The 61,211-nt window shown below is 43.2% G+C and overlaps 1 protein-coding gene, 2 long non-coding RNA genes and 1 pseudogene across 3 annotated transcripts; 3 read left to right on the forward strand and 1 right to left on the reverse strand.

The window, feature by feature from the left end:
* Positions 1-17,928: 17,928 nt before the first annotated feature.
* Positions 17,929-20,517, reverse strand: LOC117551880 (olfactory receptor 142-like). Its single transcript, XM_034224962.1, has 2 exons — positions 19,447-20,517; positions 17,929-19,311 (listed from the first exon to the last, which is right to left on the reverse strand). Exon 2 carries the CDS (start codon positions 19,307-19,309, stop codon positions 18,365-18,367), a length of 945 nt encoding a protein of 314 aa, XP_034080853.1. The 5' UTR covers positions 19,310-19,311; positions 19,447-20,517; the 3' UTR covers positions 17,929-18,364.
* Positions 20,518-24,281: 3,764 nt separating this feature from the next.
* Positions 24,282-28,774, forward strand: LOC117551875 (annotated as a pseudogene).
* Positions 28,775-31,854: 3,080 nt separating this feature from the next.
* On the forward strand, positions 31,855-47,454 carry LOC117551886. The gene is made up of 3 exons (XR_004569867.1): positions 31,855-32,392; positions 32,598-32,730; positions 47,275-47,454. It is a non-coding gene; the product is annotated as an uncharacterized LOC117551886 (long non-coding RNA).
* Positions 47,455-47,595: 141 nt separating this feature from the next.
* LOC117551887 lies at positions 47,596-53,986 on the forward strand. Its single transcript, XR_004569868.1, has 2 exons — positions 47,596-47,711; positions 53,693-53,986. It is a non-coding gene; the product is annotated as an uncharacterized LOC117551887 (long non-coding RNA).
* The last annotated feature ends 7,225 nt before the right edge of the window (positions 53,987-61,211 follow it).

Raw genomic sequence — 61,211 nt, forward strand, 5'->3', positions numbered from 1 at the left:
TAGGCAGATTTCAACAGGTGGGTTTTTAATTGGGATTTGAATATGGTGATTGTGTCTGACAGTCGGATGTGCGGGGGGAGGGAGTTCCAGAATCTGGGAGCAGTGCAGCTAAAAGCCTGAGCACCCATGGTGACGAGGCGTGGGGTGGGGACTGTTAGTAGACCAGCAGAGGAGGAGCGTAGGGAGCGAGAGGGGGTGTACTCCTGAAGAAGGTCAGCCAGATAGGGGGGGGGGGGGGGGGGGGCAGGTTATGTAGGGCTTTGTAAGTGAGCAGTAGGTTTTTGAAGTTGATACAGGATTGAACCGGGAGCCAGTGGAGTTGGATGAGGATGGGGGTGATGTGTTCTGAGGCCTTGGTGCCGGAGACTAGATAATCAAGGTAAGGGAGGGGGTGTTATGATTTATGTTAACCTGTTAAGCCCTGAGCCTGTTTTTCAGGTCTCAGGCTCGAAAATGACATTCCCAGAACAAATGACCATATCTTCCCTTCTAAAAGGGTTACATTAATAATCTTTTTTCTCAAAGTAATGATAAACCTGTGAGTTGGATGTAGAAAAGTCAGAATCAATATAGATCTTTTTTATTTTAAAGAAAATTCAGATTGAACGTAAAAAAAACTGTAAATTATAGTGTCCGTCCAAAAATATGTTTTTACTTATAGTGTAAACTGTGAAGTACAAAATTATTTGCAGCAATGTTGAGCCAATCATGAAATGAGGGAAACTGGATTCGCCTGTCAATACACTGATATTTATTGAGAGGCAAACGGCCGGAGGATTAACAAAGCAACTCGCACTGTTCAATGCAAGCTGCCAAAATTAACTCTAAACACAAAAGACAGAAACATCTCTATATATCTTTTAAAGGAGGGGTCTAAACAGCCCGCCTTTTCCCCTAATCGATTACAGATGAACAGACAAAGAAACTCTGTCTGAGCGGGCAGTGAAACCCCCTCCTCCACACAGAAACTCATGTGAAGTTTCTCAGGTCAGCTAAGCATCAGACTAAAATATTCCTTTACATAAACTACCCTTGGATGATGGTAAGGTAGACTAAAAGCTTTAGGATTCCAAAGTACAACATATAATAAGTACCCTGTATCAAGATTGACGCAAAACAAGTGACATTTGACCTTTTTAGAGAGGTTTAGCAAAAGAAACTCCACCTCTGAGGTGATTTGGGTGGAAATGGGGGTTTTACCATTTCTCTGGAACCCATTGGTCAATTTTGGTGATTGACATCTCTTTCTGACCGTTAGAGCCAATATAATTTCTATAAGTAAAACAATTGTTTTGGACGGACACTATAATTTTACGTTCAATCTGAATTTTCTTTAAAATAAAAAACATCTATATGGATTCTGACTTGTCTACATCCAACTCACAGGTTTATCATTACTTTGAGAAAAAAGATGATTAATGTAACCCTTGTAGAAGGGAAGATATGGTCATTTGTTCTGTTCATTCTGTCATTTTTGAGCCAGAGACCTGAAAAACAGGCTCAGTGCTTAACAGGTTAATCACTATCATGTGGCTATATAAATCCACCGCGGGGTAATTCGGAGCAAAATTGTACCTTTTTGCTATTTAAATGTATTTGTATTGGGCTAGGAAAGTGACATTTCTGGGTGATTTTGTCAGTTTATGGAGCTTAGCCCACAAATCCTGGAGGTTCCAGGCCAAGTTTGGTTACTCATAGGCGGTCTGCCAGGCGCACCCACCGTGAAAAGAAGAAAAAAGTGAAGAAAACGGTTAATTATATCTTAAAATAATAAAAAATGAAGTCGAAAAAAATTGTCGAAAAAATTACTAAGTGCCAACGGAGAAGGGGCTCAACCCTTTGGGGCTTCGGGTTTTTTCGGGCCCTTTTTCCCCTTCTCCGTTGTAAGTTGCAACGGAGAAGGGGAAAAGTGTCCAAGGCTTCATTTCCCCTTCTCCGTCAAAAATATTCATCCATACATTTTGGACTACGGTCTGCACGAAATCGGAAACCCGGTTTTTGGGTGCACTCAGACAAAAAACGGCTGTCTGCAAACACGGAGGTGCAGTGTCCGCTCACCATGCACTTTGGGTCGGCCTTATTTTGTGCCTCAAGACCTCCCCAGTCTGGTTCTCACAAAAGTTGACTGACAAATGTGCCTCTGGAGGAATGTAAGGGGAGTTGACAGGGGACTCTTCCCGCCTCATGAGGCACTATTTTCGGACACTATTTTTACATTTTCACCCCTTTTGCTCGGTTCTCACAAAAGTTTACTCTGACAAATGTGCCTCTGGAGGAATGCAAGGGGAGTTGACAGGGGACTACCCACATTATGAGGCACTATTTTCGGATACTTTTTTTCATTTTCACCCCTTTTGCCTGGTTCTCACAAAAGTTAACTTTTTTTACTTTTTATTTTGGCAGCTGTTTTTGATTTAGTCTTAGTCTTAGTCTTTAGACGAAAATGGTTATTAGTTTTAGTCACATTTTAGTCATTTCTATCCTTCATAGTTTTAGTCTAGTTTTATTTGATGAAAACTCAAAACGTTTTAGTCTACTTTTAGTCGATGAAAACTTACATTTGAGTCAACTTTTAACCAATTCAGTTGGGCAAATACAGGTTTCTGACATTGGAATCAATGGGACAGCATCAAGTGTTGAAATTTGTAAAGCAACATTTCACTCTCTTAACACTTGACTTGTGTAATATCTAGGGATGGGCATCGTTAAGGTTTTCTACGGTACTACTAGTCTTATCGATACTGCTTATCGATCCGGTACTTTAACGGTATTCTTGTATTTACTTTTTGTTATTTTTTAAAGGGGAAAACTAACAAATTGTTAACCGAATTAATTGCTTTATTTAAATGTGAAATAAATGAAATATATATAATTATGTTAAAATATTGTACTGTACTTGAGTAAAATGAGGTACTTGTACTTTACTGGATTATTTCAATGTTTTGCTACTGTGTACTTCTACTCCACTACAGTTCATAGGTAAATGGTGTACTTCTACTCCACTACATGTATTTAATACCTTTAGTTACTTTACAGATGTGGATGAATGATGTGAAATATAATCAAGTGTTCAATCAGACTCTAGTTCCACCTGGAGTAAATTCACAAGCTACCCTGCAGTATACAAAGTCATTCAAACTAGCTGCACCTTTACCAGCTTTGAGAACACTTTAATGATCAATCATTATAAAACACATCATATATATTATTCTGAAGTGGACCAATCTGCACAACGACTACTTTTACTGTCGCTACTTTAACTATATTATGATGATCATACTTTTACTTGAGGAACTCTTCCTACACTATGGTATTTTTTTACTTAACTACAAGATCTGAGTACTTCTCCCACCTCTGCACACCTGATGTGATAACGTTACTCGTAATTGGGCAACAGAGCTACGAGTTAAGGATGTCGAAAATTGTGCATTTCTCCGACTGAATATGACGCCTTTTGGCCGGCTGTTTGGACAGACTACTCTACTCGTGTCAACGCGCTAACGCGAAAACACTAATGGAAAACAAGCTTTGTCCACATCAAGCCTTGTAGAATGTCTCTATACTTCTGAACGCTCCGTCCCTGGCAGATCTCTGTGTGCCGCTGCAGCGCGTCTGTTGGGCCCCGCCCCCCGCACACAGAGAGACACAGGGAGATCGCTCTTCTGGAGTGAAGAGAGCGGAAATAATGATATGGCAAGTTAGAAACGTAAGATGCATTTTGACGGACAAGACGGACAATTGGGGGGAAATACCCTGCATTTTAAATGTCCGATAATCCACCATTAACACCTTAGTCCCGTCTCGTCAACGAAAACTAAAAATTCATTTCGTCAAAGTTTTCGTTATCGAGACTCTATTTTTAGCTCGTCATCGTCTCGTCTTAGTCATGTAAAAAAGGTTGTTGATGAACATTTTTCGTCATAGTTTTCGTTGACGAAAGATAAGGGTACAATTTGGTCTGTCCAATTGGGCACTCGCACCACTGATGTAAAAGTCCACAGAATGTACATGAGGATTTGATGTTACCCTAATACGAGTAAGGTCAAGGGCAGTACCCATAGAGTCCAGTAGAGGACTCTGCCTGTGCTTATATAACTAGGGTTACAATACGTAACCCACCGTTTTGAAGTATTAGAAAAACAACATCCGAGTAGAGAAGATGGCGTGGAAGGTTTTCAACCAAAAGCTGAAATCAAAGCTGTTAAGGATGGTGATGTATCCATCAGGGCAATGAACAGTTTTGTCATTAAACTCTGTGTGATGGTCTACGATGTGCTCGAACACCTACGAGAGTAATGCTTAGTTTAGAAAGAAACACTTATAGACCTCCAGTAAACACTAAGATTAGCTTTTCATTTAATGTAATACTAGCATAGTTCTTTACCTTCATGTTTTTATGAGTGGGTAGTTTCCAACACTATATAATTTATTTATTATTGTTAATATTTTCATTACGGTCATTATTATTATTATTATTATTATTATTATTATTATTATTATTATTATTATTATTATTATTATTATTATTATTATTATTATTATTATTATTATTATTATTATTATTATTATTATCTTACCTCTCTCAATTCCCTGGTCTTCTCTGCCACTGTGCACACTAAGCGAGAATGAAAGCACCAGCAAATAGGAGCTACCCGTGGAAGCCTATGCTGGCAAATATCATCCAGTAGCTTGGTGCGCTTTGCTGAGCGGCTGAAAAAGGTGGCCAAGCCAGAGAGTTGGGAGAAGAAGACCTTACACTCTCTTATTTTGGAAGCTCCCTTTGCCAAGACAAGATTTAAGATGTGAGCATAGCAGTGAATGAAAAGGGCCTTTGGAATTGTTTCCTTAACTTTTGCTTGCACCCCATTCAATCCAGAGGCCATAACAGCTACTCCATCGTAGCACTGCGCGACCACTTTTTCAATACAGCCACTCTCCCTCAGGAACTCCAGCAGCCGTGTAGCTATGGCCTCTGCTCGTTTGTCCTCTGTCACATCTTCATACTTGAAAAAACGTGACATGACATCTGCGCCACGTTGCTAATGTCTGTTCTTTCATCCAACATGACCGCCACAAAAGGTGCCTTCCTCAGCTCCTTTTTCATGCTATCCGTTATTAATCAAATCAAATCAGGTTTTATTTATATAGCACATTTTTAAAACAATTTTGGTCGAGCCAAAGTGCTGTACATATAATAATTGCCTTACATTAAGGACACTATACAGCAGGGGTACTCAAATACAAATCTTAAAGGTCCAAAATAAATGTTTCAATAAGACAAAGGTCCGTTTATTACGGTCATTCAAACTTTTAAACAATTGCAACAAGATTCTTAACACGAGGTTGCAAAAACAAAAATAATCTGTATGCAGCAGTTTTCATTGTTATTGTGTCTGTGCTTGACCCCTCAGAGTTGCAGTGTAAGAGCTGCACAGTTATGAATAAAGGCAGCTGCACCCTCTTTCATTCAGCATTCCCATTATTGCTTTATAAATGTCTTGCCCCCTTGTGTGTCCACTGAGGTTCGTCAGGCCCAACACATCTTCAACAAACTCCCCTTTTGCCTCATCATAAAAACTCACAAACACCAGCAACTGAGCATTGTCAGTGGTGTCAGTGGAAATGCACTGTGCATTTTTTATTCCATCACAAAGCTGATGAATCAAATCACCAGCCAGTATTTATGTTCTTCTGGTTGCTGTGGAATCTGAGAGGGGGATTTGCTTGATTTGACCTGTTATTTCCTCTTTTTGTTTGCCTTCAACATGGTCTCCATCACTTCAGTCATGCATTCTTTTATACTTCAGTTATTATCCAGTGGAAAGTCATTACCTACTGGCCTAGTTAAATCAAAGTGGTTACTTTTTTTTGGCTGGGCAGTGTAGTTTTACACACCGTCTTATTTGACTTTCTCAGGACTTAAAACAGTTTTTTGGGGGCAGACCCCCTCAAAGAAAAAAATATATTTACACACGTAAGGTCATCATCTTAATAGTTTTGTATGCTCATCCGTGAGCAGAGCATCAAGTTGACATGTCTATTACAGCTGAATGCGGCGATTACCATCTTGTTCAGCGAAACGCCTCACAAACGTATTAAGATCAACAGCTTTAGTGCGTTTTGATTCAATGCTGAGTACAGCCAAACTGACAGTCTCTTCTCTGTCAGTGTAGACCGCAAATACCTCATTCCTTCAGTGCTTGGGTCCGAATGCTTCTCGTTTTGCGCCGTCCAGTTCAAAATGAAAATCGCCGCCAATCGTATGTCCACGCTCGCGCCAGGACCGGGGTTACATGACGTGCATCTTGTGCTGCATTCACTTGCACTCAGACATTAGAGACTTTCTCTCATAAATGTCCGATGAGCCACAACTTTTCTTTCAAAACAAAACTGCCAACTGAGGTGGCAAGGCCTATTTTTAGGGTGTCAGTTGCCACCCCGGTAGGTGAAACTAGGCTACTAGCTACAGTACAGATGGAACTAGATGAGCTGTTAACTCTCGCTCTGAATCTTTTTTTTTTTTAATTCTCGCTCTGACTTAGACAGGTTGAAAGAGACACACACATTTTTCCCACCCGCATTCCGCGAAGACCCGCCCTACTGTGCCTCTGATTCGCAGATTGTTTGGGGGGAAAAAACGCTGACTGGATGCTGAATGTGATTGGACCAAAGCGTTGACACACACAGGTGGAACACAGTGGAACAGTCAGACATGCAGAGCGCTGTTTGCAGTGGACATAGCGGAGAATTTTGACTCGTTGTGAATGCGTTGTGGCGATGTCTCACATATAATACAGAGAGATAATACATATGAAAAGTATAATTTGCTCAGAGTCCGGAGACAGTGGTGGTTCGGTCCGGATCCGGACCGGAGTCCGTAGTTTGAGGATGCCTGCTATACAGTAAATACAACAGCACAATTTGTGCAGAATATCAGTATGAGAAAACGACACCCTCTGTCACCCTCACATCGTACAAGGCAAGGCAAGTTTATTTATATAGCACCTTTCAACACAACGGCTCAGTTTCAACCTCTTAAGCCCGAGGGTCCCCCCAGTGGACCCCTCCCACCGGTTTTTTACGAGACTATGTCTCAGGGCTTCTTAACATTTATGAAACTATTAATGTTCCATACCCTTTTAACGGTAAGAAACTCAGCTAACTGACAATATGAACCATTTTTAGCTAAAAGTAACACAAGAGTAATACCAAGCCTTTGAATTAGCATGGAGCGAAAAAATGATAACTAATGCTAACGGACTTTTGCACAGCACTCACAGTAGAAATGCCCTTATTACTTATCGTAACTGCACAAACAAGATATCCGATTAAAGCTGAGACTCCACAGATTCCACACATGTAATGTCATCACTGTACGAACCTGAATTCCTGGAGCTATCAGCCAGAAAAGAGAAAGTAAACAACATCCGGTTTCAAAAATATTACAATAATTACGTCTTACCTTTTTTGATTTGTGATCAAAAGTTGTGTTCAACGGAATAAAAACGCCGCTCAAGGTTAATCCAATGTCTTTGTGTCACGTAGACATTTTTACTGATAATCCATCATCATATTTATGGCAATATACTGGGTATAAAGTGTTATCGTCCAGGCTTGTACTTTCAGATATGCTTCGTTTGCTTCTCTATTACGTCCGCAATGGTAATGTTTACGTGGATTTGGGAACTTCCCATCGATTCTATTGGATGTAATGGTTAGGAAAAAGGTGTAAATCACCCAAATTGACCAGTAGGTTCCAGAGATATGGTCCTGCGTAAAGTATAAAGAATGCCAGCCAGCGTAAGTACATTACGCAGCAGACTTTACTTATTGTTTACTATGTAAGGAAGCAGGAATTGCAGGACCCAGAGCGCACGGAGCACAGAGCGGACAGCAGATAACGGAATTGCAGTTTTATTGCTTATAGATTATCAGAACATTTCAAATGGGACATTTAACCTATGGATTAACTACATCATCGTTTTTATCGTTTTAATGCCATTGAAGACCAGTTTAGACCAGACAAAGAGGAAGGTAAGCCATGTTAGCCTAGCGCATGTTAGTACCTAGCGCCACTTGTTTTGATGTACGTTTTTGTTGATAATGTCGCGAGTTTGTATCTTTCAGTGTTGAGGTGGGCACCGTTAGATTCTGTGTCTTTACGATCATAAACAATGTGTTGGATGTGCAGCTAGGATAAGTAATAAGGGAGCTAGGAGTGATTTTCGGTGCAGTAATAGGTTAGCATTTTTCGCTCGGGGCTAATTCAGAGGCTCACTGTTAGCATTGTGTGTTTTTAAAAAAAAAAAAAATGAAAAAGATCAGTTAAATAAGTTTTTTCCCGTTATATGGATATACAATATTCATAGTTTATAAAATATGAAGGTTCCTTAGACGTTGTTTCCTGCAAATGACGCGATGTCGGGTCCGTGGGGCCTAAGAGGATAACAGAGTATGTTTTTTATTTTATTTTTTATTTTTTTCACAACAGTTGTATTTGGATGGAATGAATACCTATAGTGATAATTCAAAGTAATAAAATGATTTTTACAGTGAAAAAGTTCAAATGGAACTGATGGTTCCCAAATTACCCAGAGGTGAGTCCGCCTGGACTTTATTTTTCTAAACCTCTCTAAAAAGGTCAAATTTCACTTGTTTTGCATCAATCTTGATACAGGGTACTTATTATATGTTATAGTTTGGATTCCTAAAGCTTTTAGTCTACTAACCCATCATTCAAGGGTGGTTTTCACTATAAGTAATGGGGTTTAGGCGGACATTAGAATTTACATGTTTTTACTATGTTCCAGAGGTGTGGACTCGAGTCACATGACTTGGACTCGAGTCAGACTCGAGTCACACATTTTATGACTTGAGACTCGACTTGACAACATCACAAAAGACTTGCGACTCGACTTGGACTTGAACACCAATGACTCGGGACTTGACTTGGACTTGAGCCTTCTGACTTGAGGTGACTTGATACTTTAATTCAGAGGTCTCCAACACGCCGATCGCGAGCTGCCGTTAGAAGAGCAGACTCCCGTCGGGGAAAGCAGAATCTTCAGCCGCTCCTACTCTTGCTGAGAATCCTTGCAGGCAGGGGCGGGTCTTTATTTAGCTGGGCCACCATGCGGCCAATCATATGCGAGGACACACTAGGATCATACCATTATGTGAAAGAAGGGTGGGGGGCACAGCATGTGTAGTGGTACAGGCCAGCTGCACAGAGTGACGGGGAGACGGGGAGCCGGATTTAAATGCAAGCGCGTCGGAAAAAGTCAAGAAATGAGCGAAAACCGAAAAAGAAGCAGCATCTGGCTGCTTTTCAATTATATTGGAGAATGCAAAGCTGAGTGCAGGATTTGTAAAATGAAAATAACCTTCAGAGCAGGGTTTTTTTTTGGTAACCACTCAGGATTTATTGTCAGTGGTGGGAGAAGTTCAAAGAATTAAAAAAGTTACAATCAGGGTTCCTGCGGGGTCTTAACAAGTCTTAAAAAGTCTTAAATTTGATAATCAGAATTGAAGGCCTTAAAAAGGTATTAAATATGATTCAGAAGGTCTTAAAAATTATCGGATTTTAAAGGTAGGCTACTTCTATGTTGCGATAGCGTCTAAATGTGTTTTGGGGGAAATGTCCGGGCTGCAAAGTAACCAGTACGGTAATAGCCTTTCAGTTCCCCCCAACAATTTGTATTGAATTAAATCAACATGGAACCACTCCAGTAATCACTAACTTTGTTCCCCCCGGCCCCTTATTGGAGAACACCCAGCTAGTAACCTAGCAACCAAACTTCAGCTCATGTAGCCTATCTTCGAATCTACTTACAAATAAATATGGGGAAGTGTAAGTTCCACCGTATTTGGTTGGAAAACGTCTAATTTAGTGCTTGGTTGAAACCAGTGGAGGGAACGTGTTTGAAGCCCGCTGCATCTTTTGCAAAAGAAATTAGTGTTTGTTTTGCTAATGTAGCGTTAGCTAGTGCAGCAGCAGCTAATGCAGCGTTAGCTAATGCAGCAGCTCCCGCAACAACACCGGGGGACCTCCGGGCGAAGTTTGGGTCTACGTCAACCCTAAAAGCGGAGGTGCTGTAGACGCTAAATACCGTAGCTAAACACCAATCATACAACAGCAACGATGAAATAGTGTAGCCAAGGCAGCAGAGCTCTGAATATAGCTCTTGTCACTCTCTCTCTCTCACACACACACACACACACACACACACACACACACACACACACACACACACACACACACACACACACACCACACACACACAACACACACACACACACACACACACACACACACACACACACACACACACACACACACACACACACACACACACACACACACACACACACACACACACACACACGGGCTGCTCGATTATGGCAATAATCAAGATTATGTTGGTCAATAATTAATATCACGATTATTAAATATGATTATTTATTGAACTTTAAAATAAATAATAATTTGAACAGTATCTTTTTAACTGTTGATTACCCTGAACATATAATTCAACTGAAAAACCAATACAAAAATTAATTAAATAAATGATACATTACTAAAAAAATAATTAGATCAAATATGTTGTAGTGCACTGTCACAACCTAGCAAAGCAAAATAATCGTTTTTTCCGATTATGTTGTTTTCGTAATTGTGGCAGGCCAAAATCGTAATTGCGATTAAAATATGATTAATTGCACAGCCCTAACACACACACACTCAAGCACACACAGACACACTTTTTGTCTAACACGCTAACACAGTTCTGTACTGTTACGCTGTTGTGTTCAGTCATTGTTCTTATGTTGAACATGAATACATTTACTTTGTAAGTGATTATGGGACGTATTTCTTCTTTATATACATTTTCCTTCATACTTTATTGCCGTGAAATAGGTCTTAAATTCTATTCAAAGTGGTCTTAAAAAGGTGTTAAAAAGTCTTACATTTGAGTTGGTGAAACCTGCAGGAACCCTGTACAATAAAAAGTCCTGCATTCAAAATGTTACAAGTAAAAGTACAAAAGTATTATCATCAAAATATAGTTAAGGTACCACCTGCAGAGGGATCTAGATACAGGTGTTCTTTTCTCTTAAATTAGAAAAACACACCTTACTTTACCAGCAGAGAGAAAATGGATTATTAAATTATTAATGTGACTAATAAAGAGCAATTTGATTATTAAGTATTATTCTGTTGATCGATGTCATTACATTTGGTGAAAAACAAATAATGACTTGTTTATGACTCGTTTTGTCAAAGTTTAGGACTTGACTTGACTTGAACTTGCCCATCCTGACTTGAGACTTGACTTGGACTTGCAAAACAATGACTTGAGACTTGACTCGGACTTGAGCGCAAAGACTTGAGACTTGACTCGGACTTGCAAAACAATGACTTGGTCCCACCTCTGCTATGTTCCATCTGAATTTACTTTAAAATAAAAACATCTATATTGATTCTGACACTTCTACATCCAATTCACAGATGTAACCTTGCTTTGAGAGAAAAGATTATTAATTTACCCCTTTTAGAAGTGAAGATATAGTCTTTGTTGTGTTAGTGGCATTTTCGAGCCTGAAACCTGAAAAACAGGCTCAGGGCTTAAGAGGTTAAAAGCAGCGACAAAAAGAAAAGTCTTCAGCCTGGATTTAAAAGTAGTCAGAGTTGCAGCGGACCTGCAGGTTTCTGTGAGTTTGTTCCAGATATTTGGAGCATAATAACTGAACGCTGCTTTACCATGTTTAGTTCTGACTCTGGGGACAGAAAGCTGACCAGTCCCTGAAGACCTGAGAGATCTGGATGGTTCATAATTTAGCAGAAGATCAGAAATGTATTTTGGGCCTAAACCATTCAGTGCTTTATAAACCAGCAGCAGTATTTTTGAAATCTATTCTTTGACACACAGGAAGCCAGTGTAAAGACTTCAGAACAGGAGTGATGTGATCCACTTTCTTAGTGTTAGTGAGTACTCGAGCAGCGGCGTTCTGAATCAGCTGCAGCTTTCTAATAGATTTTTTAGTGAGACCTGTGAAGACACCATTGCAGTAGTCGAGTCTACTGAAGATAAAAGCATGGACAAGTTTTTCCAAATCCTGCTGTGACATTAGTCTTTTAATCCTAGATATATTCTTTAGGTGATAGTAGGCTGATTTAGTAACTGTTTTAATGTGACTGTTGAAACTCAGGTCAGAGTCCATGACTACACCTAGATTTCTGGCTTTATCTGTTGTTTTGAACATTGCAGGCTGAAGCTCAGCGCTAACTTTTATACGTTCTGACTTGGCTCCAAAAACCATTACCTCAGTTTTGTCTTTGTTTAATTGGAGAAAGTTCTGACACATCCAGTCATTGATTTGTTCAATGCACTTACTCAGTGTTTTAACTGGAGAATAGTCTCCTGGTGAAATGGTTATGTAAATGTATGTGTCATCCGCATAGCTATGGTAACTTATTTTGTTGTTTTTCATTATCTGAGCCAGTGGTAGCATGTAGATGTTAAAGAGAAGAGGCCCCAAGATGGAGCCTTGAGGAACCCCACATGTCATATTTGTCAACTCAGATGTGTATTTACCTATAGAAACAAAGTTGTTTCTGTCCTTTAAGTAGGATTCAAACCAATTTAGAACTGTTTCCGAAAGTCCCACCCAGTTTTCCAGTCGGTCTAGTATATGCTGTGGTCAACAGTGTCAAACGCAGCACTGAGATCTAATAATACTAACACTGAAGTTCTGCCACTGTCTGTGTTTAAGTGGACGTCATTGAAGACCTTTACAAGAGCAGTCTCAGTGCTGTGGTTTGGACGAAATCCTGACTGGAACACATCCAAACAGCTATTTAAATGCAAGAAATTACTCAACTGTTGAAAGATTACTTTTTCAATGATTTTACCTAGAAATGGGAGGTTTGATATGGGCCTGTAATTGTTCATTACTGAAGCATCTAGATTATTCTTTTTTAAGAGCGGTTTAATGACTGCAGTTTTCAGGGCCTGTGGAAAAATACCTGAGTGAAGAGACTTGTTTACTATATGAAGTAGATCTGAGTCCATGCAAGGAAAAACATTTTTGAAAAACCCTGTTGGAATAATATCAAGGCAGCAGGAGGAGGATTTCAGAAGTTGTATAATGTCCTCTAGGTATTTATCATTGATCTGATGGAATTGTGTCATGATGTATGAATTGATATTAGGTGGACACAGAGACAAAACATTTGCTGTTCCTGATGCAGAGGCACTGACTGCTTGTCTGATTTTCTGAATGTTGTCAGTGAAGAAGGAGGCAAAATCATTGCACGCCCTGGTGGATAGAAATTCAGAGGCTACTGACACTGGGGGGTTAGTTAGTCTGTCGACGGTAGCAAACAAGGCACGTGCGTTGTTTTTGTTTTTGGCAATGATATCAGAGAAGAAAGACTGTCGGGCAAATTTCAATTCCAAATTATAAAGGCCAAGTCTCTCTTTATAGATTTCAAAGTGCACCTGGAGATTTGTTTTTCGCCACCTGCGTTCAGCTTTTCGACATTCTCTTTTTTCTCTGTTCTCACGGTCATGGCCTTTCTCCATGGAGATATTTTCTTCCCAGTCACTTCCTTTACCTTAGTTGGAGCAATGGCATCTATAACATTTTTAATTTTTGAATTAAAATGATCTTCTAGCTCATTTACTGAGATGTTAGCAGGGGCAAGTGTGGAAGAAAAATTCTGAGTAAACATTTCCCTAGTATTTTCAGTTAAATATCGCTTTGTGGTTACCTCTTTTTGAACATTTTTGTGAACAGAAATAGAGCTCTCAAAGAAAACACAGGAATGGTCAGAGAGTGCAACATCAGTCACCACAACCTTAGAGATATTCAGACCCTTTGAGATAATTAAGACCAGAGTGTGCCCCTTATTGTGCGTGGGCTCCGTCACATGCTGAGTCAGTCCATAGCTATCAAGAACACAAAACAGTTCTTTAGCCCCTCTGTCCTGGGGGTTGTCAACATGGATGTTAAAATCAACAACAATGACTAGACAGTCAAAGTTAATACACACTATAGACAGCAGTTCAGTAAAGTCATCAAAAAAGCTTGCACAGTATTTGGGTGGTCTATAGATATTTAGGAACAGAGCTCGAGAGGAGCATTTCAGCTGAAGGGCCACATATTCAAAAGAAGCAAAGTTCCCATAAGATGTCTTCCTGCATTGAAGGGAATCATTGTACAAAATAGCAACTCCACCCCCTTTCTTATGCATTCTTTCCTGACTCATAAAACTAAAGTTGGGAGGGGTTGATTCGATAAGAACAGCTGCACTGTTATTTTGTTCAATCCATGTTTCCATTAAAAACATAAAATCGAGATTGTGCTCAGTGATAAAATCATTGATTAAAAATATTTTTCCTGCCAAAGACCTGACATTTAATAAAGCTAGTTTAAGTTTGTTAAACACACTATCAGTCAGGTTTTTTGTAACAAGCTGTGGCTGACATGGAATCACTTCTAAATTTGATAAACTTACACAAACTTTTGAGCACTTCCTGTGTCTAAGCTGATTCACCGCTCTTAATCTATTACCTATCAACACAGATATCGGCAAAGCTACAGGCAGGCAGGGCCCCGGCATGTCCTTGAAAGAGTTGAGAGTGCCATACGCCCTTGAGCCTGGACCCAGCATATATCAGTCAGTGTTTGCATTTTTTACACACACATCCTTATCAGGCTTCGGAGACAGCAGTCTTGAAGGGGGGGAGGACGTTTTGGTCCAGATGATTGTGGTAGGCATGGTGACGGGGGTGTTGGTGCGCGTCTCTGCTTCAGTGATTTTGATGGGCGTCGTTGAAGAGCGTGGTAAAGGACATGCTGCCAGCCCTGCGTATCGCCCTAGTTTGGTTATTGAACTCCAGGAAGGAATCGGTGCCAACCCTCTATCTCCTTCATGTGTTCAGCGATCTCCAGGGGGGTGGGTGAGGGTGAAAGGGTGACTGTGACCAACATGAAGGGAGACATGAAACAAACAATGAACCGACAAGGGAACACAGGAAGAGACAAGACTAAATACAGGGAGGGGTAATCATGAGACGAGAAACAGCCGGGCAGGGGAGGCAGAAACACAAGGGCAACAGGTGAACACAATTAGACAATCAGACACACCAGGGAAACTAACGACAGGGAGGAAAACACAGAGAGAAAATAACAGCAAAAAAACAAACATTACCAGACACAAAACTAAAACCGTGACATGACATAAGAATCGTGACAGAACACCCCCCCTCAAGGGACAGATTCTAGACGTCCCTAAACACACAAATAAAGTCCAAACTTCGGGCGGACGGCCCAGGGGGCAAGGCAGAGTTCGTGGTGGGGGTCTCAGGCGGACGGCCCGGGGTCAAGGCAGAGTTCATAAAGGGGTGAAGGCCACAGCAGGCGAACTCAGGGGGCCAGGCATGAGGGCGAAGGCAGCGGCTGGAAGAGTCAGGGGGCCGGGCCCGAGGGCGAGGACCGCGGCCGGGAAAGTCAGGGGGCCGGGATTGAGGGCGAAGACCGCGGCACTCAGGGGGCCGGGCTCGAGGGCGAAGACCATGGCTGGAAGAGTCAGGGGGCCGGGCCCGAGGGCGAAGACCACGGCTGGGGAACTCAGGGGGCCGGGCACAAGGACGGGCAGGAGCTGGTGGGACCCCTGGCGGGTCAGGCGTAGACGGGACCCTAGACGGAACATGGGCTGGTGTCAGTGGGACCCACGATGGAGCAAGGGCTGGTGTCGATGGGACCCGAAACAGGACAGGACATGGTGTTGGCAGGAAACCCGGCGGAGCAGGTGTCGGTGGGACCCCCAACAGGACAGGACATGGTGTTGGCAGGAAACCCGGCGGAGCAGGTGTCGACGGGGCCTCCAACGGCACAGGACATAGGGTTGGCAGGACCCCCGGCAGAAGAGTAGTCGGCGGGCCTCCAACGGCACAGGACATAGGGTTGGCAGGACCCCCGGCAGAAAGAGTAGTCGGCGGGACCCCCAAAGGGACAGGACACGGAGTTGGCAGGACCCCCAGCGGAACCTCCAACGGACCAGGACATTGGGTAGGGACTCGAGAGGGGACTCGAGAGGGTGACTTGAAAAGGGACTTGAAAGGGGACTTGAGAGGGAACTCGAGAGGTGACTTGAGCGGGAACTCGAGAGATGACTTGAAAGAGGATTCCTGAGGGAACTTGAGAGGGAACTCGAGAGGAGACTCGAGAAGGGACTTGAAAGGGGACTTGAGAGGGAACTCGAGAGGAGACTCGAGAGGGAACTCGAGGGGAGACTTGAGAGGTGACTTGAGAGGGAACTCGAGAGATGACTTGAAAGAGGATTCCAGAGGGAACTTGAGAGGGAACTCGAGAGGAGACTCGAGAAGGAACTGGAGAGGGGACTCGAGAGGAGACTCGAGAGGGAACTGGAGAGGGGACTCGAGAGGTGACTCGAGAGGGGACTCGAGAGGTGACTCGAGAGGGAACTTGAGAAGAGACTCGAGAGGGGACCTGAGAAGGAACTCGAGAGGGGACTCGAGAGGGTACTCGAGAGGAAACTTCAGAGGGGACTCGAGAGGGGACTTGAGACGGTCGGTACGCCGACAGAACACAAGGTGCTGGAGTCGGCCGGTACACATCGACAGGACACGGGGAGCTGGCGTCGGCCGGTACGTCGACAGGACACGGGGAGCTGGCGTCGGCCGGTACGCCGACAGGACACGGGGAGCTGGCGTCGGCCGGAGAGCCAGTACTGGAGCCGAATCTGGAGTCGGGGCCGATACTGAAGCCGAAACCATGGCTGCTAGGGCCGGTTCTGGAGCCGGAACCATGACTGTTGGGCACGGAACAGAAGCCTGGACCCTGGCTGCTGGGGCCAGGACTGAGGCTGGAACCATGGCTGCTGGGGCCAGAACTGGGGCCGGAACCATGGCTGCTGGGCACGGAACCGGAACTCGGAACCATGGCTGTGTGGGATGGTACTGGAGCACGGTACCATGACTGTGTGGGCCGGCAATGGAGCACGGAAACATGGCCGTAAGGTCCGGTTCTGGAGCAGGGACCATGTCTGCTGGGGCCGGCACTGGAGCCGGAACCATGGCTGCTGGGACCGGTACCCGAGTACGAGCTGGCTTCCTGACCTTACGCTTCTTAGAGGTCTTTTGGAGGTTCCGTGGACCTCCAAAAGACAGACGAGACCCATCAAAAGCGTTCTCGAAAATAAGCTAAGTTGGGAACTGTGGCAGGCAGGGGGTTAGCATGCCTGGGGCTAGCAGGCCGGGAAACGCATGTCTGGAGGAAGTCCATAATCCAGCCAGGTAAGAACTTCACTTCGGCCAGCAGTTAGTGAAAATCCCTGAAAGTTGTCTTGTTAATCAAATTAATAAAACTGGGACAACAGAAGCAATTTCCATATGTAATTTCGTGGAAGGTAATATATTTTTGAAAATAAACATTTTGACCCAAGACCACAAGAACAACTGTCAGTTTGGTCCTAAAAGTGAATGTCAGGTTTCAGGCCCGCTTTTTGTGATATTATATTTGGTTATTTAGTGTTTATTCTACTTCTATCATAGATACATTACAATTGTTAATGCAAACCACTTTCTTTTGAAAACAGCAAGTTCATACTAAACCTGCATGGAAAGTGACCAATCTTACTAACATTTCACAAAATATGTTCTTGCAAAAATAGTTCACCAAGGCAAACGTTTTGGACAAAGAACTGCCGATCTTTGTAATTTACTGTACGTATAACATTAAAGTTAAGGCAGGGGGCCAAACATAGAAAGCTTGATAGTTTATCAATTCCCATAATCCTCAGCTGCACTGATAATTATCTAATGTTAGCATGCTTCAAGGTTTAACATGTTCCAAATGGCTAACAATAGCATTTAAGTGAAGGTGAAAAAGCAGGGACTCACATGGCTGTAGACTGTTGTTTATTGAATATATTACTTAATCATTACATTTTCATTATAGTAACAAAGGGTGAATGATTCACAACAAAACATTAAAACACAATAACAGTAAGTGGTGTAACATCACAATGCCTAACATACAGTAAACCTGAATTCCTGTCAAATCTACTTTTATGAGGACATGTTCAAATAAAATACATTTTAATATTGACCTTAAATATGCATGAAGAGGCAGAACATAATATGTGTTCTAACTTTAAATCTATTACATTTAACAGAATAGTAATATTTTAACATTTGAGGGAAATTCAAGCCAAATCTGAGTTAAATCAAGCATATACAATATTGTTGTTGTGCTTTATGTTGATCTCTATCTAATCATGTATCCCTTTAAATAATTATGATAGGAAACACAATCTAACATGGTCAACATATTCCTTTTATATTTCAGCAGCAGGACCCTTCTTCAGAAATCTTAACACGACTCCTTTGATTTGAGGCAGACCCAGGCCATACACGATAGGGTTATTGAGGGGGGGAATGATCAGATACGCTAAAGACAAAATAACTGTGATGCTTGGATTCAGTTGATCAGCCTCAAATCGAGTTAAAGACACCTCGAGGAAGAGAGAGATGGAGTAGGTCATAAAGGACACGATGTGAGGCAGGCAGGTTTGTAATGCCTTTCCTCTAAATTCAGACGATCTCTTCCTGCAGACCAGCAGAATCTGTAGATATGTGTACAGGACGAAGAATAGGGGGATGAAGATGATGGTCACCGAGAGAAACTGACCAGCTATGTTGTTTGGAGTGGTGTCCACACAGGAGAGCTGCACCACAGGCCAGTTAGAGCAGAAAATCCGGTTCAGTTTATTTCCACACAGCGGTAATCTAACAGTAAGATAGAGTAAGAAGCCAATAGTAAATACTGGGTATAAAACAGCAACGAGCACAAGAACCTGCACCCATTTGAAGGTCATTTTACTGTGGTAGTGTAAGGGCTGACAGATAGCAATGAATCTGTCGTAGGCCATGATGGTGAGGATGGTCATCTCACAGGAAGCATAGGTGTAAATAACATACACCTGAATAAAGCATAATGGACGTGAGACCAAATGAGAGTCAGAGACGATGTCCTGCAGGAACCTGGGGAAGAATCCAGCTGAGCCAAACAGAGAGTTTACACACAGAGAGCTGATGAAAATATACATGGGCTGATGCAGAGCCTTCTCCAGGAACACTGCCAGAATAATGACCATGTTAGCAGAGACTATAGTCACATAGATGAACAGACACAAGATGAAGAACAGGTATCTGAGGGGCCCAAAGTCTGCAAACAGAGTCAACTGAAAGTAGGGAGGGTTCAGGCTGCTGTTGCTCTTCATGTCTGCTCCAAAGAGAGGAACAATACAGGAACTGTTAATGAGATGCTGTTAGCTACATTTCAGATATTAATACAAAATCAGCCTGCATGCAATCTCCAACAGTTGTATGTTAAATATAACATCTGGGAAAATCTCACCTCCACATACAGTAGTTCACAGACTTATTCAGGCTCTCTATATCTGCGAAGGAAGGGGGAATATAAATGCACAACAAGGGAAATGTTCAAAGGAAAATGTCGTAATTCAACACCAACAGTAATGCAAAAACACAATAAGCCTGCGTGCATGTGAATTACAACCTTCCTAACACTTGCACTTGACAATATTGAATTTAGCTTCAGGTAGCTGGAGAACAGAAGCACACAAATGAAGGGCAGGAAAAAAGTCTCATAAACTACATGAACCACCAACATGGTCATTCACATTGATTTAAACATTATTTCACACTCCTACACATTGCCTCCTTCATGTTTGCAAGTCGGCCTGAACAGAGAACACATTCATAGAAAGAACAAGAGTTATAGAAAGGAGATGTAAGACTTAAGGAAAGGTCACAAGCAGACAATAATCAATATAATCTCATTTGAAGTAAGTGAAATATAAGTGAGAATATATTCTTTCCTTATTTTAAATACATATATGTGCACAAATACTTGCATGCAGAAGCAGTATACACATGTATACAGTATGATGATCTACCTGTGTCCAGGTACTAACAATAAAACAACGTATGTTACTCAATATTCATATATTAATACAAAATCAGCCTGCATGCATGCATGTGAATTGTAAAATCTCCTAGGGTTGCACATGACAATATTGTGCTGGGAATATCTCACCTCCACATACACTACATGCAGCAAAGGTCTGGCCTGTCTCAGTTATTCAAACAGGAGTTCACAGACTTACTCAGGCTTTCTATATCTGGATAAAAGGACGGAATATAACTGCAACATGTCCTAATTCAACACATACAATACTAAAAACCACAATAACCTGCATGCATGTGAACGGCAAACGTTCACAGCTGGACCTGACAATAGTAAATATCAATTCCAAGTAACCGAAGAAGTGATGTACACAAACTAAGACCTTCTCATAAACTACATGCACCACAATCCTGGCATCTCTCACTTATTGAAACAGTATTTCACTCAGATTTCAAATGTTTGTGTTTGCACCTAAAGCAAAAAGAGAGGTGCATTCAAAGACCAACCGGTAAGGGAGGAGAGGAAGACCTGAAAAAAAGGCTAAACGTGCCCCAGCCAGCATATAGTATCATCACATTGAAGGATAATGTAAGTGAGAATAATCCATAGCATATACACTATGTTAATCAATGCTTGCAAAAGCTTGCATAAGAATACCATATTCAATGAATTCAACACTCTCAGTACATCAGTACATTGAAATACACTCATACAGAATCATTATTGACTTACTGATTCCATGCCTGAAAGTGTAGGAACATTTACATATGTTATACTTGTGTTCAGATCAGCACGATAACCTTGAAAGCATTCAATATAATGAGGACAACTATTACAGACAATAGTTAGACAACTGAACCAACCATCAACAATTATGTTTTAAGATTCAACGTGGGAACTAACAATAAAACAGTGTATGTGACTCAGCTTGTTAGTGAGAGCTTTGACATGATGAGAGGAAGCCCCCCTCCCCTGTAATGATCCACTCTGAAGAAGCTGGACACTATAGGTTTGTTGCTGAGAGACAAACACCTGTGTGTGTGTGTGTGTGTGTGTGTGTGTGTGTGTGTGTGTGTGTGTGTGTGTGTGTGTGTGTGTGTGTGTGTGTGTGTGTGTGTGTGTGTGTGTGTGTGTGTGTGTGTGTGTGTGTTGGCCTCTCAGTAATATGATGCAATGTATTCAGATGACAGCCGTGTCCACAGAATAATTGATCCGAGGCGGTCAACAAAAAAGGTTTCTCCTTAGTCCTCTGAGGAGAGAAACTTTGGCCTGTTAGCAAATACATTAACAACAACTTTATAAGATCATTTAATATAAGAAACGGTTATATAATATACAGAGTAATACAAAATAATATGATGTAACACGTTATAATAATTAACATAAATAATAATAAAGTGGGACTTAATGATGTTTTCTGTAATCCAGTCAAACATCCAAAATCCATATTAAGGATTACGTTGTACTGTCTTTGTCTGTCACACACACACACACACACACACACACACACACACACACACACACACACACACACACACACACACACACACACATACACACACACACACACACACACACACACACACACACACATAAGCTGCTGTGGACGCTGCGCCAATGCAGAAGGAATGGCTCGAATAATGTTCTGAACATATCCCCAAAATAAGCAACACATTGTGGAAGTGTCTCTGGAACCAGAAACGTGTGGCCGTTTCTGTTTCGGTGAGAAAGAGTTGAGGCGTTGCGTGTGCATCGTACCTTGCGCTGAGGTATTTGGTTAGTGGCTCGTATGGGCTGGGATACGAGTTCAGGCGGAAGATCATTTCTTTCGACTCCACTTCGAGCGATATAATTACTAACAAAGCACTTATATACTAATAAAGGACTGGCTTACCTAAAGCCAGTTGAGTAGCACTTGAAATGTTTTGCTCTATGAAACCTGATGCACTTATATGATTCTGTATTCTTCAAGTTTGTATTTTGTTGGTCGAACGCACTTATTGTAAGTCGCTTTGGATAAAAGCGTCAGCTAAATGCAATGTAATGTAATGTAATGTAAAGATGTGGATGGGTAAAGAAATTCCCAGCTGATCCGTTTTATTCCTTCGGAGTGTGAATATGAGAGAGTCGTTTGCCGTGGAGGGCTAACAGCTGCCGTTTTGTGCATCTGTCTGCCTATAAGTAGTTTGACAAGAGGAGAGTGATGCGCTGTACTTTCTCTGAGGATAGAGAAGCCTGGAAAGACATTGAGTCCAGGGTGATGTCTAGAAACTCAATGGAGGTTGTAGGCCCTGAGGTTTTCTCTTCAGACAGAGGAATGCCAAGGTTTGAAAAATGTTTGTATGAGTGTGCTCAGCCCGTGGCAGGGGGGGTGAGGATGGTGGAGTGATAGTGAGAAAGTCGTCGAGAAGATGGAGCACATAGGGGAGTCTGTGGTTGTTTGTCAAGATCCGGCACAGAGCTTCTAAAAGGGAGTCAAAGATTTTGGGACTGCTTCTGCAGCCGAATGTGAGGCGTACTGAGATGTAATAGGCTCCCTTCCAGTACGCTCCAAAGAAACGCCAGGAGTCTGGGTGAATAGGCAAGATCTTGAGTGCACTGGTGATGTCTGCCTTAGAGAGCCATGCTCCCCGGCCTGCTGAGCGGATGAGGGTGATGGCGTGGTCGATGTTTGCGTATTGCATCGAAAAGTCTGGGCTTGGAATGACGCTGTCAATGCTCGGGATGGCTGAGCCGTGTGGAGAAGACAGGTCTATTATGAGCCTCTTTTCCCGGAGTATTTCCGAGTAGCTATGCCTACTGGACTGATGCGGATACTGGAAAGGGGGGACTATCGAATGGCCTATCATGAATCCTTCTTTGACTTCTTTGGCCAGTAAGGTCTCGAAGGTGTGAGGTTCTGTTAAAGCGGACTGAAGGTTGTGGCAGATGTGAGATGTGTCAGGCAGTATTGCTATGCCTGGGGGAAACCATGGGTGAAGCCATTGGTGAGAAAGTAAACAAACTATCTGGATGATTCACTGAGGCGGTAGCTAAGTTGCTTATCTTGACGGGTGTGCTGAGGTGCCGTGCTATTCAATCTGCTGGTGTAGTTGGGTTGTGAGGGCAGGTGCTCCTGGCATGAGCGCCGCCGCAGAAAGAGCAGCTGTGCATGAGGCGGCAGCTAGAAAGAGAGCAGCCTAGGTCATTGAAATTGTTGCGCACCATCCTGCCTCCCTGGTAGAGGATTGGCCTTCCGCGTCTGTTGACGCCCTTTGAAACGGGGGCGTTGGTTGGTTAACATTCGTTTGCGGGCCTAGGGATGATGGGAGGTGGGGGTGCGGCAGGTGACAGGCGGTTGAAGGTTGAGGCGTTGCCTCTTGAAGGAAAGGGGAGTGAGCGGGGCGGCTCGGGTGGTGGGGCGCTGACTGACCACGCTGAGGCCGGGTGGGAAGGGGCTCCGCATAATTGGCAAGAGAGGGATGCGCGTGCTGCGAAGATGCGGCAGTAAAGCTCGGAGTCCAGAGCGCCCCAGTATGTTCCCTGGTTGAACTGCTTGATGCGGCCGGCGGCTTGGCTAGCAAAGTGGACGTGGTAGGTGTAAAAACCTGAGTCTCCGAAGTGTAAGGCCATGTCGAGCTCTATGAGGAGGTCGTCCAACTCGGTTCTGCGTGTGGGATAGACTGAGCAGATGACGTCGCGGTAAAGGGAAAAAGCTAGGGCGAACTCTGCGGGGGTTAAGTCCTTAGACCTCAGAGGTGATGGATTTCGCAGCTGGACTAAACCGAAGTTGGTCTGCATTTCCCTGGGCTGGCTAGTGTCGATGATTGATGGCTGTAGTAGCTGAGCCAAGTCTACGTAGTTACCTAGGGGAATCTGTTGGCGCAAGATGGGGAACACGGGGGAAGGGCGATAGACTGAGGAGGCTGGCTGGATGGGCGGTGTTGCTGTGGCTAGAGTGTAGCTGGTTGCAGAGGGAGGATGGAGTAGGGATGGGGAAGGGATGGGGTAGGGATGTGGGAGGGGGGGGGAAAGGATAGAACAGTTGGGAAAAGAAGGTACTGGGTAAGAGTCGGCTAATGGGTTAGCATGTAGCATGGCCCCTTGGGTTACTGGGTGAGGTGCTGTTGATACGGGGTTAGCTGCTAAAGGAGGAAGGTAAGCAGAAGCTGGGTTGCTGTGGACTGCTGAAGGTAGAGAAGAAGAAGAAGAAGGGATGAAGGGATGTATGTGCAAGGGGATTTCGTGAAGCCTGTGAGCACAGGGATGAGAGAAAGGTTGACATGAGCTGCGACATGTCAGACACAGAGAGAGCAGGCACAGAGGGCAATACGACCTGGCCCCAACCAGGGGGTGCTGGTGAGTCGGGCTGTGTCCGTGGAGGAGGACGGAGGCCTGTGACGTCACGACCCGTGGTGCGCGTGCCGCGCGGTGGTTGGCTCTGGAGCAGGAAGAGTTGTGTGTCTCGTTGTTCTTGCCGTTGTGCTGCTGTAGGCTTTGTAGAGGTTGAACAGTCTAGCCTTGTTGTCATTTAGGTGAAAGTGGATGCCGTTTTCTCTGAGGAAACGTTGGAGTTGAATGACTGTCCACCTCCTGAGTTCGGGCTCCGTTTCGGAGTGCGGCTCCGTCCGAGAGGCGTGTCGAGTGCGCCGCTGCGAGTGGCCGGAGGCTGCTAGTGAGGCAGGCTGCCGTTGGTGGGGAGATTGGAGCTGGCTGTGCCTGTTGTGGCCCCGGTTGTTTGCCCACGCTGGCGGAGTAGACGAAGCCTGGGACCTGTCTGGAGTTGGAGGTGTCTCGTTGGGGGAGCTTGAGTGGGAGCGGTCGCGGCTGGTGTGTGGGACACTGATTGCCGAGCGCACACGGCTCCGTTCGGATGCTTGGCTAAGATCCAACTGCTGAAACGTGGATGGCGGGTAGCCGATGTCGAAAGATCTTCGTCTGACTCCGGTGAGTTGATCAGCAGTTCGGGATCCATGGTGAGTTGAATGTTCTCGTGGTAGCGTTTAGCTTGTTTGAACCGTGACGACGCGCGGCGTGAATCACGGTCTGGCTGTCAGTCCTTGAAAGGATGGAGACAAGCAGTGGCCGGAAGTTTTGCCGGATATAAATAGGGGTGGCCGTGGTTCGAGGCGGAGTTTTAGGCGTGGCCATGCTCCTGAACCTATGTTAACAATTTAACCTCATTTACAGTTAACTCTCACAGTAACGTGATCAATCCACGTTACATCAAACATTGCCTTTGTATTCAGTACAATTCAGTTTGCTGAAGCTCTTCACGTGTTGATGGAGTTTAATGAGATCCATAGAGGAGTTAGCAGTCAGATAAAAAACCTCCCACAGACTCAGTCACTGTCTGTCACTCTTTGTGTGAAGCATTAGCACTCTGCATCACAGCTTGCATGTTACTGCAAGAGAGACTGTTCAGGTATTGTTCATGAGAGTGAACATATGATCTGCCTGCATTACTGATGGATGCTCAATTCAATGTGACATCACTTTTGATGGGCATGTGGAAGTGCAGAGATATAGATATCTGTATTTTGTGATCATGTTTATGTTCTGATCATCTGCAGTAATTCCACTATTGTGTGCATCATTGTTGTTCCAGGGTTCGTACGGTCATTGAAAACCTGGAAAAGTCATGGAAATTCAAAATGCAAATTCCAGGCCCTGGAAAAATTATGGAAAACGATATTTTTCCCCAAGTTTTGGAAAAGTCATGGAAATGTAACTAAAGTTGCGTCAAATATAATTTACATTTTATCTAATCACCGAAATAATCTGCGGTCGCGAGCTGTTAGGTGCCATCATGACGCGCATGGTGTTATTTTTTAATATATGAAGCGCGAGCTGTGTGCTCGAGTCTTCCTGCCTGTCGGCTGAACTCTGCTGCTCCGGGATGAGGGTCAGCTACATTATCTACGGTGCGTTCGTTAACTGTGCGGAGTCACTGTGGCACGGACTGAGCCGCTGGTGAACAGCTGTTAGAACGGGCCGTTCAGGTGTGCAGAGCAGAGCGGCAGAGCGTGATGTGAACTGGAACGTTTTTCTGTCGCAATATTATTTAAGGAATCGTTGAGCTAGCTAGCTAGCATACATTGTCACTATCTGCTAACGTTAGCTTTAGCCTTCGTTTTCTAATAGTTTTTTCATAGGCTATAAACAGAGGTGGTATAAGTATAGATATTTACTAGAGTAGAAGTACTCAGATCTTGTACTTTAGTAGAAGTACTCAGATCTTGTACTTGAGTAAAAGTAGAAGTACTCAGATCTTGTACTTGAGTAAAAGTAGAAGTACTCAGATATTGTACTTGAGTAAAAGTAGAAGTACTCAGGTCTTGTACTTGAGTAAAAGTAGAAGTGCTCAGATTTTGTACTTGAGTCAAAGTAGAAGTGCTCAGATCATGTTCTTGAGTAAAAGTAGAAGTACTCAGATCTTGTTCTTGAGTAAAAGTAGAAGTGCTCAGATTTTGTACTTGAGTCAAAGTAGAAGTGCTCAGATCATGTTCTTGAGTAAAAGTAGAAGTACTCAGATCTTGTTCTTGAGTAAAAGTAGAAGTACCAGAGTGTAGGAATACTCTGTTACAATAAAAGCATTCAAAATGTTCCTCAAGTGAAAGTAGAAAAGTATTCTCATCTAAAGTAAAAGTAGTCATTGTGCAGACTGGTCCATTTCAGAATAATATATATGATGTGTTTTATAATGATTGATCATGAAAGTGTTCTCAAAGCTGGTGAAGGTGCAGCTAGTTTGAATGACTTTGTATACTGCAGGGTAGCTGGTGGATTTACTCCAGGTGGAACTAAAGTCTGATTTAACACTTGATTATATTTCACATCATTCATCCACATCTGTGAAGTAACTGAAGGGATTAAATACATGTAGTGGAGTAGAAATACACCATGTACCTCTGAACTGTAGTGGGGTAGAAGAACAAAGTAGCAAAACATTGAAATTCTTAAAGTACAAGTATCTCAAAATTGTACCCAAGTATAGTACTTGAGTTTATGAACTTAGTTACTTTACACCACTGGCTATACAGATAGAAAGACTAAGCCTTGCACAGAGGCATGAAAATACATTTACTCAACAGTGCTGCCAGAATGATAAACTGACTGCTACACAATTAAAATAAAAGCTTTTATATATTTCTATTAGATGTGACTCTTTGGCGTTTCTGTTATTATGACCTGCTGCTTTAGTTGCTCTGACTGCTAAACTCCTCTGTTATTCCTAAACCGATATTCCGTGGGGTCAGGGGTCGGGTCCTTGTCACCTTTTTCATACCTGATGACTTTGCCTCCCTGACTGCAGTTGCTTTAGCGAGTAGAAGCTAGTAAGCCTACTATTTGATTTGTTTTAGATCGGCACTACATGTTTCATATCAGACCTTATTTTCCTGTTCCATGTTCAAATAAACCATTTTCAGTGGTCATTCTTTTTGGTCATGGAAAATTAGGTAAAGGTCATTGAGAAGTCATGGAGAAGTGTATGAACCCTGTTATTCACAAAAGCCTCATGAGCCTATGTACATTACATCACATGTCACTTGTTAGACAAAAGCGACTCACATACTCAATACTGAGGGCAATCCCCACAGGAGCACTTTGGGGTGAAGGGTCTCAGCTGACTGCTGCGGGGTTTGAACCTGTGACCCCCTGATCCGAACACCAACGCTCAACCCACTGCACCACACGTACATGTTCATTGCAGCTTTTTTGATTGACTCTGTTCTTTATAGCACCAATATTTACCCCAGGCTTCTGATTGACTTCTTATCAGAGAAACAGATCATATGTTATCGAGCCCGTCTGTTTCAAAATGTGATGAATATGACTTTGACCTTTTCAGAGTGTTCACTGCTGGCAACCATGGCCTGCGACAGATACGTGTCTCTCTGTAAACCTCTGCATTATTCAACCATCGTGAGGAAAAGAACTGTCGATGTCTGTCTGGTTTTGTCTTGGCTTCTGCCGACTTGTGAGACTGCATTGGGATGCATTCTTTATTCTAATAGCAAACTCTGCAGTTTTACTATTAGGGGGATTTTTGTAACAATTCAATTTACAATCTTCAGCGTGTGAGCTCGAGCGCTCTCTCTGTATATGGAGTGCTCATGTTGGTAAATGTGTCCCTTCTGCCTCTTATCTTCATACTTTTTACATACACCAGGAGACTTATACTATCATATCAGAATGGTAGAGAGTACAGGAGAAAAGCTGCACAGACCTGTTGACCCCACCTGTTGGTTTTAATCAGCTTTCCCTGTTTATCTGATTTAGATCTTGTTATAATTCCTCTAGGATTCAATATTCCCAAAATGACACGTTTGATATTGACTTTGCAAATAGTTTCCTATCACTCCGTCTTCAACCCAATCATATACGGACTGAACGTGAAAGAAACCTCTAAACACCTTCAATTGTTGTTGTGTCGGATCAAATCACACTAATGTTACCTGGGTTGGGCGAAGAGTTACTAAACAAAGCACAACAAGTCAGGAAATGTGTGTTTGGTAGACGACTACTTGTTTGTCACAATGCTTCTTGGCATTACATTTCATACCGTTGGAAAGCCTGTTTATTTCTCTTTTCAATGGAGCCACATTTGTGAGGAACAAGCGTTTGTGGGATGAGAAGCAGAGCTGAGTGTGTGGGTCACGCCACGAATAATGTGCCAGATCTTCTCTGCCAATGCCAAACAGCTTTGTGTTGCTGTTGACTCTTTGTTGGTGTTGTGTTGTGTTTGTAAACTTGAATCAGTTTGTTTGCGCACATAAAAGACTGCATCAAATACAACAAAGAGCAACTGAAAATACAAGTTCTTCTTCCCGCAATCCAATCTGTGTTGTCTTATTACGATAAACAATCGTAAGATGAGCAATCTTCACGATGAGTTAAAAAGAGCATTAACTTTTACACTCTAAGGTCAAGAGGTCAACATGTGGTGACAAAGTGATCAGAAATGACCTAAAGAGTGTGTGTGTGTGTGTGTGTGTGTGGGTGTGTGTGTGTGTGTGTGCCTCTCAGTAACATGATGCAATGTATTCAGATGACAGCAGTGTCCACAGAAGCTGATGTAATGAGGGTCTTTAGGGCCCCCCCCCCCAAAATCATGAATCAGCTAAATATTTTCTGTCTTCCACATAAACGTTTGGCAAATACAAAAAAGTCTAGTTTTAGTTGCGTCTCTAGGTAAGACTGGAAAGTGTGTGTGTGTGTGTGTGTGTGTGTGTGTGTGTGTGTGTGTGTGTGTCTATTAGGGTGTGTGTGTGTGTGTGTGTATGTGTGTCTATTAGGGTGTGTGTGTGTGTGTGTGTGTGTGTTTTCCTCTCAGTAATATGATGCTAAGTGTTCAGATCACAGCCGTGTCCACAGAAGCTGATGTAATGAGGGTCATTAGAGCCCCTCCCCCCTCTCCGACTACAGCCAGTGTACAAAGAGCTAATTATGACCCAGTGGTCACAGTGAGTCTCGGGGGGGGGGGGGCTCTGTTGTCACAAACACAACACACACTCACCTGAGCTGCTGAGTAGCTGAGGTGATTATCTCAGTAATTGGTCCGAGGCGGTCAACAAAAAAGGTTTCTCCTTAGTCCTCTGAGGAGAGAAACTTTGGCCTGTTAGCAACAACTTTATAAGATCATTTAATATAATACATGGTTATATAATATACAGAGTAATGCAAAATAATATGATGTAACACGTTATAATAATTAACATCAATAATAATAAAGTGGGACTTAATGATGTTTTCTGTAATCCACTCAAACATCCAAAATCCATATTAGGATTATGTTTTACTGTCTTTGTCTGTCACACACACACACACACACACACACACACACACACACACACACACACAGTTTTCATCACTTTAGGGAAACAAACTCCTCAAAAGTTAGCATTATAACTCTTCATGAACATATTTAAACTTGACATGTCAGAAAACGTGTAATGTAAAAGATAACTGTTAATGTCCGTAATGAGGGGGGGGGGGGGGGGGGGGGGGGTTTCATGGTGATATCTGTTAGTTTATTGTTTACCCTATTCTCCTGTAGTGTGTACCACATGTCTGAGTTTTATTGGTCACAAATACATTTAAAAAGCACACAGTGAAATGTGGTCTCTGCTTGTAACCCATCCTAGTATAGCTATTGAGGGCCCTCTCCCAGCAGTAGCAGTCCACACTCCATTTTTAGATCTGTGCGGGGACTTGAACCGATAACCCTACGGCAGTTATTGCACATCAGAAGTCTGGTAGCTCTGTGTACAAATGTGCAAAATAAGCTGAGGGTTGTCTGAAGATAAAAAAAGTGGACATCTCGTTTAATATCCAAGATGTACAGACATATTTAGCTGTATACGTTTTGACCTGTATGAAGACAGAACATTTGTAGATACAGCTTTGGGTCTCTAGAACTTTTGCTCAGAAAATCTAAAGTGAAAAGTAACAAATCAAATAATAAAAATCTTGATCTCTAACGAGGGGTTACGTATGGTAACCCTTGTTATATAAGCACAGGCGGAGCCCTCTACTGGACTCTATGGGTACTACCTTATCATGCGAGCATTCACCTACTGAGACTTCTATAGACGTAGCCGGCCCCGGGGCGGGCCTACCTGAATGCGCGCGCATCTCACCGTATAAAAGGAGGCCTCGCCTCCTGACCGCCTCCTACACCTCTCTTCAGCGAGCGGTATAGGACAGACAGTGCCCCGAGTAGAGGGCTCCGCCTGTGCTTATATAACAAGGGTTACCATACGTAACCCCTCGTTAAATCTCTCACAGGCTCCGAGCCCCGATGTATACACATGCTAACTGTAGCTTCCAGCTCCGTTATCCGGCCGCTATGGTCCGTAGCAGCTCGTTCAAGCTCAAGCTCAGTTTGCTCGACTTTATCTTGTAATGGTCCTATTGACTCTTTTAGTTCTTTTCGGACAGAGGTAATCTCGGAGTGTAGGCTGGAAGACAAAGAGTACATCTTGCCAATAATGTCGGCTTTCAGGGAGTCCATCATACTTTGTAAAAGTTCGGCGTCGAGTGCGTTAGCTTCAGCCACCCCTCGAGTAGCGTTAGCCGGGTCAGGCAAAGGCGAGGTTTTGCTGCGGCCTCCTCTCGAAGTCTTTGTAACTCTTTACAATTATTTTGTGTTTTTGAAGTATTTGTTGTCTTTTTAAAATAGTTTTGAGTCTCTTTGACATCTGTTTAACTCTTTAAAGTCGTCTGGTGTCTCTTTGTATTATTTCTTTGTTTCTCTGTTGTTGCTTTGTGATTATTTACTTTTTCTGTACGTAGCTCTTTTAGTTTCATTCTGTTGGTGAAGCCAAGAAGGGCTATGATCATTTAATAATTATTTTTATTTTTATAGCGCCTTTCAAGAGATCCAAGGACGCTTTACAATGGGAAATAAAACAACAAAATAATAATAGTCACAAGGATACACAGGTTATGAAAAAAATAAGCGGTTGCTGGTTACTTCATTTTAGCTGAGGCCAAAGGCCCGGGTGAACAGATGGTGTTTGAGGTGTTTTTTGAAGGTGTCCAGAGAGTCGGCATTCCTGATAGCAGAGGGGAGAGCATTCCAGAGGGTGGGAGCTGCGACACTGAAAGCCCTGTTGCCAAAGGTTTTTAGCTTGGAGCGCTGGATGGAGAGCAGCCCGTTGTCGGAGGACCGCAGTTGACGAGAGGGGGTGTAGGGCTGAAGGAGGTCAGAGATGTATGGAGGGGCTAGGGAGTGGAGAGATTTGTAGGTTAGCAGGAGGAGTTTGTACTGGATGCGTCACTTGACCGGGAGCCAGTGAAGGTGGATGAGGGTGGGGGTAATGTGTTGCCAGGGCTTAGTGTGGGTGAGGAGCCTGGCTGCAGAGTTCTGGACGTACTGGAGCCTGTCCAGGGCTTTGCTGGTGACCCCGAACAGGACTCCATTGCAGTAGTCCAGGCGTGAGGAGATTAATTAATGTTTCTGCAACGGGGTCGGGAGAGAGGGCCGGAGTCTAGAGATGTTTTGAAGGTGGAAGAACGCAGTTTTGACAGTTGACGTGATGTGGGAGTTGAAGGTGAGGCTAGAGTCCAGAGTGACGCCCAGGCTGCAAACCTCAGGGGAAGGGTGGATGGAGCAGCCATCGATGGTGAGGAGGAGATCTCCGACCTTCCGGAGCAGTGTTTTTGGGGCCACAACCATGAGCTCTGTTTTGTTTTTATTGAGTCTCAGTAGATTTGTTGACATCCAGGTTTTGATGTCGTGGAGGCAGTTGACTACTGACGGTGGGGGTAGCTGGGATGATGGATTGGTGCTAATGTAGAGTTGGGTGTCGTCGGCATAGGAGTGGAAGTTGAGACCATGTTGGCGGATGATTTCACCGAGGGGGAGCATGTAGATGTTAAATAGAAGGTAATGGGTATTTGGGTAATGGGGCCTCTGTTTGGTAGACCTGTTTAGTATCCATCCCTGTTTTCACATGGGTGTGTGTGTGTGTGTGTGTGTGTGTGTGTGTGTGTGTGTGTGTGTGTGTGTGTGTGTGTGTGTGTGTGTGTGTGTGTGTGTGTGTGTGTGTGTGTGTGTGTGTGTGTGTGTGTGTGTGTGTGTGTATTTTCAGGTTGGGTGCAAAGCCTGCAGGCAGCAGTGAGACTCGGCCCCCCGCAGCTGTAGTGACCCTTACCGCTGCAAGATGGACTATCCCTGCATCGGAACCTGTCTGATCATCAACAAGAACTTCCACCCAAGCACAGGTAGATACAACCTTTCTACAAAACACAAAGGTCTTATTTCATAGTCACTTGCACTCAATGTTCTGCATTTTTCATAATGTACACAATAAACATACAATAAGTATAAAAGAGGTCTTCTCTGATGGACTTGTACCAAATCTCGCCCTCCGTCTGTTTAAAAAAGAAAACGATTAAAAGCCTCCACCCTGTCACATCTTCACCTTTAGTAATTTACCAAAATGTCAAATTAGTTAGTTGTGTTTCACCATTTTCTGTAACATTACACACAATTAGACAAAAGACATTTGTTTGTGACTTAAACAAATGTGGAAAAAGGTGTTTTCCTTCTATCATGTTATATGTCGTTATACATCACATAAATGGTACTGTACACAACACATTACTTTAAGACATTTTTAAAAGGAACATACCGTACTTTCTCACATTTAATTATTTTATTTGCATCATATGGGACAACACAAAAGACTCAAACCAGTAAAACAAAACAAAATGGAAGCTAAAATGTCCCTAAGAACAATCATATCTAGTGTTACGGTTCTTACACATCCATTTCAAGCTCAGCATTTACAGCACGTTTCCATCTTTGCCCAAATGACTTTATATTCACCGTATATACCGCCATATTCCCCTTCGATCATTTTCAAAGTTCCCTTTCTCCCACCCGGCAAACAGCAACACCTTTTCATTCATGTCACAAGCTTCAAGTCCAACACAAGAGAGAAAAACATTAAATAATAATTAAAACATGGATCTCAATGCTTCTATAACGGAGAGCAAAGAAACGTAGGCAGCATCAACTATTTGCTCTTAGTAGGGATGCATACCGGTATCCGGTATTACCGAAATACCGGTTACTGGTGGCTACGGTATACCGTACCGAAATCAAATCCGGTTTCTTTTTTAATTAATTGTAAAAGTGAGTCCGTGGCCCGTGATGGCGGGTGTTATAAATTAGATTGTATAATCGTTTTTCTTCATATGTTATGTATTTTTCATTGTCTGTTCAATACTAGAAAGGTAAAAGTCCACAAATGAACTGTGATGGGATTTGTTTTCTCTCACCAGTGAAGGTAAATGTTGATTTTAAAGATGAGATTTGTTTGTTTGTGCAATGCCGAGATCCCATGACCTTTATTCTATTATGTATTTGTTCTCTAGTCGAATCTCAGGTTTAACATTAATTATAACGGTGCTATAATGGTCTGTTTGCATTGACAAGATGTGCTATTCACGCGGCACACCCTTGTTCTTTTTGTCAGCCTACTTGTCTCTCATATTCACTGTGAGCGTGAGAAGAGTGATCTGTGTTTCTCTTCAATGAGACTCTTTCCTGCCACCTGGCATCAACCTGGCTGCCACTTAATTTGTTTAAGTCTTTCTCTGCAGCACTAGACCAAAGTACAAAACAGTAATCAAGCTGCGACAGAACCAATGCATCCAAAACCTGTCTAGTGACATCTAGTGGCAAATACTTGTGACACACCCCTTCCCATTTTACATACATATTGCAATATTATGAGAAACCTCAAGACAAGAATGGGTGAAAGCACAAACAACAGAAGAAAATATAATAAATCACATGCGATTCAACAATTATTTCTTAAACCAAAATGCGAAAGTTATATCCCTTGAAATCCTGAATCCAAAAGATTGAAATCTACAAACCACATTAGTTGAGGTTTGTAGCTCAAGGTTCAAGGTTCTTTATTGTCAAACTAACATAGCTACAGAGTAATTATGTCGTTGAAACTCTTAGGTCACAGGCTTCTCCAACAATGCAACACAATAATACAGATAAGCAGACAATATTAAAACAATATTGTAACTGTAACAACATGTAAGTCCACGTGTGTACAGAGAGAGTATTTAGAAGCAACTCATGAGTTTATTTTGAGCCATTTGACTTCTGCACCAGAAGGTGACAGCATAGTCCCAGCAAGATTCTTTGATGTCACGTACAGTCTATAGTTACATCTCACAGGGCTGCTTTCCTGGAAGATCATTTTGTTTTAAGGTTGAACTATCTGTATTTATTTCCAACTGGTCTAAAATAATTGTGCATTAAGGCCGATGACAGGCTTTGAACCTGTTTTCTACTGGGTTTGGTTTGCTATAAAAATAGGAATGATTAAAGCAGTTTATCAGGATGGTTTTTGTAAGTCGGTGGTGACATGTTGAGCATGCAGCCTAGATGAAGCCAGAGGAACATATCAAATGTAGTTAAGAAGGCCTTTAATGAATCAAAAGCCCTGAAAAATGTACACTATTTCAGGAAGTGAAATTATTACAGCTGCATGTTTAATTAGGAACATATTTGAATCACAAACTGCAATGGTGCATTAAATGTGGATGTTCATAAACTACTGTAGTTTCTCTATTCTTTAAACATGTTCTGACATGACAAGAGATTTCTAAGCCAATGAACTGCTCCCTATGGTCAAGGTGCGCCTTGTTTCTCCCGCCCACATAGTGAGCGGCGTTCCTGATTGGCTGAAAGTTGAAGAACAATTTGACATTTCCTTATACTGTAATAATATAGAGACGGGGGCCACTGACTTACAGAGAGGTAGGTTTATTTAAAAAAACAATATATATTATAGATATGTCATTAGTTTTAAAATAATAAAATTCAATAACGTGCTTTAAAGGGCCATTTCTACTGATCATAATTCCATTGTTGAGGTATACTAAAATAGATTTATATTGTGCAATTTTCCAAACTCAGCAGACAGGGCTTCCGTGCCGGCGAAACAAATACAGCAAGAACAAGCTAAACTCATCCTGACCACACAAACACTCACAGCCGAAGTAAAAACAATAAGTGTGGCTTGATATTGAGTAAGGTTTATAACGCTGTGAGCATGGGTCTGCGGAGAGCATTTCTCCGCGATCTCAACTTAGCAGTCTGAAAAACGTTTACCCATTTAAACAGTCGTGGTAGATACCTTGTTTGTTTTAAACATCATAAATACACAAAACAATGAATACTTACAGGTTGTGTACCCGAATCTCCCGCTGGTCCAAACAAAGTAGGAACAGCATCGTTCTTCAGTGCCCTACGCTGTACATATCCGGCATGAATCGCTGAAAGGTTTGTGAAGCTTTGTGTCGTGAAAGGCTGGCAGAGGGTGTGGCCTCTGGGTATCCCCACGTCAGAGTACCCAGGAAGAAAATGAGAAATCTCCAACGAGGCGTTTTGGGGAGGTATTTTCTGTGTTAGAGTTTTACTCACTACAGGGTGTACTTTGAGGGGTTTTGACTCTGCAGACCGTTTACATGCATAAAAAACCTTCATAACACACAAGGGGACGGGTAACAACCGGTAAAGCATGACATGGGCCCTTTAACCACTAGGTGTCCCTTTCTATCAGCTCTGCACCGTTATGGTGTAAATACAGCCTATCTACCAATTGGATCAAATATAAAAGTCAGTCGAATTAGTGTTGATACTGCAAGGAGACGTATTGTGTGAAAAGAAATGTAAGATGTTGTTTCATTGCTTATATATTTATGATCCACGTCACGTTTTCAGTTTTCGCGGCAGTTCTTCATGTTTGTCCAGAAGTCTTCTCATCAGGGCTCTATAAATAGAGAACTACAGCAGATATGTAATATTGAATGCAGCCGAACCGTGTATTACAATGGAGTTATGTGATGACTTTCAAAGAGAAAAGCAAGCACACTCGGGATAAGGTATTATTTTTTTTAAATGTTTTCAGATTTCACATCGCATAAACACCAAATCCCAGTGTGCATTGCGGCTAAACCATCCAATCACCGAGCTGAGGATCACTTGCCTACGTCTGTTTCCGGTTTAGTTTATGACGGATGTATTTTGTTATACACACATTCCTTCACATTTAAATTGACATTAAAGTATTTCGTGAGGCCTTCTAACATGTTTTTAAATATAACTATGGTTGTAGTTGACCAGTTTGTAATTTAACATGAACCGAAGCTGTTGCCTGGCAACGCAATCGCACATCGTCACGTCCGTTAATTCCACATCCACACGCATGGATTAACATCGATTTAATACATTAATGTAGCCTTTGTTTCTGCTAAAAGGTGTCGACCAGCTGGGGCAACAAAGAAAATCGGCGTAATCGAGTGTGACTATTACAACAACAAAAAATTATTATATCAATATCGACAATAACAACCGACCGTCGGGGTAGCATTTGCTTGGCATTTCCGGTTATTTCTCCACTGGTTAACATGGGTTAACAATACCGTGTAACTGTCACGTTTGAAGGGACGAAATCGTGACATCTTCACGTCTCCCAGCACGGTACATCGTCACATGTTCACATCTTGCCGTGATACCGGGTTGGTTATTGCTGTCACTATGAAACTTTCAGTTGGTGCAACTGTTAAGAAATCTGAGATGAAAGCAGCCAGGACTCGTGTCAGCCAGTCCTTGTGTTTCTAATATGTTTGTTTCCATATTACACTCCATCCCTTATAGGTGAGGATATTGAATACAGTACTTTAACCTTACCCAATGTAGTCTGGTTGCTGTATTTTAACTCTTGTCTGAACCCAGTGATCTATGCCTTGTTATACCCCTGGTTTAGAAAATCTATCAAGCTCATTGTTACCCTTAAGATACTTAAATCTCACTCTTGTGATTCTAAAATACTGTAATGACGGACTGGGTTTGAGTTATATTCTAAAATAATAATAATAATAATGGGTTCCATTTATAAAGCACTTCATATTTGATTTCAAATCCCGAAGTGCTACAAGTAGTGAGCATGAACAGTATAAATAAACATTACACAACACGGTAGAATTAATAAAAAGCAATACAAAAATAAAAATCAAAGGGTGATAAAAAGGTCTAGGCAAAGGCTCTTTTGAAGAGATGGGTTTTGAGGCCTTTTTTAAAAGCCTCCACGGTCTGTGGTGCTCTCATTTGTTCAGGGAGAGCATTCCACAGACTGGGAGCAGCCGAGCAGAAGGCCCGGTCTCCCATAGTACGGAGCTTAGTCCTGGGGGGTTTGAGGAAGTTGGAGTTGTTGGAGCGGGTGGTCCGCAAGGAGGTATGGGGGGTGGGGAGTTCCTTGAGGTAGGGAGGGGCAGTTCCATGGACACACTGGTGGGTGAGGACGGAGACCTTGAATTCGATCCTCAGTTCCACGGGTAGCCAGTGTAGTGCTTTAAGGATGGGGGTGATGTGATCATATTTGCGCACCCTCATCAGGATCCTAGCAGCGCTGTTCTGAATGTATTGGAGCTTCTGGATGCTTTTGTTAGGGATCCCGATGAGGAGTGCATTGCAGTAGTCCAGCCTGGAGGAGACAAAGGCATGGACCAGCTTTTCGGCGTCAGACAGAGTGAGTGCGATGTTCCTGAGGTGATAAAAGGACCTCTGTTCAGATTGACATGTTTTTGCTATTGTTGCTAAGTCCGAATGCAATGTGTATGGCTGAAGAAAGATTACACATTATTTAATGTAGTAAAACATATATTGAATAATTGAATTTGCCTTAAAATAAAACTGGAAAATATGACATTGTGTGGAAGAAGTAGTACTTTTTGACCTGCGTTGACTTCAGTGTGAACAGTATTCTGATTAATTTAGTAGACATTATGCAGTACAGACTGATTGATTATGTCGTTGGCAGTAAGTCAGTGTGCAACTTCAAACAAAGAGATAGAGCTCTCGTGTGTGTGTGTGTGTGTGTGTGTGTGTGTGTGTGTGTGTGTGTGTGTGTGTGGGTGTGTGTGTGTGTGTGTGTGTGTGTGTGTGTGTGTGTGTGTGTGTGTGTGTGTGTGTGTGTGTGTGTGTGTGTGTGTGTGTGTGTGTGTGTGTGTGTGTGTGTGTGTGTGTGTGTGTGTGTGTGTGTGGTGTGTGTGTGTGTGTGTGTGTGTGTGTGTATGCATAAAGCTCAGATTACTCCAGGGGCCTGTACTACGAAGCTGGTTCGACCTAACCTGGATATGTTTGAGTTAGTCGGTTGGCCTAATCCAAAACATACGCGCTCTCGCTAAACTGTACTACGACGCGGGTTATCAAGTGGATCGCTCAAGCCAGCCGTGTCCTATCTAGTTAGGTGCGCCTTCACATGAAAGGGGTGGTATTTGGAGCATTCGACCAATCACAAACATGGAGAAGCATACTGACAGTGCAGCGTCATACTTCCTGAATGAAAAGTCAACTATAATATTAGACATATGAAGAAGTTAAACTTTAAACATCCATGACTTAAACACTTGATCCAGGATCAAAGCCACATAGCTGCACCTGCAAGGTGAATACAGCTGGTAAAAGAAAAAGTGTTTGAATGCGTACATTAACAGGTTTATGATATCACTGCCCCGTCTAAGACATGATCTGACTTTCATTACATTTGACTCGAGTGTTTCGTCAACTTAATGTGTTGCTTAAAATAATACTTCTGCATACAGTATGTGACACTGTGAGTGTTGCACGGCCAGATACGGCTCAGCTGACTCAGATAAGAAAATATACATTATGAAGTGATATGCCGTGGATTGTACTTAATGTGACTCTGATCCGGTTACTTATGTTGTGGCAGATATTTAAGTAAGCTTTCTTAACGCTAATGTTATAATAGTCAGATTGCTCTGAAGATGGAGGTGATATTCTATTAATGTTCACGTTCACACAGTCGGTGATTTTTGCCGGCCGTCTTTCCTGCGACGGCAGCTTTTCTGTATTTCCTTTCTCCTGTAATATGACTTGATCGCTTTAAACTCCGCACACTGAGCTCTGATTGGTCAGCAGGCAGTGCTTTCACTGAGTTGAGCTCTTAGCCTGCAACCTAACCTGGTCCCGACCAGGTTAGCCGCTAAGCATAAGTTGCCATGGAGATCTAGCCTGCTAAAAAGAGAACCAGCTTCGTAGGACCGAAAACCCCGAGTTTTCCCTGAATTTAGCCGGCTAAGCGAAAATCCTGCTTCGTAGTATACCCCCCAGAGCTCTACCAAATGTAAGCAAACTTATACACAAACTCAAAACATATGTCATATTACAACCCAGGGCTAGCTCAAAGGCACACTGCACTTGATACAGTGTATTATTTGAGTGCCTGTTTTTGTCAACCTTGATGATCCCTATCCTGTAGCCCTCATTGGACAGCTGTGTTTACTCTCCTAAACATGGCTAGTTGCATAGCATCATCCATGTGGACCCCAAAAAAGGGTCCCAGGCTGGAGGCTGGCACTCGGGGCTACCCGAAAAAAGTCCTAGCCATTCAGGCAACGAGCTCCTCAACCATGGCTTGTTGGCCACCTCCATCTGTGCCTTTTTGAGGGCGGCCTCTTTGGCCGCTCTAGCCGAGGCTCTCCTCCACTCACAATGAATACACTGAAGAGTATACTTTAGCTCGTACAGCTCTAGGTAAAAAAAAAACAGCTGGGTCCATATTTGCCCCCGCCGCCAATCAGGCTTAACAGGTTAAGGACCTTATGAATCTGATAAGGGCTATAAAAGTGTTCATACTGGGCAGTTTATTTTTATTATTTAGTTTCCCAAGCAGGAAACACGTGACTTATCGTAACTTTAGACATCGTAAAAGCATTTTTATCGATATTTTATCGTAGATTATACATTTGACTGACACAACTATATAAAATGTACCTTGTTCATAAAAAAAAGTGTAAAATTAATCAAATACAAATATTTGTTTTATGGCAATCTAGAATATGGGAAGAGGTGGGGCGGTGCCCCTAGCGCCCCTATGGGCCGGCCGCCATTGCTCGGAACCAAGTGTTGCTTCCCAGACCTGCCACTGTCCTTCCTACACATCTCGCCCGTCCCGCCCCGTCCAACAGTACAGAAAGCGGCCTCATTGCGAAAGGGAATGCAGCAAAGATAATCGTTTTATTACGTTGTTTTCGTAATCGTCGCAAGCCAAAATCGTAATCAAGATTAAAATACGATTAATTGCACAGCCCAAGCCCTCGCACATCCATTCAAGTTGGGGTAGTGCCACAACTGGTGGAGACAGGCTTCAAGGATAAACATTACGTTCTGCATGGAGGGTGATGCGCTGAAAATGCTGTGTTGCAAATAATAATAATAATAAGAATGCATTTTATTTGTATGTTGCCTTTCAAGCCTTTCAAGGTCGCTGTACAAGATGAGAAAACACAAAAACAAAACAACAGCATAAAAACCAGACAATGCAGTATATAATCAATCACAACAGAGGATGTGTGATGAGTAGGTTGAGGAAAAAAGTCCCAGACTCTACTGTGCACAGTTTTAACCGGCGGTTGTCCAAGACAGGATCCTGGTCAAACGTGCATCCTGTTCGTTACGCCAAAATGTGCTGGGAATTCTTGAAATTAACTAATCAAAGAGATGTCTTTCTGAGTCTTTTTAATCTTTTGCAAAAGAGGCATACAACATGAAGAGCAATGTCTCCACAGCCGAGTGCAACCACTCAAACTGAAGAGAGCTTTTATACAGTTTAATAAATAAAATAAACAACTCTCTAACAGACATATGGGGTTTTACAGAAGAGCGGGAAAGGTAGTCTGTTCTTATGGGATGTTTTTTGTTTCTAGACCAGGGGTGTCCAAACTGCGGCCCGGGGGCCAAATGCGGCCCTCGGAATCGTCCCTCAGCAAATTCTGAAAGTATAATGAAATACGGCCCACACATGAAACTTCTGCTTGTCTTATATTGTACTTCTTAAATATATATGTACACATATATTACACAGTAGTATTCATGTGTTAATAAGCCCACCTTTAAAATAAATGCAGTCAATTAAAGCTGAAAACATTTCCTAACAAATCTAACTTGATAAGAAAAAAGCCCAATAACTTATTGTTATAACAAGCGTGAAATAAACTCTTCATACTTCCTGTAATTATAATCAATCTGAAGCTCCTGCTTTAAGGAATGAGCTGCTGACAGAATAAAGTAAACCCTCTGGAGAGCTGAGAGCTGTTTGTTTCTTAACCTGTTAAGCCCGAGAGGACCCTAATCCGGGTCTGGCGGGTAGTTTTTTCACGAAACTGTGTCTCATGGCTTCTTAATATTTAAAAACCTATTAATGTGTCGTACTCACTTAACGGTTAGAAACTCAGCTAACTGAAGATATGAACCATTTTTACCGAAACAAAGCACAAGTCTCACAAGAAGCGTCTAAATTAGCCCTGAGCGAAAAAATGCACTTAGCACAGAACTCAAGGTAAAAATACCCTTATTACTTATCATAACTGCACAAACAAGATATCCGATTAAAGCTGAGATTCCACAGATTATATAGGTATTAGGGGTGTTGAAAATAATCGTTTCTACGATGCATTGCGATGTGGACGTGGACAATTCGGTCTCGATGCAGTGACGGAAGATAATCGGTTATAGCGTAGTAACGTTGCTTCCTGATTTTCCGGCCGCGGCTTTACTATAACTTTTTTTTTTTCTCTCACTTTAATATCAAATCGGTTGGTGACGCAGAGATCAGGGAACAGACGTGACAGCGGCACAGCATCACCAAACACGGAGCAGTCTGCTTTATCCACCAACACAACACCACCAGTCCAGAACCAACAGCAGAAGGACCCGCTCTGAATCACTCCGTGTCGCTGCGGCTCAGAGATTTATGTTTTCAAAAATAATCGCGTTACAATCATGTCAGGTTTTTGGTGGATTTAATTAAGTCTTGGATTGCAGAGTATGAATGTCCTCTAGCAATTTTCAGACGATATATACGTGTGTAAAGTTTGTGAAGGCAGGAGGAAAAAAGCTTCCGCGATCACCATCTCCTCTCCGTTCCTCCAAGCCCCGCCCCCTCCCTGAAAATAATGAGTGACAGGCTGATAGTGACCCGATAGAAACTTTATTATTCACTTAATCACTGAGATATAATGAAGCTAACTTAATCTCATACATTCATGGGATTTATGCAACAGTAAGACAGAGAATGTAAGTGTGCACCCACATGCAGTATTTAGTTGTTATATGCTGTTGTAAATACTCCTGTTGTCTGCTGTGTTCAGACTCAAGTCCTGTGTGTGATGCCACATTCAGGACATTCAGTGTCCTTTTTTTAAACAGAAGACCGTTGCTAGAAGCTGCAGCTAGACTGCAGAAGCATTCGTTTTTTGTTTTTGAGGATGGAACACACAGGAGGCTAGACCTATACAATTCATTTATTTTGGTTTATAAATGAATGTCAAGACATTTATGTTATTGATTTCTGAAGCACTTTCTAAATAATAAAAAGAGAGTTCATATGTATTTACTGCATGTATGCATTGATGAAAAATAAGCCATGTGCAGTAATATAGAAAATTGAGGATGCAACGCATTGGTATGAATCGTGATGCATCGGGATGCATCGGGATATCGAATTGAATCGAATCGTTGACAGGATAATCGTAATCGAATCGAATCGTGAGACCAGTGAAGATGCACAGCCCTAATAGGTATTGGTATCATCACTGAGCGATCAGAATTCGCGACAGGGGAAACAAACACAGACATCACAACACGAGATCGTCTCACCTTAGCTGTTGGTTCTGATCAAAAGTCGTGTTCAATGGCATTAAAACGATAAAAAAAAGCGGAGGATTCACTCTGAGAAAATAAGATCAAATTGACTCCCTAATTAGTCATTCCAAAAACTTTGACTCACCACTTTTTTGCGTTCAATTTGTAAAGCAACTTCAGTCCTAATAAAAAATACCAAGTATGTAATCATTGTCAGGATTTTAACCCTTTAAATGCCATTTTGAAAACATCAAATCACTGTTTTCCATATAATACATATCTGGGGAGTGGCTTCTTTTTTTTATCACAGTCTTGGATATGTCACAGATAGTGAGAGTAGAGAGTGATACGGAGGATGACGGTTATAAAGACGTGTTTCTGAGACACTTTAAAGAGGCGTTAGACGTACCGGCTGCAGTCTGAAGACGACGGGGATCTTCTTCTCGGAGCAGACGGCGATCAGGTTGTCTGGCAGCAGCTGATTGGCCGACAGGAACTGATATTCCCGCCCCTGATCGATCAGGACGTCCAATGGAGGGCCGGGGTACGAAGCAACCAATACTGTGGCATCGTACTCCTGTAACACACACATACACACACACACACACACACAGCATCACACACACACACACACACACACACACACACACACACACAACACACACACACACACACACACACACACACACACACACACACACCACACACACACACAGAGACAGAGAGAGAGAGACACACACACACACACACACACAAACACACACGGGAACACACATACACACACACACACACACACACACACACACAAAGACAGAGAGACACACACACACATACACAGTCACACACAGACAGAGAGAGACACACATACACACACACACACACACACACACACAGGAACACACATACACACACAGACAGAGACACACACACACACACACACACACACACACACACACACACAACACACACACACACAGGAACACACAGACAGAGACACACACACACAGTCACATGCACACACAGTTACACACAAACATCAACATTTATTGAAATACTAAAATAGTTGACGGTTATTTACTGTATCGTTTCGGTAGATTCAGTTTGCATTAAAAAGACAAATCATCGTAACAACGAGTCAATATACAAACGTCATAAAAATCTGGAGGCTCCAATAAATATTTAAATAGCTAGAATAGATATTAAAGAAACAGAAAAATAGGTGCTTTTTCTACACTATAAACCTCCAGCTTGCTTTTAAATGCTCTTTAAAATAGATTACTAAATGTGATCATGATAATTATTTCTAAAATTAACATAAACTATGTGTATCTAACCAAAGAATCTGCTTTAATCCATCTTTGTTTTCATCTATTTTGCACATTCTTTAGACAAGCTAAACACCTGAAGTACTTCTACACATCATCTAAAGTACGAGTCTAAACAAGTTAAATATCTGCAGAAATACGTGACTTCACAGGCTCTTCTGCAGGATACATTAACAGCCACTAGCATAACACACTTGAATCTGTGGTGGAGCTAATGCATTGTGGGTAATGTAATTACCAAATAAGATCAGTATCATTATTTCCAAACTTCACATAAAATATTTTCATCCAACCAAACATTCTGCTTTAACCCATCTTTGTTTTCATATATGTTGTACGTTCTTGTACTTTTATACAACCACAACAAAAATATATATGTTTTTAGTGTGATGATGAGATCTGATGACACTCAGGTGTGTTTCCTCTCACCTGCCAGGGGTCTCTGTCCGACCCCAGGTATCCAGAGAAAGCCTTCTGACCCCAGGGACTCTGAGCCGGGTTACAGATCGGAGCAAACGCTGACACAGTCTGAGGAAACACGGGAGAATCAGAAATAAGGACCAGAATATGTGAACACACACACACTGGATTCCAGATTCAAAGGTTTTATCATCATATGCTCAGCAGCTACAGTGTAGAAATGGCAATGAAATTCTTCTGACCTGAGCTCCTCCAACAATGCAACATATATCATAAAATACAAATAGTGCAAGAAGTCTACATATATGTAAATAGAATATGATATGTAGAAGATTAGCATTGCACTCAGGGTCAAATACCAACAGACACACAGAGGTAAAAACAGAGTAACATGTGCATGCAGGTAGGGAAGGAAACAGCTGTTTATATGTGTGATATGTGTGTGATAAACAACACTTAAAGGTCTCCTATTGTACTGTTTTTAGGCAGATATTACAGGTCTCAGATATATAAAAACATGTCTATGTATAGTTTAAATATAATGCCTAAACCCTGCCTGCCGTCATTGTTGTTTTTTTAACACTTTTGTTAAACACTAGACCCCATGTCTTTCAAAATATACTTCATTGCCCACCAGGGGCGGTTCTGGGGGGGGGGGGGGGCAGGAGACTTTGGACCCCCCTGTGGCACCCCTAAAAAAAAAGAATAGGCGGAACTAACGCTATTTGTCATTCTCGTCGGACCCATTAGAGCGTAAAAACTGTAACTATAAGTATCTGAAATAAATATGTGTACTGAAACAAATACCAATAGCTGTATTGCATTGTTGTTATGCACAATTACTTCATACTGTCTTTGTCTTTTTCGTCCTGCATTTATTGGGCCCCCTTCAGAAAATAACTGGCCCCAGCCGGCCCCCCAGTCAAATTGGTCTAGAACCGCCACTGTCAATAATTGCAGTGTAGATATATGTACTGGGTTTTCTGTTACTGTAAAAGATGGGCTTTTTAGCTATAGCTAGCTCATTTTTCAGATGGGTCCGTTGGGTTGTCCTTAGGCAGTGTTCAAAGACATCTGGGGTCCTACAGCAGTACCATGCTCTCTCTGTCCATGGTCTGAGGTCCGGTTGAGGACAATGATCCTACTACTGTATGCCAATGATACAAGTATCAGCAAGTTAGTTCCTCTGATTCTGATTTGAAATGGTATAAAACGAGTTATTTAGTGGGAATGCTGACACAGCATTCCAACTATCTGTTATGCTACGCACAAAATTATTTATTATTCCGCCGGGTTATTTTGCACCACTTCTCCTCCCACATTGAACATCGCAGAAACTCCGTTCAAACATCAAAACGTTCAGCTCGGTCTGGAATCAATGGCAATTACTTGTATCATTCATAACTTTCATAATTCCAGAGATACATCCCATAATTCATTCCATTTTAACATGGAAGTCAATGGAGAAACTCTTCAGACTTCAACAATCTTCATGCAACTTCAACTGCTAACTGCTCCTTCTTCAACTGCTGCTCCTTCATACTTTCACTCAGAAACCTCATTCCAACTTTAAGATGTTACACATCTTCCTGACATTATTCGTGTAACACAACTTTTAAATCTGATTTGTACTTTTAGAGATATTAAACATTGTTCAGACCTTGGTAAAGAGGCCTTCTTTAGATTTTAGAGTGCGTGATGTCACAGCTAGAGTGGAGGACAGATTTAATTTTGCCCTCATATTTTCTTTTATACCTGCCATCATTCCTAAACCCTACATTCCTGAGACATAATTTTTCATGACAAAAGTAGGAAAACATCTTGTAGCTTGAAAAATAACAAAAAATTAAGCAAAACAATTAAACAAAATGCCTCTTGAGGGCATGAAGTGACAAAAACGTTCAACATGTCTCCATCAAAACCCATTATAAGTTCAGCCTCATCTTTCCCCACCACAGCAGCCGTACACTTTTAGTTAATCTGCCAAAAAGGCCACATTATTAACCCGAAAGTACACAAAAAGCACACTTCAGATGCTCAACTTCCTTGACATGCTTCACACTTTGATATTTCACACCGATATCTGTTACGGTTCTTCAACAAAACGTTCACATGTAACAGGTTTATCTCTCATTCAGGACAATGAAAATGCTCTCCTCTCACTGATCACCATGGAAACCTTTGATCTCTGGACACGTTGTTAGCTCAAATATAAACACCTGTGTCACAGAACACGATAATGTCATAACTCTAATTGACATAATTAGAGCAGCAGACTAACGACGTGGTCACTGGAGAAAATCTTTTTTTCTTTTTGTTTAGGTACACACTGGATGAAGGAGATTGTCCCTCTGATCATGAGTGGAGGAGATCCAGAACCTGTTGACAATATTGTTAACTGGAAACGTGTTCCCTGGCTTGAATTGCAGCAGACCGCCTCCCTCGAACTTGAACAGAGGCCCTCTCCACGACTGTTGACTACACACTTCCAGTACAACATGATGCCACCATCTTTCTTTGAAGTAAGCCAAAGGTAAACCTATCAACTAAAGGTGGATCAGATTCAATGTGATAAACGCATCACAGACAGTATGTGTGAAGGAAAGGGTCTGACGTCATGTCATCACTGCAGGTCATCTATGTGACGAGGAACCCCAAAGATGTGTTCACATCGTCTTTTCATCATCATGAGGCGGCTTCCTTCCTGGTGGACCCAGGCCCACAGACCCAGTTCCTCCACAACTTCCTTGATGGAAAAGGTGTTTCTGATTGTTACAGCTAATGTTTAGAGTGTGTTCATAACAAGATACATATCAGTAAGTGGGCCGAAAACTCTTAAAAAACCTTTTACCTGGTAACATGATTTAAAGGGGACTTATCATGCACATTCTCAATTGTGTTTTGGGATTTTAGTAGCCCATAATTACGAACTTTAATGTTCAAAAAACACATTCTTGTTCTTATACATTTTCTGAAAATGATCATTATAAGCACCTGTCTTTTTAAATCAAATCAAATCAAGTTTTATTTATATAACACATTTCTAAACGATTTTTGGTCGAGCCAAAGTGCTGTACATATAATAAAAATAGCCTACAGTAGGGACTGCAAATACAACAGCACAGATTGTTCAGAATATCAGTATGAGAAAAACGACACCCTCTATCCTTAGACCCTCACATCGTACAAGGAAAAACTTCCAGAGAAAACCCACAGTTTAAAGGGGAAAAATGGGAGAAACCTCAGGGAGAGCAACAGAGGAGGGATCCCTCTCCCAGGACGGACAGACGTGCAATAGATGCCGTGTGTAAATCGAAGAGATAATACATTTTACAGCATATAGACCGAATGTTAGGAAATGCATGTGTCTGTAATAAGAATTATTATTATTATTGTTTGAATTGTGCCACGAATTACACATATGATGTTAGGGTTAGGGTTAGGGTTAGGGTTAGGGTTAGTTACTAATGATTTTGCATTGAAATGGTCCCTGCATTGTACAACATTGTACAATACATTAACCTTTTTCAATACTAAATAAAGTCCATCAATTTGAGGCTTCAATACCTCACTTTCTTACCCATACTAAAGCACTCCCCTCTCCGCCTGTTCCTCCAGGTGCTGCAGCCTGGTTCTCTGGGTACTCTATGTCCATATTTAAGACACTTTCCCCGCATTTTAATCACTATTTCTGCCTTGTAAAGTGAGGTTCTCTACACACTTTTTCCCCTAAAATAATTTTAAATCATTATTTTTGCATTTAAATGCATTTATGTTATCATTAATATGGTTCCCTGAAACAATGCACATACACTGGAGCTCACTGGGGTCCTGTATATGCTTTAATCAGGCGTTTTAACACTTTTTTCCATGAAAATAATTGTTATTACTGCACAGAAACGCACTCCTAATACCCTTATTACTTATTGTAGCTGCACGTCCAACCCATTGATTAGCATCGTGAGAAGACACAGAATCGATCGGTACCTACATTATCACTCCATGATAAGAACTCGCTAAGATATTACAAGAACAGACATCAAAACATGTGGCGCTAGGTAGCTAAAAAACGGCAACATGGCTTACCTTGGTCGTTGTCTGGTCAAAAGTGGTCTTCAATGGCAGTAAAACGGTAAAAAACGCTGCTGAAGGTTAATCCATAGGTTAATCCAATGTGTCTGTGTCCCTATGAAATGATTTATGATAATCCATAAGCAATAAAACTGCTTTTTCCGTTTCCAGATGTCAGAGCGAGAGATAGGTTCGCTCTCATGCAAAGCTGTGTGCACATAGCTCTCATTTCTCAATGGTAACATGTGTGTGTATGTGGAAATTCCCCTTCGATTCTATTGGCTCTAACGGTCAAAAAGAGATGTCAATCACCAAAATCGAAAAATGGGTTCCAGAGAAATGGTAATAACGCCCATTTCCACCCAAATCACCTTAGAGGTGAATTTTTTTTGCTAAACCTCTCTAAAAAGGTCAAATGTCACCTGGTTTGCATCAATCTCGATACAGGGTACTTATTATATGTTTTACTTTGGATTCCTAAAGCTTTTAGTCTACCTTACCATCATCCAAGGGTAGTTTTCACTATAAGTAAAAAATAATTTTGGACGGACACTATAATTTACAGTTTTTTTACATTACATTACATTACATTGCATTTAGCTGACGCTTTTATCCAAAGCGACTTACAATAAGTGCGTTCAACCAACAAAATACAAAATTGAAGAAAACAGAATCATATAAGTACATCAGGTTTCATAGAGCAAAAACATTTCAAGAGCTACTCAACTGGCTTTAGATAAGCCAGTCCTTTATTAGTATAAGTGCTTTGTTAATAGTTCTATCGCTCGAATTGGAGTCGAAAGAGATGAGTTTTCAGTCTGCGCCGGAAGATGTGTAAGCTATCTGCTGTCCTGATGTCAATGGGGAGCTCATTCCACCATTTTGGAGCCAGGATACCAAACCCACGTGTTTTTGCTGATGGGAACTTGGGTCCCCCTCGCAGCGAGGGCGCAGCGAGTCGTTTGGCTGATGCAGAGCGGAGTGCACGTGCTGGGGTGTACAGTTTAACCATGTCCTGGATGTAGGAAGGGCCAGATTCATTCGCAGCATGGTACGCAAGTACCATTGTCTTGAAGTGGATTCTAGCAGTTACCGGAAGCCAGTGAAAGGAGCGGAGGAGCGGCGTGGTGTGGGAGAATTTAGGAAGGTTGAAGACCAGACGAGCCGCTGCATTCTGGGTGAGCTGCAGAGGTTGGATGGCACATGCAGGTAGACCAGACAGGAGGGAGTTGCAGTAGTCTAGGCGTGAGATGACGAGAGCCTGGACCAGAACCTGCGTGGCTTTCTGGGTCAGCTGGGGACGTATCCTCCTGATGTTGTAAAGCGTGTATCTGCAGCAGCGGGTTGTAGCAGCGATGTTTGCAGTGAAGGACAGTTTGTTATCTAGGGTCACACCAGATTCCTTGCAGTCTGAGTCGGGGAAACAACAGAGGTGCCGATGTTGATTGTTAGGTCAAGAGTGGGACAATCTTTTCCCGGAAGGAAAAGCAGTTCAGTCTTGTCAAGGTTGAGCTTGAGGTGGTGAGCAGACATCCACTGAGAGATGTCAGCTGTGTTACTATGTTACTATGTTAAATCTGAATCTGGGAATGTCATTTTCGAGCCTGAGACCTGAAAAACAGACTCAGTGCTTAACAGGTTAATCACTATCATGGGGCTATATACATCCATCTCCGGGTAATTCGGAGCACAATTGTACCTTTTACTATTTAAATGTATTTGTATTGGACTAGGAAAGTGACATTTCTGGGTGATTTTGTCAGTTTATGGAGCTTAGCCCACAAATCCTGGAGGTTCCAGGCCGAGTTTGGGTGCTCATAAGCGGCCTGCCAAGCGCACCCACCCGTGGAAAGAAGAAAAAAGTGAAGAAAACGGTTAATTATATCTTAAAATAATAAAAAATGAAGTTAAAAAAATGGTCGAAAAAATGACTAAGTGCCAACGGAGATGGGGCCCGAAAAAGCTCAACCCTTTGGGTCTTTGGGTCCTTTTTTCCCCTTCTCCGTTGTAAGTTGCAACGGAGAAGGGGGAAAGTGTCCAAGGCTTCATTTCCCCTTCTCCGTCAAAAATATTCATCCATACATTTTGGACTACAGTCTGCACGAAATCGGAAACCCGGTTTTTGGGTGCACAAAAAAAACGGCTGTCTGCAAACACGGAGGTGAAGTGTCCGCTCACCATGCACTTTGGGTCGGCATTATTTTGTGCCTCAAGACCCCCCCAGTCTGGTTCTCACAAAAGTTGACTGACAATGTGCCTCTGGAGGAATGTAAGGGGAGTTGACAGGGGACTCTTCCCGCCTCATGAGGCACTATTTTTGGACACTATTTTTACATTTTCTCAAAACGTTTTTAGTCTACTTTTAGTCGACGAAAACTCAAAACGTTTTAGTCTACTTTTAGTCGATGAAAAATTACATTTTAGTCAACTTTTAGTCAAAATGTGCTGTCTCTTTAAACCAATTCAGTCAAATACAGGTTTCTGACATTGGAATCAATGGGACAGCATCAAGTGTTGAAATTCGTAGAGCAACATTTCACTCTCTTAACACTTGACTTGTGTAATATCTAGGGATGGGTATCTTTAAGGTTTTCTACGGTACTACTAGTCTTAGCGATACTGCTTATCGATCCAGTTCTTTAACGGAATTCTTGTATTTACTTTTTGTAATTTTTTTAAAGGAAATACTAACAAATTGTTAACCGAATTAATTGCTTTATTTAAATGTGAACTAAATTAAATATATATAATTATGTTAAAATATTGTACTGTACTTGAGTAAAATGTTGAGGTACTTTACTGGAGTATTTAAATGTTTTGCTACTGTGTACTTCTACTTCACTACAGTTCAGAGGTACATGGTGTACTTCTACTCCACTACATGTATTTCATACCTTTAGTTACTTCACAGATGTGGATGAATGATGTGAAATATAATCAAGTGTTAAATCAGACTTTAGTTCCACCTGGAGTAAATTCACAAGCTACCCTGCAGTATACAAAGTCATTCAAACGAGCTGCACCTTTACCAGCTTTGAGAACACTTTAATGATCAATCATTATAAAACATATCATATATATTATTCTGAAGTGGACAAATCTGCACTACTTTTACTGTCGCTACTTTAACTATATTATGATGATCATACTTTTACTTGAGGAACTCTTCCAACACTATGGTATTTTTTTACGTAACTACAAGATCTGAGTACTTCTCCCACCTCTGCACACCTGATGTGATAACGTTACTCGTAATTGGGGCAACAGAGCTACGAGTTAAGGAAGTCGAAAATTGTACATTTCCCCAACTGAATATGACGCCTTTTGGCGGCTGTTTGGACAGACTACTCTACTCGTGTCAACGCGCTAACACTAATGGCGAACGAGCTTTGTCCACATAGAGCCTTTTAGAGTGTCTCTATACTTCTGAACGGTCCGTCCCCGGCAGATCTCTGTGTGCCACTGCAGCGTGTCTGTTAGGCCCCACCCCCGCACACAAAGAGACACAGGGAGATCGCTCTTCTGGATTGAAGAGAGCGGAAATAATGATATTGCAAGTTAGAAACGTAAAATGCATTTTGACAGACAAGACGGACAATTGGGGGAAATACCCTGCATTTTGAATGTCCGATAGTCCACCATTAACACCTTAGTCCCGTCTCGTTAACGAAAACTAAAAATACATTTCATCAAAGTTTGCGTTATCGAGAATCTATTTTTAGCTCGTCATCGTCTCGTCTTAGTCATGTAAAAAAGGTCGTTGACGAACATTTTTCGTCATAGTTTTCGTTGACGAAATTAACACTGCTCTGACAAATGTGCCTCTGGAGGAATGCAAGTTGAGTTGACAGGGGACTACCCACATTATGAGTCACTATTTTTGGATACTTTTTTTCATTTTCACCCTTTTGGCCCGGATCTATTTATTTTCTTTTTTCTTCAGTTTTGGCACAACGCTCTGGAGGAATATAAGGGGAGTTGACAGGGGACTCTACCCACCTCACAAGTGCCTATCTTCGGACACTTATTTTTAACTTTCCCCCCCTTGGCCCGGTTCTATTAATTAATTAATTTTTTCATTTATTGGCACAACACTCTGGAGGAATGTAAGGGATTCCCAGGGGCAGCTAAAGTGCCACTTTCCATCAGCACTGGGGAGGCACTCTCCTTGGTGCTGAACCCTGTGAGGAGTGCTCAAGTGTTGGCAGAGGCAAGAAGGCAGAAGAGGGAGAAAAAAAGTTAAAGTGTGTGAACCTCCAGCCCAGAAGTGGTGGTGGTGCCAATAAGGGGTGAGGGGCGGAAAGTAAAGCACCACAAAATCCACCCCCCTTTAAGGATACCAGATGCATGAGGTTCTGGGAGGTGTGAATATCTGGGTTTAGTCTGTGAGGGAGCGCTTAAGTGCGGGTACCCGGGCACTCGGTGTGCAAGGTTATGGAAGTGCCCATGTTAGGGACACATGCTGGAGGTCTTAAGTCCGTCCTTTGATGCACTATTCCCTGCATTTTAAACACTGTTTAGAGGGCAGTAGCCATAGAGTCCAGTAGAGGGCTCTGCCTGTGCTGTTGTGTCCCGTCAATTATGTTAGTTTGTTATGTATTTGTCACGTTCATGTTTGTTTTGTTTGTTTCACTTCCTGTTTTATTTTGTACTCCTTGTCTCATTCCAGGTGCCTTTACTTCCTTGGTTCTTGTTTCCCGCCATCGTCAGCGTCTGCCCCGCCCCTGATTGTTTCCACCTGTTCCCACTTACCTCTTGTATATATTGTCCTGTCTCCCCTTGTCTGTTGTCAGTTCGTCTTGTTCGTCATTCCAAGAAGTCAGATCCAAGCAGCCATAGAGAGACCAAGTACCTTTTTTGATATCCTCCATGAGAGCGTTTTGTTTTGTGACCGTTATGTCACTCACTCTGTAAAGAGTGTTTTCTTTGTTTTTTGATCCATTAAAGTTTATTTTTCTTCAAACCTTTTCGTCTCCGGGTTGTGCAATTGAGTCCTCATATCAGGGAGTCACGGTTCCTAACAGAACGAACTGACCAAAACTGCAGAGCCTTCTTAGTCCAGTGTGATTTACATTACCAACTTAATCCAGCAGCTTTTGTATCTGATGAGGCTAAGATAGCGTTTATGATCTCCCACTTAACTGGCAGAGCTGCCGCATGGGCCACTGCGGAGTGGTCTAGAAATTCCAATATCTGTAGATCCTTCATAGCGTTCAAAGACACTATGAGCCGCATATTTGATATTACCTCACCTACCGGTGACGCCACTCGGGCTCTTATGCAGCTCAAACAGCACTCAAGGCCCGTAGTAGATTATGCCATAGAGTTCCGTACCTTAGCCATAGACAGTGGCTGGAACACTCCAGCATTAATAGATGCCTTCCGCAATGGACGATCAGAGACAATTAAAGATCACCTGGCTCCATTAGAGTTACCACAAGACCTCGAATCACTCATTTCCACGTCTCTCCGAATTGACAATCGCATCAGGGAAAGAGAGAGAGAACGACGCCGAGTCGCAACAAGACCTCCCAGCCACCAGGGGCGCTCTCTGGGTAGGAAGTCCTCATGGGATTCCTTGTTCGCCTCTTCATCAGGCCCAGCAGTGACAGCGCCACCACAGGCACCGGAGGAACCTATGCAGCTCGGGAGAATGAGGATTTCTCCAGAGGAACGACGGCGCCGCCTGCAGGAGGGATGCTGCTTCTACTGTGGTCATATGGGACACCAGCAGGCGATATGTCCGGGAAAAGGGCATGCTCACCAACCATGAGGAGGGCGTTGGTGAGCAAAATTTCATCTGATTATCCTCCTCGCACACTCACCCAGGTAGATATCACTGCCAATAGTCAGACACACACTATGGGGGCCTTAATTGACTCTGGGGCTGATGAAAGTCTCATAGACTGGGGTCTAGCGAAACGTCTTAATATTAAGACTGTTCCGCTCAAACATCCCGTCAATGCCAGTGCCCTAGACGGCAGACTTATGTGTAGAGTCACTGACTGTGCAGAACCCATGCAAGTGACTATTGACAATAATCATGTGGAAATGATGCAATTTCATCTGTTCGATTCTGCACAGCATCCGCTGATTTTGGGGTTTCCCTGGTTAAAAACACACAACCCACATATAGACTGGTGTTCAGGACAAATTAAGGGATGGGGAGAGAATTGTGAACATTCATGTAAAGCTCCACGTACTGTTGCAGTGGCTGATAGTAGCTCAGACTTTCCTGACCTTTCCAAGGTCCCCTCTTGCTACAATGACATTAAAGAGGTTTTTAACAAAACCAATGCACTATCATTGCCTCCTCATCGTCCGTTTGACTGTGCCATCGACCTGTTACCTGGCGCACCCATCCCTAGGGGGCGCTTATATTCTATCTCAGGACCAGAGCGGGCGGCCATGGATGACTACATCTCCTCCTCTCTGAAAGCGGGGATAATCCGTCCCTCTTCATCACCTGCGGGCGCAGGATTCTTCTTTGTGGGGAAGAAGGATGGGTCTTTAAGACCATGCATTGACTACAGTCCATTAAATGACATTACGGTGAAAAACCGCCACCCTCTCCCGCTGATGTCTTCAGCTTTTGAACTACTTCAGTCAGCTAAGGTGTTCACCAAGCTCGATCTGAGAAATGCCTACCACCTCGTCAGGATTAGAGAGGGTGACGAGTGGAAAACGGGGTTCAACACACCTAGCGGACATTACGAATACAGGGTTATGCCTTTTGGACTATGCAATGCTCCTGCTGTTTTTCAAACTATGGTCAATGACATTTTGAGAGAATTTTTGAATGTGTCTGTTTTCGTGTATTTGGACAATATTCTGATTTTCTCTCCAGATATTCAGTCTTCAGTCCGCCAAGTCCTCCAGAAGCTTCTGGAGAATCAGTTGTATGTGAAAGCTTAGAAGTGCGATTTCCATGCAACCACTGTCTCTTTCCTGGGCTACATTATCACCGCCAATCAGTTCCAGATGGATCCGTCCAAGGTCAGTGTGGTGACCGACTGGCCTACTCCAGATAGCCGCAAGAGAGTCCAACAGTTCCTGGGGTTTGCCAACTTTTACCGAAAGTTTATACGCAACTTCAGTTCTGTAGCCGCTCCTCTACATGCTCTCACCTCTTCCAAAGTTTCCTTTCAGTGGACCCCCCAGGCCGAGTCTGCTTTCCAGTGCCTCAAGAAAGGATTCACCACGGCTCCCGTACTCACTGTTCCGGATCCCCAGAGACAGTTTATGGTTGAGGTCGACGCGTCCAACGAGGGCATAGGGGCTGTGTTGTCCCAGAGGTCCTCCAAGGATAACCGGATGCACCCCTGCGCTTATCTATCGCGTAAGTTGACCTCAGCTGGAAATAACTATGATGTGGGGAACAAGGAGTTACTAGCTGTCAAAGCAGCTTTGGAGGAGTGGAGACACTGGCTCGAAGGGGCGGAGCAACCGTTTGTTGTGTGGACAGACCACAAGAACGTAGAGTATGTCAGAAAAGCCAAGAGACTCAATTCACGTCAGGCCCGGTGGTCTCTGTTCTTTAGTAGGTTTAACTTTACGTTATCCTTTAGACCCGGTACGCAAAACCGTAAGCCAGACGCACTGTCTCGTCTCTTTGAGCCTGTCTCTAATGCCAAGAAACCTGAATCAATCCTTCCACTAAACTGTGTGGTTGGGTCGGTAACTTGGCAGATAGAAACAGATGTGAAGCAGGCTAATGTTGTGAGCCCGGCACCTAGTGAGTGTCCAGACAACCGTTTGTTTGTCCCTGTGTCTTTACGCTCTCAGGTAATCCACTGGGCTCACACGTCCAAGCTCACATGCCATCCGGGGGTCCGGCGAATTATGTTTGCCATAAAGCAGCGGTTCTGGTGGCCGGCCATGAGAAAAGAGGTCTCTGAATATGTGGCGGCCTGTCCAGCGTGCGCCCAGAATAAGACTTCTTCCCAGGCCCAGGTGGGTCTGCTCCAGCCTCTCCCAGTGCCTCAACGACCATGGTCGCATATCTCTATGGACTTTGTGACTGGATTCCCACCTTCCAAAGGTAACACTACCGTCCTTACAGTGGTGGATCGGTTCTCAAAGATGGTACATTTCATTCCTCTGCTCAAACTTCCCTCTGCCAAGAAAACGGCAGAGGTCATGCTTACTCATGTGTTCAGAATTCATGGTTTTCCCAGCGACATAGTTCAGACAGAGGTCCTCAGTTCACTTCCATCTTCTGGAAGGAGTTTTGCCAGCTCCTCGGCGCCACCGTCAGCTTGTCCTCCGGTTATCACCCGCAGTCCAACGGTCAGACAGAACGCCTGAATCAGGACCTCGAAACCTGCCTCAGGTGTCTCGTGTCCCAGAAGCAATCCACTTGGAGCGATCATCTGACCTGGGTAGATGTATGCCCACACACTCTTCTATCGGCTGCCACTGGTCTCTCCCCGTTCCAGTGTGCAAACGGATATCAGCCCCCTCTCTTCCCTGCCAATGAAGAAGAAGTCAAGTTGCCATCCGCGCACGCTATGGTTCGACGCTGTCAGCGGGTCTGGGCCGGTGCTCGGCAGGCGCTACTCCGGACCTCGACCCGGATGAAGTCAGCGGCGGATCGTCACAGACGTGCGGCCCCCCTCTACAAGCCGGGACAGAAAGTCTGGCTCTCTACCAAGGACCTACCTCTTTATGTTCATTCCAAGAAGTTGGCACCGAGGTTTGTGGGTCCTTTCCCAGTCTCAAAAATCATTAACCCTGTCTCTGTGCGCCCTCAAACTCCCCAGGTACTTGAAGGTTCATCCTACGTTCCATGTCAGCAAACTCAAGCCAGTTCAAGAGAGCACTCTGGTTCCCCCCTACAAACCCCCCCCTCCACCCCGGATCGTTGATGGTGGCCCGGTGTACACGGTCAGGAAACTTCTGTCGGTCTGCAAACAGGGCCGAGGACGCCAATTATTGGTCGATTGGGAGGGATACGGGCCTGAGGAACGTTGCTGGGTCTCCTCGACTTTCGTGGTGGATAAAAGATCAAGCGAGAATGAAAGCACCAGCGAATAGGAGCTACCCGTGGAAGCCTATGCTGGCAAATATCATCCAGTAGCTTGGTGCGCTTTGCTGAGCGGCTGAAAAAGGTGGCCAAGCCAGAGAGGTGGGAGAAGAAGACCTTACACTCTCTTATCTTGGAAGCTCCCTTTGCCAAAACGAGATATAAGATGTGAGCATAGCAGTGAATGAAAAGGGCCTGTGAAATTGTTTCCTTAACTTTCGCTTGCACCCCATTCAATCCAGAGGCCATAACAGCTGCTCCATCGTAGCACTGTGCGACCACTTTTTCAATACAGCCACTCTCCCTCAGGAACTCCAGCAGCCGTGTAGCTATGGCCTCTGCTCGTTTGTCCTCTGTCACATCTTCGTACTTGAAAAAACGCTCTTTTATCCCATCTTCAGTGACATATCGAAGCACATGACATCTGCGCCCACGTTGCTAATGTCTGTTCTTTCATCCAACATGACCGCTACAAAAGGTGCCTTCCTCAGTTCCTTTTTCATGCTATCCGTTATTACACTAGCAAGAGCGCTGATCAGGTCATTTGTGAATCCTCGAGGACATCCGGTAAAGAGTGTTGATTGTGGCGAGGTGTGGTGCAGGTCGATGTCATATTCTGCCACTAAATCCACCCAACTCTATGTAATTCCCCTTGTTTGATGAAGTTACACTCTCATCGTGACCTCGGAACGGCACTCCTCCTGCTTGCACAAGTACACCACACAGTTTGAGGCGTTTCAAAATTCCTTGGTTCCTCTTCACCTTTTCATTATGAGCGGATGACATCCCGGCAAGGTTGCTCATCCAGCTGGAGCTCTCTCCTGGTGTCCCCAAATGTTTTAAGGCGATAGTAGCTCTGAGGTGACCTGAAGCATTCCGATGGCGATGTGCTGATTTGGATAAACTTCAAAAAGCAAGCAATCCCAGCAGTAAAGCTTTGGTTCCCTGGTTGATCCAGTTATCCAGTTGTATCTGAGGTAATTGTCGATATTAAAATGCCTCTCGAACCGTTTTTTTTTTTAAAGTAAGTTAAGCCGTGGTGTTGGTCGCCCTTTGGTAAATAACTCCAATTTATCAGTGTAACTCATCCTTGAAAATTACTCGGTTAGTAGTTTGCAATGATGTCATCACTATCACTGACATGAGCCATCGTGAATGAACGTATGCTAATTAGCTACTTCCGCCTAGCTTGACCCGTTGTTATAACACATGCATAAACTTGGCAGCGCAGCGGGCGGAACTTGTCATAAAGTCTGCGATAATAAGCCCACCATTTCGAGGGAAGATATGATTGGTCAATTGTACTGTCACTTGACATTACTCTCTCGTTGTTTTACTATAGCGGGCCCTCTGTGAATGTACAGCAGGACCACCAATCAGCTCCTGTCTTGTGACTCGCAGAGACGAACTTCTTTTCATTATTTCAGTCCAGACTGCAGCAGGAGGACCGAGCCTGTCTTATGAAACTGCCGGTAGAGCCATCAGCCATGTTTGGCCAGGAGGCCAGTGCCCTGCTGCAACAAGCTCAGGAGGCCCGCCGTTGTGCTCGGGAGATCTCCCGTACCTTTGGCCACCGCCGGGGTGGGCGTAGGTCATCAACCGCTCAAGCTGTATACCCTAGGCAACCCCCTGAGGACCTGAGGGACTACTTGGAAGACTCTAGGCGGAGCAGACGAAGACAGGCAGGTCGGCGTGGTGGCAGGGCTCGGGGCCATGGTTCCCGGCAGCCGCAGCCTTCCTCCTGACGCCAGCAAGGACCCAGCCCTCGCATCACTACAGCCCGTCGCATGGGTTGGACAGCTCTGAGCACGGACCACTGGGTGGTCTCAACCATGACCCAGGGTTACCGGCTTCAGTTTGCTCGGACTTCCCCCTATGGCGAGATCAGCTACGGTTTCGTCAGTGACGGACCAGCGGCACACAGAGGCGTTACGGGTGGAGGTTTCCACCCTCCTAGCGAAAGGTGCAGTCAGGGAGGTGTTGCCAGGGGATCGGCGGGCTGAGTTCTATTCCCGCTATTTCCTCGTCCCCAAAAAGGATGGGAGACCAAGACCAATCCTGGTCCTCAGTGGCCTCAACCGGTTTCTCCAGCCCCTGAAGTTAAACATTTGACAATTCCCAGGGTGAGGCAGGCAATCCAGGCAAGCGATAGGTTTGCCACCATAGACCTCAGGGACGCCTACTTTCAGATTCCCATCTGGGAGGGTCACAGGCGGTTCCTACGGTTCTGCGAGGACAAGATCTTCGAATTCTATGTCCTCCCCTTTGGGATCTCGCTGGCCCCTCGCACCATCACCAGGTGCATGGACGCAGTCCTTGGGCCTGCGGCGAGAAGGCTTCATCCGCTCCCTTTGGGGAGTTGGTTTTCCGTGCTAACCAGCGCTAGATATTGTCTATGGTTTCCCAACAGGTAACCCGGGTGTGAGTGGCCTGTGTGATGTTGCCACTTGAAACTGTCAGTTGGCCTCGCGTCCAGCAGGCTAGCTTGAGCGGCTCCTTAAACCCCTGTGATCACTGGCCTTAGCGTCTTGCGGGGCCAGTGAAGCTCTACGTAGCGTCTTGCGCCTAAGCTTACAGAGGCCGAAGAGAGCGTCTGGCTGTCCTGCCGGCTCGGGTTTTGTAAATACTGTACATTTGTATATATTTCGTTTGTAGCACGGGCTTGGGCCCATCGGGTTGTGTATGTGGTTGGAGCACTGGTGATGGTCATCTGCCAGCCAGAGGTGAGCTGTTGAAAAGTGCATTGTATCTGGAGTAGGCCAGCAGTTAGTGAAAATCCCTGAAAGTTGTCTTGTTAATCAAATTAATAAAACTGGGACAACAGAAGCAATTTCCATATGTAATTTCGTGGAAGGTAATATATTTTTGAAAATAAACATTTTGACCCAAGACCACAAGAACAACTGTCAGTTTGGTCCTAAAAGTGAATGTCAGGTTTCAGGCCCGCTTTTTGTGATATTATATTTGGTTATTTAGTGTTTATTCTACTTCTATCATAGATACATTACAATTGTTAATGCAAACCACTTTCTTTTGAAAACAGCAAATTCATACTAAACCTGCATGGAAAGTGACCAATCTTACTAACATTTCACAAAATATGTTCTTGCAAAAATAGTTCACCAAGGCAAACGTTTTGGACAAAGAACTGCCGATCTTTGTA

This window comes from Gymnodraco acuticeps, unplaced genomic scaffold, assembly GCF_902827175.1.
Source record: "Gymnodraco acuticeps unplaced genomic scaffold, fGymAcu1.1, whole genome shotgun sequence".
Lineage (NCBI taxonomy): Eukaryota > Metazoa > Chordata > Actinopteri > Perciformes > Bathydraconidae > Gymnodraco > Gymnodraco acuticeps.

Coding starts and splice junctions, on each gene's coding strand:
- LOC117551880 (XM_034224962.1), bottom strand. CDS start 19,309: ATGAAGAGCAACAGCAGCCTGAACCCTCCCTACTTTCAGTTGACTCTG.